Raw genomic sequence first — 72,089 nt, 5'->3', positions numbered from 1 at the left:
TGGGTTCTGATATGTGCCGCCATGATGCAGGGATACACCCTGTGACTCAAGTCCCACGACATGGGCAACATGTACGTAAGGGGGAGTCACTGCCCTTGCATTTATTTATTTATTTATTTATTTATTTGCGAGTTTGTAACGCGCTAGGATCACCTCCCAAAGGAGTATCTCCGCGCTTTTGGCAGCCTTATTGCAAATAAACAATCCTGTCACTGTAACTTAATACTTTTAAAATAGAAATGTTTTTAGCTGTCTCCTAAAAGGGAGATGCTCCTTACAGTCCATGTTTTCATTATTGTTCGGTTAAGGACATGGCATCGTCTGTGTGCAGGGGGTGTTGTTTCTCCCTCTGCAATGTGAAGAGGAGATGCGGTTTCACAGCGTGTCCCATATATGTTTCCGCATTGGTGCAGGTTACATACAGAATGCATGTCACTGTACAGAGTGATGCCTATGTAAATGTAAATGTACATGTATTTATATAGTGCAAATCACCGACACGGTATCTAAGCGCTTGCTTAGGGAACCCGTCCTGGTATTCCCCTGCTGTGAGAAACCCCGGCAGGGTGTCCACAAGGTGAACGCCAGGCATCCCACTGGGAGGGGCGTAGTGGAGATTAAGCAAGCTATTGCCCAGAGTCGCAGAGTGTGACCCCATGAGTCGAGCAGGCGCCGGAGCGAGAATTATCGAGTCCGTGGAATTTTTGAGCCCGAGACCCGCCGAGGCGGGGAATCGAACCCTGGTCCACGGTCGATCTCAGCTTCCGGGTCTGCTGCCTCTAACCACTGAGTCACGCTTCTCCACCTAACCTGATGTGGGACAATGGTCATTTGTTCTACGTCATGGCTGTGGGGTGTGCTCATATGTTGTCATCTCACCTTATTTTCTACTCTGCTTTTATGGGGCATTTTCATGCATGATGCGTGTGAATCGCAGGGGTGTCACTGGTTATCGCTGGTAATTGTATCACAATTGGCCTCATCGCTACTATTTTTGCATTTGTGTTTTGTATTTTTGCGGCTTCGCATTGACTTTAACGCACATTTGATGCGTTGTCGTGGGCCTCTCGCATAGTACCTCCGTTTTATGAATACTGAGTTAACACAGCGTTGTTTTCCCGTTATGGACTGAGATATGAAGAGTTGCGTTCAGCTAATTTTGCGGTAATTATCGCACGTTCGTGAAAATACCCCCCATTGTTTGTTTCATGTTATCATACATATTATCTTATGTAGTCATACCTTTTTAGGTAATTTAGAAACATGACTCTATTTAACAGTAGTATTGGGCTAAACAGGATTACAATTATTTTCAAAGTTCACCACTACCTACTATACATAAAACTGTTATGTAATGTAATGTATTACAGCAACAGAATTTTTGAATTACATAACATTTTCAGTTTCCCTTTTTTGCTGTTCTCCGGTGCCACTTTACTTCACCACACACAGTGATTTCAACGTAGTATCATCATGGAACAGCAGGGAAAAAAATAATCAACTACATTGCACGGTGCATTGTATGTGAAAGGTAGGACATGCCCTGATGTGTGTGGCATGTCCTGATAGTGAAATACTGCCAATTTCGTTTATCACTGTTGCAAGGCTATCTGTTCCCATAGGCCAGAATGAGCAGTTAGTTTATAACATCTTAAAAACATAACTGGGCCTAGGAACAATATAGGAAAATAAAGTTTAGTATGACTGAACTCAGAATGTTAAAGTGCATCTTTTAGTGAGGGTGATTTTACATTCTGTGTTTGAAAATACCACTTTTAGAAAGTGGGAATTTTCTTGCCTAACCATCCAGTGGGCCTCTGCTAGGTTGGTGTATTGCATGTCTGGCTTGTGAGTGAAAGGAGCTGGGGAGGGGGCTGTGGCTCCGGCAGTCTGATGAGTCAGGGCTGGGCTGCATGGGACCTGGGATGAAATTAGAGTGGGGGGAGGATATTTTCTTTCACCTGCCTGGACCTGGTCTGCCTTCAGCAATGCGGTCTCCACCTCCTGCAAGGAAGCTTACCAGTGAGGACAGAACTGGTTTCGGTTGGGTACATACACTCTCTGCCTTCAGCGAACAAAGGATTTCGGTGTATAAAAAGAGGGGACCAGACCCCAGATTTTTAGATCACTTCTGGTAAATCGAGAGGTAACCTTTGCCAAGGAGAAGTGCAGGATAAGCTGAGGAGGAATACTGCCTCTGTGCTGGTTGCTATCTTGGGTTGGCCTGCAGTGGCTGGTTGCTGCCAAGGAAAGAAGAAGAAGGACTTCGCTGTTTGCTTTGTCACCGGCTTGAAGAAAAGATTTCCATGGGATTGAAACTGAGCTTGCCTCCTGTCTGAAGTCTCAGGGACAAACACTTCACCACCAACTCCCCTGAATTTCCTTGCTGGAAATTCTGACCTGCAAAGAGGTGCCTACTGCTGTTTAGGACCTCTAGAGACTGTTTGTCGCTGGGAGCGTGAAGATCGACGCAATGAGAAGAAGCCTGTCGCATCCGCACAGATTCCCGGTGCATCACCGAGTCACAGGGAAGAAGCACTTGGTTCCGACGCCTCGCCAAGCAACCAGGAAGAAGCTGGCCGCATCCACACCGGGTCCCGACGCATCGCCGAAAAGACCGTTGCAGCACCTGCCATGCGGCTGCAAATGTGCACCTGCCATAGGAGACCGTCGAATCCCATCAAACTGCCATTTTGTCGCATCACACCGGATGGTCGTATCGCATCGAGGCACCATTTTGTCACATCGTAACCGGAGCACGTAAGAAATTGATCCATCCCCTCCTCTCCGGAAAGGAACCGACGCATCACCTCCCCTGCGCTGCAGTAAGGAACCGATGAATCACCTCCCCACGAAGCAAGGAACTGACATATCACTTTCTCTGCTACCCCTTTGTTTGTTTGCATGACGCATCTAAGGTACTTTGTTGGAAAAGTGTTGCATTTACAACTTGCATTGAACTGAACTATTTCTACCATTTGAAAGTCTTCTTTTTAATACTGTATTGTGGATGTTTGTTGTTTGGTCTTGTTTAGATAAAGATTACTTATTTTTTTCTAAAATGGTGCGGTGTCCATTTGTAGTGTTTTCACTGTGTTACTGTATGTGTTCACAAATGTTTACGCACTGCCTCTGAGATAAGCCTGTCTGCTCGTGCCAAGCTACCAAGGAGGTGAGCATGGGTTATTTTAGGAGTGTCTCCCTCTTTTCCTGACTAGAAGCGAGGGTCCCTACATGTGCGAAGGTGCGGACCTTTGCAAAATAGAGACCCTGATTTCTAACAGTTCCAAATATCCAATATAAATTTGTTAATTCCCAATAGGCCGAATGATGTATTCAAAACTTTGCCTTCAAAAGTATAAAATATGAATTTTGTAATTCGTAAGGCAATCTAGGTTTACATTCCAAGTGGGCATCATTGCAATTTGTCCATCCTTTATTACACTTTAAATACACAGTATAGTGTTCAGTTTTGGTAGGAGGTCCAGCAAGGAAATAATAGCCACTGTTGTAAAAGTTCTTCCCAAAATAGATATCTGACTTGCAACAAAATGTTTAATTTTGCTTTCCAGTTTTCTTCCATTTGCTCTACAACTTGTAGTATTAAAATGAGATATTTTCCGTAACTTTCTATATCTATTGTAGACAACATCCCTGATTTACAATGCGAGCATTTCATATCATGATTGGTTGTTTTTACTAATTTGTTAAAAGGTACTGATTTGCAGTCTGGTATCTGAAGGTATATGAATCGTTCTGTGTCTATTTCAGTGCTGAAAGTAAGTGAACACTGTTCACATTTATGCTCCAAGCAAACACAAGGAGATGACGGACAGAGAGCTGAAACTTTTCAGACACTCACCCCCAGTCACAGATCTGGGTTGAATCCATCATCATTCTTTAGCTCACTTCGCCACCTCAGAATTATGGTTTTAAATGGGTGTACAGATTGAATAGGGACTGACTTGTGCATTCAAATCTGCCAGTTCCTCTGGAATAGCTACTAACTCTAAGTTGTTATGTACTGCTCTAGCTGGCATTTTGTTCTCTTTTAATTTGTTGTAACAATATTTAAAAATACGTTGATCAGTACCCAACCCAAATCGATCTTCCACCAACAAAGTAAGCACCAAATTGCTGCCACTTATCATTGTTTTCCTTTTCACTTTTTAAATATAAATTAACATTCCTGGTTTGACTTCCATAATGAGTATGTCGACAACAAATACAAACATAGGGGCCGATTATGATTGCGTTTTTTCTGCATCCTCAAGGGCTGGCGGAAGCCACCGCCGGCCCGGAGGATGCGGAAAAACCGCTGCGGAGCCTCCACAGACCCCCCGCCATATTAGGATGGCTGGTGGGTCTGGAATTCCTTCCTCCGCTATTCCGCCGCGGTCGCATTACAACCGCGGCGGAATAGCCCTAATATGGTGGCGGTGTCTAACAGACACCGCCAGCCATATTAAGAAGGTGGGAAAGACAGGGTGGGGGTGCACATGGGGGGTACCTATGGTACCCCCCTGCATTTACATGCCCAGAGCAGCAGGCACTGCGCAGTGCCTGCCTCTTTGTGCATGCAAATTCGATGCATGCATTTTTTACCTTGCGGCGGTCACATCCTAATCTGCTCGGAGGGAATGCCGCAGCCCCTGCAGACGTTCACTCCTCCTCAGGGGTCGCGGACGGACTCAAGTCCGTCCGCGATCCTAATCAGGCTCATAGTTTGGTTTTTCACAGGACACTGTCCTAAACTTTGTAATTTCTTCGACAAACTCAGCAATACTAATCTCTTTCCCATTTTCTTATACATCAACACTTATCAAGCTTTCACTTTCCACTTTGTTGTGAACCAAAAAAAGAAACTGTATACCACCACATATTTTGTGAACATCTGATAAAGAACCATGTAAAAGACCTGTTTTCATTTCATTTAAACATAATGCAAGAGTTTTTACATAGTACACTTTCCTTACTAACTTCCGCATTCCTGAGAGGTGTACTGCTAACATTCTTAAGTGATGAAAAAGTACTTTTACACACCTTTCTTGAAACATCTTAGTATATTTTCTTACATTACATAGATCTAGTCCTTCTAACATCCTAATCATCTGTTTAACACTTTTTTCTGCATACTCTCGTAAATATATTTGCACTATGTCAATAGATTCCTGTCGAATACTGTAAATACTGCTACAATCCCACTTATATACAGGAGCTTGTGTACGCTTCTTTCGCACTTCTTCAGCTATTACTTCTTGCACACTCCTAACAATCATTTTTTCTTTTGGAATGGGACAACTATCTTTCATCTCATTACATCGACCACTAGTATCAACTGAATACGCTAATGTGTTTTGTTGAAAGTAGCTTTTTTCATTAAAGAAAGTCTCAGTAGTAGAAGTGTGCTTCCATTCCTCAGTGAAAGCTTTACAAAACTTACTTCTATTAAGTCTTTTTTTTAGTTCTTCATAAACTTTATTATTTTATCCAATGTTTTCATTCTCTTCAATATGAAAATAAATAATTTTTGTTTCAAATCAAAAGCAGCATCTACTAAACTTTCAATGTGTTGCTTCTATTTATATGCTGCTGATCTTCTTTTATACTTTTTACTATCTTTTAATATATTTTTAAATACTCTACTTTAAAAAGAGTTTTATATGTATCTCCTTAAATTGTTTTTCTCTTCTTGTAACATGTGTTGTTTTTCCAAAAACTAATGTTTTTTTTACCATTAGAAATGTCATTCTCCTTTCTGCTTTGTTGTAAAACTCTTATTTTTCCTTTCATTTCTATTGTATTTCTTTAATTTCTCTGCAATTCTTTTAAGAAAGTGTTTAGTGCTCTTACCAGAAAACATTTTATCCTTAGTAATATTTTCATCTTTTTGTAACCGATTCTATTTACTTTTCTTTAAGTAGATCTGGTTTTTTTTTGTTGTCTTATCTGTTTGTGTATTCTTGCCATCTACAAATGCAAGATGGCATACAAACAATTCAAACAAAATAATTTTCTGATAAACAAAAAACAGTTTCAATAGTTTGTTATAAAAATCAATTATTTTAAATAATTATATATGAATACTGATATTAACTAGTAAGCAATTAATTACAATTACAGTGCTATTCTCTATTACAAATAAAAATACAAAAGTATACAAACAAGCAAGAAAACTGAAGAAAGAGGAAAAATCGTACTAAAAGAGGAAGAAATGGACAGAAAGTAAAAAATAATTTAGGAACACCCAAAAGAAATGCACAAACAACAACAGAGCTACTAAAAAATATGAGAAATTAAAAAAGAGGCAACAGAGCTGCACAAAGAGACAATAGCGGTGAACAAAGAAACCAGAGAAGTGCACAAACATGCAAGAGAATGCACAAAGACGCAAGGGTGATGCAGAAAGAGGCAAGACAACACCAAAATAGGGAACACAATAGGCAAGAGTATTACGAAAGGAAGCAAGACAGGTGCAGAAACAGGATAACAAAGATGCTCAGAGATGCAACAAACATGCTGAAAGAGAGAAAGGGGGTGCAGAAACATACAACATGGTTGCAAAAAGAGGCAAGATGACAGCCGAAAGAACCAACAGAGGTGCAGATAGAGGCAAGACAAGTGCAGAAAGAATCAAGACATCTGCAGAAAAAAGTGAGGTACAGAAATACGAAATAGAAGTGGAGAAACACAGAAGAGAGGTGTAGAAAGAGGTTAAAGAGCTACAAAAATGGGAAAGAGGCTTGCAAAAAGAAGCAACAAAGGTGCAGAAACGAAGAAGAGAAGTACAAAAACAAGCAGCAGAGTTCCAGAAATACATAAGAAGGATGTACAAAAAAAGAAAACAAGTGCAGAAACAAGGAACTGACATGCAGAAACAGTCCAGACAAGTGCACAAACAAGCAATAGAACTCCAGAAATTCAAAACACCATTCTTTGCAATGTTACTATTGTAAGTCTTACCATACTCCTCAAAGCATGCATGCATGTGTCTGTGCCTTTTGCTAGTGCCATCAGACACCTACTGGTATGTATTTTTTATGCATGATGCCATTAGCAAAAGGCACAGACATATGCATGCATGTGTTTAGGAATATGCAGAGACTTACAACAGCGATATGTGAATGGTTGCTGCTTTATATTTGGCAAGTCCAAACTGTCTGCGTAGTCGCTGAATAGTGAAGCTATTTTGTGCAAGTTTGTGGATAGGTACACTTGAAGTAAGCCGTATAACGTTTGGTGTGTTCTTGAAATGGAAAGTGCAGTCTCTCTAGTTGAAAAGAGTGCATGGTCTTGCGACTGAGTTATATCTCTACTTGTGCATCTATTTTCACATGTTATGCATCTAGAGATGGTACATCTATTAAACACAAGTATATATGTATTTGTATCCTTCTTTCATGTGGGATGTCACTAACAATTCAACAAAGTAGACTAATCACTAATCCTTCTGCCAGCATGTGTTAAACCTCACGTTTGTCTATCATGTTACTATTCAGCAACTGCCAAGAGTGTTGGGCCTAGCCAAATATAAAGCAGGAACCCTTTGCATGTCACTGTTGTAAGTGTCATCATATTCCTGAAAACATGCATACACGTGTCTGTACTTTTGGTTAGTGACATCATGCATAAAAGAGCATACACATTCATGTATACCTGTGTTTTATAGGTCTATGAAGTTCACATGCATAACGTGTATGAAAATACATGTCTAGTGCCTCAGTAGTTTAATGAGTGCAAGAGTAATGTCTGGCTGCTTAGAACTTTGCATGGGTAGTGGCTGAGTGAATGCATTAATCTAACTATAGTGCCTGCGTCACTGGATGAGTTCATGGGTAGTGCTTCACAGAATAGATCAGTGCATGGGTAGTGCCTGAGTGAATGAATGAGTGCAAGAATAGTGCCTGACTCATTGCACGATTGTGTAGGTCATGTCTTATTAAATCAATGTGTGCATAGGTAGTGCGTCCTTGATTGCATGAGTGCATGAGTAGTGCCTGTGTGATTGAGTGCAGCAGTAGTGTCTGCGTGATTCGATGAGTGTATGGGTGCTGCCTGAATGGAACGATCCATGTAAGGGTAATGGCTGCATCATTGGATGAGCGCATACGTACTGCCGGAGTGAATGGATGCGTGCATGAATAGAACCTGAGTGAATGCTTGAGTGCAAGAGTAGTGGCTAGGTGACTGCATGACTGTGTAGGTAATGCCTCATTAATTCGATGTCTGTATAGATAGTGACTCTCTGATTGCATGACTGTATGGGTATTTCATGAGTGACCGGATGACAGCCTGACTGAACGGCTGAGTCCAAGAGTAGTACCTGACTGATTGCATGAGCCCATAGCTAGTGCCTATGGTATAGCATGAGTGCAGGGGTAGTGCCTTTGTGATAGCATGAATGCATAAGTTGTGCTTCAGTAACTTCATTAGTGCAAGAGTATCGTCTGAATGCTTAGATTAGAGCATGAATAGTGCATCAGTAAAATCATGAGTGTAACAGTAGTGGCTGGGTCATTGGATGAGTGTCACAGTAGTGCCTTATGGAATAGATAACTGGATAGGTAGTGCCTGAATGAACAGTTGAGTGCAAAACTAGTACCTTACTGATTGCTTGAGTACATGCATAGTGCCTCTGTGATTGCATCAGTGCAAATGTAGTGCCTGGGTAATTGTATGAGCGCATAGGAAGTAGCTGAGTGAAAGTATAAGTGCAAGGCTAATGTTTTCGTTACTGGATGAGTGCATGAATAGTGCTTCAGTGAATGGATGAGTGCATGGGTAGTGCCTGCGGATGTGGTTTAGTGCAACTGTAGTGCCTGTATCATTCGATGACTGCTTCAGTATTGGCTAACAGAATAGATGAGTGCATAGGTAGGGGCTTACTGAATGGTTGAATGCAACACTACTGCCTGGCCCATTGCATGTTTGCGTAGGTAAAATCTGATAGATTAGATGTGTGTATAGGTAGAATCTCCTTCATTGCATGAGTGCATTGGTACTGCCTGGGAGATTGGAACACTCATACAAAGTAGCCTGATCACTAATCCCTCTGCCAGCATGTCTTAAACCACAGTTTAATCTTGTAGCTTCACTTTTCAGCGACTACTCAGACTGTTTACCCTAGCCAAATATAAAGCACCAACAGTTGTAAGTCTCACCATATTACTAAAACCATGCAGGCATGTGTCTCTGCCTTTTGCTAGTCCCATCATACATAAAAGAAACATACAAATAGATGTAAACCTGTGTCTTCTGATACATACCATGTGTAAAAATACATGTACAAGTATAAACATAACTCAGCAAAGTCAGATTGCTATGACGGACGGGAGGAAGCTTTGGGGAGTAGGGGTGGGACTTGAGGGACATGTCATTCCTAGTCTCTCGATCTGCCGGCCCTGTAATGTACCCAGATTCAGCACGAGCAGGGAGCCTGACAATTACCTTAACTTATATTCAGGTGTGGTACACCAGTGTCAACAAATCCGTGCACAAAGTGTGCAGGCAACATTTGCATTTCTTTTTAATTTCCCTGAGCTAATAAAACACGTCTCATGTAAAGCCCCACCCAGTATTTTCTGACATGGCACAATCTGCAAATGTGGGCCATTTCTTTTACGTTGATCGAACCGATTTTGGCTTCCAATTCAACCCTGTACCTCAGTCACAAGACCATGCAGTCCTTTCAACAAGACAGATTGCACTTGTGTAGCAGTGCAGCCAATTGGGACTTTCTCTGTGCTGTTCAGATGCCGCCAACAGGCCAGTGATGGTCTAAGTGGTATTTTTCTACGTACAGAGGCCTCTGTTACCTTCCTTTTACAAACGGGGGAGGAAGCATTGGGGGGAGGACGGGGGAGTCAAGGGACATGTTATTGTCATTCCCAATCTCTCTATCTGCTGGCCCTGTAATGTAAGCTGATTCCACACGGGGAGGGAGCCTGACAATTACCTTCACTTATATTGAGGTGTGGTTCACCAGTGTGAACAAATCCATGCACAAAGTTTGCAGGTAGCATTTTCATTTCTTCTTTTATCTTCCTGAAGCTAATAAAACATATCTTTTGTAAAGTCCCCCCCCCCCAGTATTTTCCGACAGGGTACAATCTGTAAATATGGGCCGGTCTTCTGTGAGCTGTTTCATTTTGGGAGCTGCTGTCTGTTACGGACCTTGTGGAGAGTAAAACCGCCGGCCCGCTGCATTATAACCCCAACCTCTCACGGCCCCCGCTGCACGGGAGCCGTTCGTGCAAAGGACTACAGGGCAGGTTTTATCTGTGGCTGGAGACTGTGACCCTAAGCCTACCCGGGACTGCGAGGACCAGCAGCCACAGCGGCGCTGACAAGCCGCAGCTGGTCCTCTTCCCGACACCGCCCCTTACCTGGTAAAACCGGAGTGCGATTTCGTATCCTCCGGTCTTCTGTGAGCTGTTTCATTTTGGGAGCTGCTGTCTGTTACGGACCTTGTGGAGAGTAAAACCGCCGGCACGCTGCATAATAACCCCTACCTCTCACGGCCCCCGCTGCGCGGGAGCCGTTCGTGCTAAGGACTACAGGGGAGGTTTTATCTGTGGCTGGAGACTGTGACCCTAAGCCTACCCGGGACTGCGAGGACCAGCAGCCACAGCGGCGCTGACAAGCCGCAGCTGGTCCTCTTCCCGATACCGCCCCTTACTATTTAAACATTAGATTGCACGCGCACGCGGGACGCGCGCGGTACGAAGACCGGGGCGAAGACCGGGGCGAAGACCGGGCAAAGGGTGGGCCCTCTGAGGCCCTCAGAGGCTGAAGAAGGCTGTGCTGTGCCCACCCCCTTTAAAAAGTATTTTTATTTGTTATAACGTTTACTTGTAGGTCTCTGACTGTTTGATTGTGCATTACTGTTCTAGTGATACTTTTATCTCCTCCTTAGTCTCATTTGAAATGACAGCCAAAAAGCTTAGGTCTGGAAGACTATTGGTTGGAAGATCGTGTTCCAAAACAAAATCAAATCCCCTTCGCAACAAGGTTAATCATGTTATACAACTTAAGGGTACCTGTCAGCTATTCAATCTCTGGAAACGGGGGAAAAATAGAGCATCAAATGTCAAACCTGCCCATGATGATACGGTAAAAGCTCCCATTTCTCGGATGGGATTGAGTATTGAGGGCTCGGTGCATGAGGATAATATGGAAAAGGGAGTAATTTCCCCAGCCACAGTAAGAGAAGGCTCGGCTTCCTTGAACAATTGTGTGTCTCCCACCATACATAAATTAAAGGATAAAAATATTCGATTCCCTCTCCCACTTCAATTACCCCGGTAGCTATTTTACAAGCGGAGGGGGTGCTAGAACATGTTTCTCTCCCTAAAACTAGTGAGCCTCTATCTGAAAAACATGAACCAAGCCTTTCTTCACCTAGAGAAGTGTATAATAATGATTTAGCTTTTTCTGATTTGGATTTGGAGCTCTGTAAGAGGTATATCGAGGTTGATACTGATAAGGTTAGAGATCTCATAAAAACTCCTATAACTTCAATTCCACCTGTTCTCCATCTCTATAGCAGTGCTCCCTCGAATACCTCCCAGTTAAATATCTCAATGAGCTCTAATCTTAATATAACAGGTATCAACGCTATGCTTCCTCCTAGGTTGGATAAACCAGTCTCCGACTGTCTATCCTCTCTTGAACATCTGCTCTCTTCCATTTTAGTATTATTAGAGAAATTTGTTGGGGGCTCTGACTGTGTATTGGAAACAGTAACCCAAATACTGAAGGTTCTATTACACAATAAATTTGAGAAGAAACCCTGCTCAATCTTAGAAGCCATGGGAGAAGATTTTATAGAGCAGAAAATCTCTGGGCCAGAGAATGGGCCTATTAATATTTCTCATCCACCTAATGATAGGGAACAATTAGTCCTCTCCTCGAAAACCCGTATCTCTAATTGTGTAGTTGATATAGTTCCAGTAGTAGAGGTTTTACACAATATAGGGTCAAAGGATGATATAGATCTACCCCCGTTAATAGAGGATATATATGAAATGAATCCTAAAGAAGATAAATAACTATTTCCAGTCTTTAATAAACAGCATAGTGTGGGTGACAAGGAGGTTCCAGAACTAGAAGGCGATAGAAAAAAGGAGATTTTAGGGAAAGTTAAAAAGAATGGGACAAAAAAGAGGAGACTAATTAGAAGAATTGAAAAAAATAGACGGAGAAAAATTCTCTTGAGAGAAAATTTGGAAATGGTCTCAAATCAAGAATTACATCAAGCCTCCCTGTTGGTATTAAAAGATGAAAGTGAGGACGCAAAAGTAGCTGTGGATACTTCTACCTCCGCAGTACAGAGTTCTGATTCTCTACCGCCTATTCCCTGTTCTTCTGGTGGGCCCTTTATGGTTAATGGGGATTTGTTAAACTCAATCCCCCAAAAAAATGAGTTCATTTCTATTGGTTCTGTATCCTCCGCTCTCAATCCTTTGGCCAGTCCCTACTCCGTTAAAAGGGAGGGAGTAGTGGTTTGTCAAAAACCTCCTAAAATCCCCATAGAGGAGAGCGTTGATACCCTTATTCTTGATTTTTTTCCCCCTATTCGATGCTGATTGCACTCTAAATAGATCACTACTTCTTAAATACTTCCAGGAATCGGAAAATTTGAAATTGCTACAAACTACAGATATAGACCTAGTACGGATTCTGAAGACAGAGGGTGGAAATTTAACGAGGGTAAAATTCTACTCCAAATTAGTGGTAAATCTAATTCTACAACGGTCTGAGGATTTCCAGAGTAGAGGGATTGATGTCATGCCTTTTAGGGGGAATTTCCCCTTTATTAGACCTTCTAAGTCTTCAAGGCCTCTAGGGTCTTCCTTATCCCTCCTGTAGGTAGCATCTGGAAATATAGGACAACCTAGCGGTTTCGATGACTTGAAAATTCACTTATCAAGAGATCATCGTCTTGTATCTTACCCTATTCCTCCTATACTCCTCCCTCAGGATAAGGTTGCAGATGAAACTCTTCGCTGGAACTGGTTACCGGGTGTTCTCTCGAAGAAACTGACTATTAAGTACCCGCTTAATCCTCATCTTTAGCGATGATATAATGCTATTATCTTGGAATTGTGCTGGGTTAAAGAATTGTCCTGAAAAAATTCAATTCCTCATGTCCTTAAAAGCTAGTGTGATCTGTCTCCAGGAGACTTGGTGTTCGGAGAAACTTCAGATAGGAAGGGATTATTTTGCTCTGGAGGGTTACGCTGTCCCCTCCAGGAGGGGCCATGCTAGGGGGGAATTGCCTGTCTGTTATCCAATCGGATAAAATGGAACTTCTCCCACTATTTGGACTCTTGTAACCTTTTTCAGGCTGTAACGCTGTTTGGCCAGGACAATGTTGAGGTGTCTAAACCCTTAGTGCTGACCAACGCTTATATTCCCCCGGAAGTTAGTTATAACGTAACTTTAAAAAAGGTTTTCGTCTATATTCAAAGTCTTAGGGAGACATCTCCTCCCCCTAATATAATCTTGGTAGGGGATTTGAATTGCAAAATCTCTAATTTAAGCATGAGTCTTTTTCCCGATAAATATAAAGAAGAATCATTACTGATCCCCGAAGCCCTCCTCCCCGAGAAGATTAAAACAAACAAGCGAGGGAAGATACTTCTCAAAGTACTATCCGTCATGGATGGGATCATAGCGAATGGAAGGCTCCCTTCTGATTCCCCTGCAAAGTTTACTCACAAATCTTATCAGGGAGAATCTATATTAGATTATGTGATAGTTGAGGATTCTACCTTTGCCCTATTAAAGGATCTCAGGGTTATTGAAACGGTTTTTAGCGACCATAAATTACTTTCTTCCTCTATAAATATAAATCCCCCAAAATCTGACCAATGGTCACTCGATAGCGACCTGGTAAGTTTTGGAGCGAAATCAGGGAGATGTTATTGGAATACAAAAGCTGTACAAGATCTGGAGTGTGTTCTTGACGCTGCAATTGATGACCTTGCTATGTGGCTTGGTTTTGAAATTGTGTGCTTCCAAGATTTTATGAAATTAGTGACTTTGGTAGCTAAAAAACCAAATAAGAAAAGGTGTTTTGCAATACCCTCTTGCCCCCTACGTTTACTTAATATAGAAATAAATAAGTTAATAAGGGAACAATACTTGTGTAAATCGGCAGCAGGATCACGCAGAGTAACCTTATTAAAAAGAAGGAGAAAAAGGTTACAAGTGAAATTACGGAAAGAAGGGGAGGATATTATTTGGATAATATTAAGAGAGGCAGCTTTTAAAGGAGAAATGAGACAGTTTGGTCTCTCATAGGTGAGGGGTGTGGATCAAGAACAAGACCGCTTCCTATCCCCATTGAAGAACAAACACGGGTGGATTACGTCACAACCCTTTATGCAAATAATGGTGCAGCGGTTTCCCGTATAAATTCTATTGAAAGTGGTCAGCCTTTGGTCCCTTTATCTGAAAGGGATATTGAAACAGCCATAAAGGAAATGCGTTCATCTGGGGCAATGGGGCCGGATGAACTTCCAATCTCTGTTTTAAAGCAAAGCGGCGTAAAATGGAGCAAATTGTTATGCCCTGTGTTTAACATTTGTTTCTCTAGCGGAAAGATTCTTCCCTCGTGGAAAGGGAGTATTTTAGTGCCCCTTTTTAAAAAGGCTGACCGATTATCTCCCCCAAATTATCGCCAAATTGCCCTTTTGGATGCAATTGGCAAAGTGTTTGTAAGATGTCTCCTGAAACGAATTAATGATTGGGTGGTCCAAGCAAATATACTTCCCCTTGAGCAGACGGGATTCCGAAAGAATCATGGTACCTTGGATAACCTAACTGCTCTGCAAGTAATATCTGATAAATACATCAGGGTCAGAGTAGGGGGTGTCTATGCGGCCTTTATAGATTTTTCTACGGCTTTCGATAAAGTTGATCGTCCTTTGCTGTGGAAGAAACTACTTACTTTGGGTATGCCAGTTAGGCTGCTAAATCTAGTTCAGGAACTCCACTCTGATACCTGGTGTAGAGTATTGTTGGGTGGAGAGAGAGGCCTATCCCAAGCAATTCCCTCAGCTAATGGTCTTAAACAGGGTTGTTTATTGGCTCACTTGTTATTTTCCCTGTATGTTTGTGATCTCCCCCAGATTTTATCCCTAAGCGAAAGATTTGCCCCCACTTTAGGGGACAAACCGGTTGCATGCCTAATGTACGCAGACGATATAGTTCTTTTAGATCTTACTCCGAAGGGTCTTAATAATCGTCTGCATGCATTGCATTTATTCGCTGAGTGCCACCATTTGAAGATCAATATGTCCAAAAGCAAGGTAATGTGCATTACAGGGAAGAAAAAAACGAAATCTGGAAATTTCAGTTGGTTTTTAGGCAACGAGAAACTAGAAATTGTAAAATCTTATGTTTTTCTGGGGAAAATAGTATGTGGCAACTTGAGTACCAAGGCTCACATAGACAACAACATTAGGAAAGCCAAGACTCAGGGAAATGGACTGAGTGCTCTCTATAAGGCAACCGGCAGAAGACATTTTGTTCATCTGCTAGAGGCCTTTCGAGCAAAAATTCCAGCTTCCCTGCTCTACGGCATCGAGCTAATAGACTTGGGACAATGGGGTTTTCTAGATACTATTGAGGGTAGACTCTTGCGACATTTATTGTCGGTCAATAATGCTTGTAGAGTGGAATCCCTCAGACTTGAATTGGGCATACGAAGTAGTTGGGTTCAGGCCCTGGCAGGAGTAATACGCTGGGTCTTTCACTTAGCCAAGGGCAAACCGGCTACTTTAAGATTTCTGATTAAAAAGGAATTACTGGGTCCCATGAAAAATATTCTTTACTTATAAAGAATTTCAGAAGGGATGTTACTTTATTAGAATTGGAGGAATCAACACTTTTTTCTTTAACTCCACATCAGCTAAAGTTGTCATTAAAACGGGCTAAGATGTTCTTATTACAAAGAAAGGTGTCACTAAGGTTGTCAATTCTTACTTATTTAAACATATACAACCTTATGCATCTTGGACCCTTCCCCACCCCTTACGCCGTTTTTGGTTCCTCTTGAGACATGATCTTCTCCCTTTAAATAAATTATTAGCCAGATGGTACGGTTGTTCCGACAAATGTAATTTATGTAGCAATGACAACTCCGTTCAGGATATTGCCCATATCCTTTTTATATGCCCTGCCTTAATGGCCCATCGTCGAAAGTGGGTGAGACCAATTTGTTTACTGTTAAGCATCTCCTCCGCTAAATCTCTACTTGATGCTATTTTCAACCCTCCCAATGAAATGTTCTGTTTCAGAATTTTTTATTTTTTGAAATGTTTCTCTTAGAATTATAATAATTGAAATGATTCTTATTTTTTTGGTTTTTGTATAAATGGAATGTATTTTGTGGATTTTATGCTTCGCAATTTATGTTGTTATTTTTGTTTTGTCCATATGTGGATCTCAACTGAGTTCCAAATCATATTAAAATAAATTGATTGTAAATATGGGCCATTTCTTTTACGTTGGCCGGGTCGATTTTGGATCCCAATTCAAACTTGTACCTCAGTCACAGGACCATGCAGTCCTTTCAACATGACAGACTGCACTCTTCATTTCACAAAGACACCAAAATATAGACGGTGTACTTCAGCGATACCGTTCCAGAGACTCACTAATCTATTTGACAGCATGTCTTTAACCTCTCTTTTGTTTTGCAGCATCACTACTCGGCATCTAGTAAGAGTGTTGGTCCTAGCCAAATGTAAAGCAGCAACTCTTCACATGTCACAGTTGTAAATCTCTCCATATTACTAAAAGCATCTGTCAGTGCCTCTTGCTAGTTGTACCAAGCATAAAAGAAGCATACAAATAGATGTATACCTGTGTTTTATCCGTATCGGATCTTCCGATGCATAACACATGTGAAAATACATGTAGAAGCATAAACATACCTCAGCAAAGTCGGATTGCTAAGACCGACATTCAGGCAATGTACAATGGGCCGGTATGTAAGTTGCAACTGTGTGCAGCTTTTTTGTATAGCATGGAAGCCGATTGGGGCTTTCTCTGTGCTGTTCAGATGCTACCAGCAGCCCAGTGAAGGTCTAAGTGGTATTTTTTAACGCAGATAAGCCTCTGTTACTTCCCTTTTACAAACAGGGGGAAGGAAGCGTGAGGGAGAAGGGGGGCGGGGGTCAAGGGATGTGTCATTCCCAGTCTCATGATCTGCCGGCTCTGTAATGTACACAGATTCAGCATGGGCAGGGAGCCTGACAATTACCTTCACTTATATTCAGGTGTGGTTCACATGTGTGAGCAGCTCTGTGCACAAAGTGTGCAGGCAACAATTGCATTTCTTTTTCATCTACCTGAAGTTAATAAAAAAAAATGTCTCTTGTAAAGCCCCCCCCCCCAGTATTTTCCAACAAGGCACAATATGCAAACATTGGCCATTTCTTTTACGATGGCCAGGCCAAATTTGGATCCCAATTCAACCCTGTATCTCAGTCACAAGACCATGCAGTTCTTTCAACATGACAGACTGCCCTCCTCATTTCATGAAGACACCTAAATAAATATGGCATACTTCAACTCTACCTTTCTAGAGACTCATACCATGTACCATAATCACTAATCCCTCTGCCAGCATGTCTGTAACCTCACTTTTGTCTTGCAGCTTCACTACTCAGCCACTACTAAGAGTGTTGGGCCTAACCAAATGTAAGGCAGCAACCCTTCACATGTCACAGTTGTAAGTCTCACCATATTACTGAAAGCATGCATCTGTCTGTGCCTTTTCCAAGTGGCATCAAACATAAAAGAAACATACAAATAGATGTATACCTGTGTTTAATAGGTACAGTATCTTCCAATGCATAACAGATGTTTAATACTTGTAGAAGCATAGAAATACCTCAGCAAAGTCAGACTGTTAAGACGAACACTCGGGCAATGTACAATGGGCCAGTGTGTAAGTTGCAACTGTGTGCCGCTTTTTTGTGTAGCATGCAAGCCGAATAGGACATTCTCTGTGCTGTACAGATGCCACCAGCAGCCCATTGACGGCCTGAGTTGTATTTTCAAGGCAGATGGGCCTTTTAAATAGGGGCAGGAATCGTTGGGTGGGGGAGGCGGGGGGAGGTGTCATTCCAAGTCTCTCAATGTACCACCTCTCGAATGTACGCAGATTCAGCAGGGGCAGGGAGCCTCAGAATTACCTTCACTTTTATTCAGGTAAGGTTCACCAGTATAAACAAATCCATCCATTTCTTTTTTATATCCCTGAAATTAATAAAACATGGCTGTTTTAAAGCCCCCCCCCCCACTATCTTGCCACAGCGCAATCTGCAAATGTGGGCCATTTCTTTTCCGCTGTCTGGGTGGATTTTGGATCCCAATTCTACCCTGTACCTCACGCACAAGAACATGCAGTCCTTTCAACATGACAGACTGCACTCCTCATTTCTCGAAGACATCTAAATGTATACGGGGTACTTCAAGCAATCCTTTCCACAGGGTCAAAGAAAGTAGCCTAATCACTAATACCTCTGCCAGCATGTATTAAACCCCACTTTTCTCTTGCAGCTTGACTATTCAGCAACTACTCAGAGTCTTTGTACATTTCGTAGCATATGTCAAACAGCACACTTCTGTAATAATATGTTATATTAAATAATATATATATATTTCAAACTCAAAAATATCACTCCAAAGACTGAACCACTTCTACACAATACATAAAACACATGAAAAATATTCTTTCCCACACAATGAATCTAATGCAGCACTCTCAACAAGGAAAAACCAGTAATGGCAAACATACCCTCTATTTCTGCACACAAATAATTGTAAGTAACTAATCAAATGTGTTCCTTCATTATTTCAAATTGTAAAACACATTTCTAATGGTTACTCACATTAACCCTTTCTAACTCTCTTCTTAAAGTGCCCAAACTGGTTCCGCAATTTTGTGGAGTGGAGACTCCTCCACCCGGCCGCATCTCCTTGGAGCACCAAATTCTTATGAGAGTTTAAAGACCTATTCACAATAATACTACTGCTAATTTTTAACAACTCACTACTAATTTAGAAAAACTAACTTTAATAGCTTATAACTTGAACTCAAATCTGCCTTTCATATTTTAATACCACAGTCCATATAACAACATTCTACGTTTTGATATGGATGACATCTACAGAAGAGATGGAATTCATTTCACAGATGAAGGAAACAGAGTTTTTCTCAACAACCTCAAACTGTGCATTCACACTTACATGTAGCTCCAGCAAAGTCATAATGGAAACAAGGACTCTTTTTAGAGCTACCCTATAACCCAGAACTCGGCCGTGCCATTTTAGGCTCGGGGACCCCATTCCCCAGGACCTGGCCACAATGTTTGGAGACTGTGGGGGGAGCCCCAATACCCCTGTGGTCCCTGCTGGCTCCCCACCTCCTGCGGGAGCCCACATTGCTTTTGGGTAAAGAGAGCTGCTGACATGCATTTCCCTATGCCCAAAAGCAAATTTGCTTCACTTCATGGAAGCGAGAGAAAACTTCCTTCTCTTGCTTCCATAAGTTTGCTATGGCAGGGCCGGAACAGAGCTCCCACCCTGCCATAACAAACTGCAATGTCCCGGGGGTAGGCACCACAGGACATTGTTGGAACTGGCTCTCGGAGATGGCGATACCCAGGGCCATGGAAAGCTCCTAATGGGACACCACATGCTCTGCCTCCATCAACTTTAGAGCCCCAGGCACATCATGCTCCCTGGGGCCGGCAGTCCACAACTGAGGTACCAGAGGGATTCCCTTTACACCTCAACAGTCTCCGGAGCTGGAGAAGAGCTTCCCCAGCTCCCAAGGCCGCATGCTTTGTTTCCCTGAAATGACGATCAGCATGCACGTTGCGCTGACGTAATTTCTGTGAAACTGAAACTGAAATGAGCCAAGAGGCTCATTTCAGTTTCGCCTCCTATGTGCTCAGGGGCTATCTCAGCCCCATGAGCATGTAGAAAGACGGGAGAGTTATCATTGGAAAGGGGAGAAACTAGGCACCAGGGAGGGGGGAGTGGCCCCTTGTGTAAGGGCCTTTGCTCCCCCCATATTTTTTTAGGCACGTTCAGTCTGGGGGGCAGATGGGGGCAGTAGCCCCCAATCTGCCCCTTGGGAGGGCAGAATGGCCACTAGATACCAGGGATTTTTTTTTAATTATAATTAGTTAGGGGTGGGAGCTGCCCAATATCGGCATGCCAATTCCCCCACCCCCTCGCCGCAAAAGTACAGTTTTTCTGCCCCCCTATCATCAAAATCTGAGGCTTGCAGAGGATTCTGGGTACGGAAACATTGGGGGATCCACACAAGCCATACCTCCCAGGACTCCCCCGAGTGTCTAGTTTTCAGAAATGTAAGGGTTTGGTAGTTTTCCAAGATGGCGGCCGATCTCGGGGCCAAAAACCCAGGTGACCCCCTTATAAAACCAGGTGGTTTTGTGATAGGTAGTTTTGATGTCTCGTCAATATGTATTGGGCCTTTGCCTGTGGCATGTAATTGACCCACCCATGTGAGTGAGGTCCCATTTTTATCAGAAGACCTGGGGAAACGCTGGGTTGTAGGAAATTTGTGAATCCAGGGAGATTCCAGAACATTCCCACATGGAAATTTGAGAAAAATTTGATTTTTCAGCTAAATTTGAGGTTTGCAGGGGATTCTGGGTAGGAAAACGTTGGGGGTACGCGCAAGCCATACCTCGCTGGACTCCCCCAGTTGTTAGTCTACAGAAATGTGTGGGTTTCCCAAGATGGCCGCCGAGCCCAGGGACAAAAACCTAGGTGACCCCCATTTGCAAAACCAGGTTGTTTTGTGATAGGTCATTTTGATGTCTCCTCAATACGTTTCGGGCCCTTGCCTGTCACGGGTACTTGACCCACCCATGCAAGTGAGGTACCATCTCTTTACAAAGTTTGAAGTTTGCAAGGGATTCTGGGTAACAGAACCTGGTGGGAGCCAGACACGTCACCCTATCCTGTATTCCCCTGGGTGTTTAGTTTTCAAAAATGTATAGGTTTGCTAGGTTTCCCTAGGTGCCAGCAGAGCTAGGGTTCAAAATCTACAACTAGGCACTTTGCAAAAAAATGGTCCGCTTTCGCTGTGAAAATGTGGTGTGTCCACATTGCGTTTTAGGCCATTTTCTGTCACATCAACTAGGCCTACTCACACAAGTGAGGTACCATTTTTCTCAGAAGACTTTGGGGAGCAGGGGTGGGATTTTGTGGTTCCACGTAGATTCCATAACTTTCCACCACAGAAATTTGAGGAAAATGTGTTTTTTTACAAAGACTGAGGTTTGCAAGGATTCGGGGCAACAGAACCTGGTGAGAGCCAGACAAGTCACCCCACCCTGTATTCCCCGGGGTGTTTAGTTTTTGAAAATGTATAGGTTTTCTAGGTTTCCCTAGGTGCCAGCGGAGCTAGTGTACAACATCTACAGCTAGGCACTTTTAAAAACAAGCATTTGCAATGCAATAGGTCTCGCATTAGGTAAGTTTGAGCTATTGGTATTGTAAATGGCAAAGTTTTTATTTATGTGTTGTTTTTGAAAATAGCGAAATTAATAGCTTTGTCATTTACAATGCCAATAGTTATAACTTTCGCTAATGTGATACCTATAGCATTTGTAATGCAATATGTTTTGTATTTACATGACTTACATGTATTGCTATTACAAATAATAATGGCGTTTAATTTTTTTAAATAACTAATACTTAAATAAAAGTTATTGTAATTTATAATGGCAATAGCTTAAACTTTTCTAAAGAACACGGAGGAGAAAGCGAGAGAGCGAGAGAGAGACACGGGTTGAAGGTAGCCAGCACTGGAACCAAATAACTGCATTAACACACTATGGATGGTGCGTGGTTGGGTCCAACAAGCGATGTTACTGGCAAGAAAAGATTGAATGGTGCCAATTTTGCATGTCATTCTCAATGCTTACTCGTGCCTAACCTAGACATTTTATGAAACTGGCATCCAGATGTAGTGGGAGCTCCACACACCACTGGCTGGAAAACGATTCACGAGGTAACGCGTTTTTTTACAGTGTCTACTTAGCAACACAAGGGAAGCTAAGTTTGCTTCAAAATACCAGTGGGCAGCATGCTATGCAAAGTACAGATTTTAAGCTTGTGTTTTAAGCCACACCCTTAATTACTCCGACCACGCCCCTATTAGAGACCCCTCCCCCCCTTGTTTCTTCATCCCACTGAAAGCCCTATCTATGATGCTATATGAACGTCATCTCCGCAAGTCTTTCTCATCCTATGCTTAATGCCTGGGTTGCCTCACGGGAATTGGAAATTTGAAAGGCCTCAGCATAACTAGACCTGGACTTCTTCAACCGAATGCACTGCCCTTGTTTCTGGGGCCTCACATGTGTAATTTTCATCTGAGTCTGACATCACAAAGGGAGAAAGGAAGCCATCCTCTGGTAAGATGAATTGCCTTCTCCAGCTGCGCATCAGACGCGTGGCACGCCTCCAGATTTCTGCTGTAATAACAAGGAAAGGGCCTTCATGCAACATTATTTAGTGGGAAAACACGAGAACATTAAGGTTGCTCCACAGAATATCTTCTGATAGGGGATTGTCATTGAAAACCGCTGCTATAAATAGTGTGGTATGCTACTCCATTGAAAACAATGCCGCATATTCAGTATAACTAGCAAGGCAGGGAGATGCATACCACAAGAACGGCAAGCCGCACACAGCCAGAGTTAAATTACATGTTCGAAGATCGCCAAGATACTGGATTTCAAATTACATGTCACTAGTTGGGGTTACAGTGGTACGTCAACATGTGCATTAACTTTCTTTCAAGTTTAAGCAAGCTTTAGTTTTTTTTTATTATTATTATTTTTTATCATAGCACGATTGGTTGCATGAATTTCTTTCCTTGTGCCTTAGCACTGTTAACCCCACTGGGACTTTTTGCCAGTACTGCAGTTTTGGGTGCTAACCCATGTGCTTTACAATTACCACTTGCGCTAAAGTCAGTCAACCGATTGAAAGCGGGGCAGCCCCTTGGCAGGCCATGGGCGCCCACGCGCTGCTTGATTCAGGACCCGGCGCGTGAGCGTGCGTGCGACGCCAGCACGCGTCCCTCGCGCCACCGTCACGCGCGCACCAGGAAACATAGCACATTCCAAATAAAAGAAACACCTTGAGAGAACACCTCAGCAGGGAGAGGCAGAAAACATCTGAGAAGCGCCGTTCCCCTCGATACTATTCTGGCGCCTTCGCACCAGCCCTTCCAAATTTAGACACTGTGTTAAACTCGTTTAAGAGTTAAGCAAACACATTATTCAAAATGCAGTAGCTTTTTCGTACATTTCGTCGGATTAATAGCATTTAAAGCCAAAGCCCGCCAGAGCTCGCACCGCCGGCCTGCGACCAGGAAGTCAGGCAGGCCGGCGCGACAACCGGAAACAGGAAGTGGGAGGGCGGGAGCCTAGCCCACCTCCCATGGAAGAGCCGCGATTGTTTGGAGCACCGGAGCAGGCAGGAGCCTACCCTGCGCCCCGGTGCCGAAGGAGGGAAGAAGAGTCCTGCTGCCGGGCCCTGCAGCTGAGGAGAGCCGCCGCACCAAGGAGGCCGATGAGTGGGTTGCTGAGCTGCGAGGGGGGAGGGGGGCATGTGTGTGCGCGCGCGCGTGCGGGGGGGCCTGTGTATGTGTGTGTGCGTGCGTGTGTGTGTGTATGTGTCTTGGAGTGCGTGTGTGTGACTGTGGGGGAGGAGGGGGTGTGAGCGAGTGTCTGTCTGTATGCGCGCGCATGTGTACGGCGCGGGACGGGACGTGCGCGTTCGCGCACACAAATCCAGGCAGAAGCTCGTACCACCCTCTTGTCCGTCCTTCCCCCGTAACAGATAACATAAGGTCTCCAGCTGGACGCATCCTTTGGATGCTAACCAGCTCGACCTAAAAAAGGGTCAGTTTTCACTGTGAAAATGTGGTGTGTCCTTGTTGTGTTTTGGGCTATTTCCTGTAGCAACCACTGGGCCTACACGCACAAGTGAGGTACCATTTTCTCCGGAAGACTTTGGGAAATGCGGTGTGGATGGAATTTTGTGGATCCACTCAGATTCCAGAACTTTTCACCACAGAAATATAAGGAAAATATTTTTTTACAAAGTTTCAGGTTTGCAAGGAACTCTGGGTAACAGAACCTGGTGAGAGCCAGACACGTCACCCTATCCTGTATTACCCTGGGTGTCTAGTTTTTTAAAATGTATAGGTTTGCTAGGTTTCCTTAGGTGCCGGCAGAGCTAGGGTTCAAAATCTACAACTAGGCACTTTGCAAAAAAGGGTCTGCTTTCACTGTGAAAATGTGGTGTGTCCACATTGCGTTTTGGGCTATTTTCTGTCACATCCACTAGGCCCACTCACACAAGTGAGGTGCTATTTTTCTCGAAAAACTTTGGGGAATGGGGGTGGGTGGAATTTTGTGGATCCACACAGATTCCAGAAGTTTCCACCACAGAAATGTGAGGAAAATGAGTTTTTTTTAGGTTTGATGTTTGCAAGTCATTCTGGGTAACAGAGCCTGGTGAGAGCCAGACAAATCACCACATCCTGGATTCCCCTGGGTGTCTTGATTTAAAAAATGTATAGGTTTGCTAGATTTTCCTAGGTGCCGGCACAGCTACGGTTCAAAATCTACAGCTAGACACTTTGCAAAAAAAAGGTCAGTTTTCACTTTAAACATGAAGTGTGTCCACATTGCGTTTTCAGCCATTTCCTGTTGCGGGCACTAGGCCTACCCACACAAGTGAGGTACCATTTTTACTGGGAGACTTAGGGTAACACAGAATTGTAGAGCAACTGTTATTGTCTATTGACTTTTGATGCATTTCTACCTTCCAAATGAAAGACAATGCATTAAACAGTAGTCACTTTGAAAAATGTCCTACTGTCACGGTTGTGGCTCCTCAGGATCGGAGAGATGCTCTATAGGGGTCCACCTCCAGACGTCCCTGCACTCTGGTGTCTACACGATACAGAGTGCAAGATAGTCAGGCGAGGGAAAAAGTCGGGGCTAAAGAACCCCTGGGAGTCAGGTCCTGAAACAACAAAGAAAAGAACACGTATAAGAACACGCCCTCTCTTACTGTTACAGTAAATGACAGATAACATACAGGAGGGTACCTGAGATGTTTCCAGGAGGTGACCCCTTCCCGTTCCAGCTCCGTCAATGGGGAAAAACGAAGCTCCAGCAATGGTGGAAGAACAACCTCCACGGGAAACGGGAAATGACTGACTCCCCAGTTCAAACAAAGAAGAAGAAAGTAAACTAAACCCTCCCAAACAGTAACGGAAAGTAAACGAGTTCCAAGAGGGTGCAAATCCAGCGTCTCTTGACTCTACAGTAAAGGAACCCCACTGCAAAGGAGAGCGCACTCAGCCGAGTGCCCAATATCACAACCCAAGAAAGAGTGAGGGTGCGGAGGGGGCAATCCTGCGTCTCCCACACCACTCCAAGAAGTAACTGAGCGGCGATGCCAGCCGGCACCACCGCATGCACTTGGAGCTTCCTAAGGCGAACGCGGAGGGTGCAATCCAGCGTCTCCCACGTCGCGCCCAGTGAGTGTATCTGGGCAACAATACCAGCCGGTAATGTTCCACAAACAGGTATTCTCCGAAGATCGCGCTGAGGGGGCAATCCTGCGTCTCACGCGCTAACCTCTCCAGATCAACAGAACCAGCCGGTATCTGCTGCGGCCCTCAGAACTAGGGAAAGACAGGTTTGGTGGCAAGAGCGCTGAGGGGGCAATCCAGCGTCTCACGCGCCTCACCCCACCCTTAGTAAACAGTAGACAACACCAGCCGGTGTTGTCAATGGCTTCCCAAAACAGGTGAGAGAGCGGAGGGGGCAATCCTGCGTCTCCCGCCTCACTCACCGCTCCAAAGTAGGCAGCCCAGCCGGTACCTGCCGCATCAATGTCCGTGGTTCAGCTGAACCACGAGATAGGGTCTTGTTCCACAACCACGGAACAAGTACAAGAACTCCGTCAAAACTCCGCCAACTCCGCGGGGACAAGGCGTCCGCATACAGCCCTTCCAGAATGACGAATCACGAGCACCGTTGGTTAGTTCCCATGATGCTTATGCTTTCTCGGGCCCTGCCCACCTCCCTAAGCCTTCTGGGAGTTGTAGTTCTACAGTTTAGGCAGGCACCCATGTCGGATCCTGACAGTACGCCCCCGTCCCGGTGCCTCCTAGTGCCAGGCTTCCGCGGGTGACGGGCGTAGAAAAGCCGGACTAGCCGCGGAGCATGCACCTCCGCGCTAGGCTCCCAGGAATCGTCCTCCGACCCATACCCCTTCCAAGAGACCAGGAACCACAGTTTCCCCTGCCGGAATCTGGCATCCACAATGCGACGTACCTCGTATTCGATCTGTCCATCTCGCAGGAGAGGAGGTGTCGCCTTACGCCTGACTGGACCAGCCGGTTTCAGTAGGCTGCTGTGGAACACCGGATGTATTCTCATGGAAGCCGGCAGTTTAAGCTTGTACGCCACAGGGTTGATTTGGCGAAGAACAGCGTACGGTCCAATGTACCTGGGGTGAAAGATGCTCCGGTAACGAAATCGGATGTTCTTCGTTGATAGCCAGACTCTATCTCCCACCTTGTACTGAGGTCCTTCCTGACGGTGTACGTCAGCCCATTTTTTGTACTTAGTCTTTGCTTGAGCCAAGGTTTTCTGTATTCGCCGGTGCGTGGACAACAGAGCTTTTACATGGGAGGCCACCGAAGGATGGTTCTGGACTTCTCCGGGTATGGTCAAGGGCAAAGTGTTAGCATGAAATCCCGTATTGGCCTTGAACGGGGTCTCTCCTATCGAACCATGCCATGCATTATTATATGATAGTTCCGCCAGCCACAATAAAGAGACCCAGGACTGGTGGGCCTCTTCGGAGTAACATCTGAGGTACTGCTTGAGTGTCTGATTTAGCCGCTCCGTTTGGCCGTCTGACTGCGGGTGGAAGCTGGTGGAAAGGGCGTCTTCCACTCGAAGGGCCTTACACCACATGTGCCAGAAGCGCGCCACGAATTGGGGCCCTCTGTCTGAAATGATCACTCGTGGTATGCCATGAAGACGTACTACATTGGCTAACAGCAGCTGAGCGGTCTGACTGGCCGTTGGCAAGTTCTTACAAGGGATGAAGTGTCCCATCTTGGTCAAACTATCGACCACTACCATGATCGCGTTGTAACCCTGATCCATGGGAAGACCCACTATGAAATCTACGCTAATGGTATGCCAAGGACGCGAAGGGGTTGGTAGTGGCATGAGTTTCCCTCGACTCATGGTGTGGTCCCCCTTAGCCCTGGCGCAGGTATCGCACTGTTTGATCCACCCCTTGACATCGGAGTGCAGGGTCTCCCACCAGAAGTGGCGGTTCATCAGGTGGATTGTTTTGGTGTTCCCTGGATGACCGGCCAACACATCATTGTGACACCAATTAAACGCCTTTATCCGCAAGGCATGAGTAGGCACGTAAAGTTTGCCAGCATGTAATGGAATACCATGTTTTAGTGTTCTCAGCTTGTTTAGACCCACCCATTCCTGCCACTGTTTCAGACTCCGATCACTTTGAACAAGGTCAATGAATTGGTCTGCTTCTACTATGCACACCACCTTCTCAGGGGATATGATGGCTCTCGGGACTTCTGGTGCAGAGACGCCTCCCCCCCCTTGTCGGGATAGCGAATCTGCCTTCTTATTGTCTGCCCCTGGGCGAAAAGTAACAACAAAATTATACTCCGCAAAGAACAGCATCCACCTCATTTGACGTTGGGAGAGGTGGCGTGCCGTTTTCATGAATTGTAAGTTCCTATGATCGGAGTATACGGTTATGGGATGTTGCGTTCCCCAGAGATAGTGTCTCCACTCTTGAAAGGCTCTTTTGATGGCCAGCAGTTCTTTCTCTGACACCGTGTAGTTCGTCTCGGCCGCGTTGAGTTTTTTTTGACAAGAAGGCTACAGGGTGTAGCTGACCGGTTTCTTTGTCTCTCTGAGACAACACAGCTCCCACTGCCTCATCAGAGGCATCCGCCTCTACAATGAACGGTAGGTCCAACTGCGGGTGTTTTAGGATGGGTGCTGTGCGTAACGCTTTCTTCATGTGTTCGAAGGCTTCTGTAGCTTCGGGGGTCCATCGGAAAACCACACCCTTCCTCAGCAAACGTGTTATAGGAGAGGCCAGCAAAGAAAACTGGGATATGAATCGCCGATAGTAATTGGCGAAGCCAAGGAAGCATTGCACTTCTCTTACGTTGGTGGGCACCGGCCATTCCCGTACTGCTTCCACCTTTCGCTCCGCCATTCGGAAGCCTTTTGGTGTCAGAATAACTCCCAGGAACTCAACTACCTCCACGTCGAACTCACACTTGCTGAGCTTACAAAACAGTCCATTCTCCAACAGCCTCTGTAATATCAGAATAACATGACTGACGTGTTGTGCCTGAGTTGCCGAGTATACCAGGATGTCATCAATGTATACCACGACAAAACGGTCTATGTATTCCCTCAGCACATCATTGAGGAAGTACTGGAATGCCGCCGGGGCGTTGCACAACCCGAACGGCATTACCAAGTACTCGAACAACCCGTACCGGGTTTTAAAGGCTGTCTTCCATTCATCTCCCCTACGTATGCGGACCAGGTGGTAAGCACCCCGAAGATCCAACCGGGTATAGATCACTGCGTTCCTCACCTGGTCCAACAATACGGGAATGAGAGGGAGCGGATAGCGATTCCGAACAGTTTGTTTGTTCAACTGGCGGTAGTCGATGCACGTGCGCAACTCGCCGTTAGCTTTTGACGTGAAAAACAAAGGAGATGCCGCAGGAGATCGAGAAGGTCTAATGAACCCTATCTCCAAAAAATGCTGTAGGTATTCCTGCAAGTGTTGGGTCTCAGGTTCCGACAGAGCGTACACTCTGCAGGACGGTATGATGGCTCCTTCTACCAGGTCAATCCGACAGTCGTATTCCCGATGGGGTGGGAGTACTTCTGCCTTGGCCTCACTGAACACCTCTTTGAACCTCTCGTAAGCAACAGGCAATACAGTGTCTTTTTCTGCTGCCGTGGCTACTTGCCACACCTGTGCCAATGCCACCGTGTGTGCAATTGACGCCTTCATGCAGTCGGCTACACAGGTCTCTGATACGAAGCTCACTGTTTTTTCCCGCCAGTCTATGGATGGGTTGTGTTGTTCCAGCCAAGGAATACCAAGAATGATCTCGTACTGGGGTGCCTCTATAATGTTCAACATGATCCTCTCTTCATGTTTGACAGATTCGTTCTCGAGTATCAACACCACCTCTTCTGTATGTTCTGTGATGGGGCCCGACTTCAACGGAGTGCCGTCTACGGCCAACACTACCTCAGGCTTGACATAGGGTACTCGGCCCAATCCTAACCGGCGAACCAATCCCTCATCCACGAAGTTCCCGGTAGCCCCGGAGTCTATCATGCTCCACACGGCATGACATCGATTGTTTTCCTGCAACACCGTGGATAAAGAGAGGTGAGCAGCAGGCTTTCTATTCGCTGTTGATGCCAAGGTGGTGAGTCTCCATTCCTTGACCTCGGGTTCTCGTCGGGTTGCACCGCTGTCTGCCGGATTCGCTGTCTCTACTGTGGTTAGGGCCACCTTCTTTCCTGGAAAGAACGGCCGGGATTTCTTTGGTTTGTGGGGACATTCCCGGACATAATGGCCCTTTTTCCCGCAATACATGCATAATCTCAGCGCACGGCGGTTTTCTCTTTCTGCCTTGGTTAATGGTGCTCGAATGGCTCCCACATCCATGGGTTCTGGGGTATTTTCCCCGGACTTCTGGACAGGTTGGGAGACCTGTCCCATACCACCATACGAACGGTCGTGTCTCTTGCGTTCGCCTCCCCTCTCTCCCAACCTATGATCTAACCGCAGGGTGAGGTTAATCAGATCTACACAGGTGGTAGGTTGGGGATCGATTTGAGCTATCACGTCTTTGAGGTCCTCCGAAAGGCCCTGGTAGTACAAGGCCATCCGTTTGTCCTCGGGCCACCCGGTTTCGGCCACCAGCTGATTAAAAGTGGTCATGTAAGTGACTAAGTCATTCTTCCCTTGGCGAAGCTGCAAGAGTTCCCGGTCTGCGCTGAGAGTGGTCGCTCTGCGGTCAAACACTCTCTCGAACTCCTTACGAAACGCAGACCAATCTGTCAGGATGGGATCGTCATTCTTCACATATGGAACCGCCCAATTGGCGGCATCACCCGATAGATAGGAGATAGCAAAGGCCACCCTAGACAAGTTCGAGGGAAACGAGGCAGGACGGCAAGAAAAGTGAAGAGTAATCTGCGTTAGGAATGCCTGTATTTTCTGGGGATCTCCCGAAAAACGTTCGGGACTGGCCAAAGGGATCGGAGGAGGGACGGTTACCTGAATCGACCGTGCCCCTGATACATCAAACGGGTTTCCCTGTTGGCGATCTAATCTTTCCTTTAAGGCTGTGGTCTCTGCCTTGGACGCTGCCAGTTCCTGCTGTACCAACAGCAGGGCCTGAAGCACGTCATCCATGTCAGCCATGATAGAATACCTTTCCGACCAGGAGGAGTGATATGCCGTGGGCTCGTGATTCTGTCATGGTTGTGGCTCCTCAGGATGGGAGAGATGCTCTATAGGGGTCCACCTCCAGACGTCCCTGCACTCTGGTGTCTACACGATACAGAGTGCAAGATAGTCAGGCGAGGGAAAAAGTCGGGGCTAAAGAACCCCTGGGAGTCAGGTCCTGAAACAACAAAGAAAAGAACACGTATAAGAACACGCCCTCTCTTACTGTTACAGTAAATGACAGATAACATACAGGAGGGTACCTGAGATGTTTCCAGGAGGTGACCCCTTCCCGTTCCAGCTCCGTCAATGGGGAAAAACGAAGCTCCAGCAATGGTGGAAGAACAACCTCCACGGGAAACGGGAAATGACTGACTCCCCAGTTCAAACAAAGAAGAAGAAAGTAAACTAAACCCTCCCAAACAGTAACGGAAAGTAAACGAGTTCCAAGAGGGTGCAAATCCAGCGTCTCTTGACTCTACAGTAAAGGAACCCCACTGCAAAGGAGAGCGCACTCAGCCGAGTGCCCAATATCACAACCCAAGAAAGAGTGAGGGTGCGGAGGGGGCAATCCTGCGTCTCCCACACCACTCCAAGAAGTAACTGAGCGGCGATGCCAGCCGGCACCACCGCATGCACTTGGAGCTTCCTAAGGCGAACGCGGAGGGTGCAATCCAGCATCTCCCACGTCGCGCCCAGTGAGTGTATCTGGGCAACAATACCAGCCGGTAATGTTCCACAAACAGGTATTCTCCGAAGATCGCGCTGAGGGGGCAATCCTGCGTCTCACGCGCTAACCTCTGCAGATCAACAGAACCAGCCGGTATCTGCTGCGGCCCTCAGAACTAGGGAAAGACAGGTTTGGTGGCAAGAGCGCTGAGGGGGCAATCCAGCGTCTCACGCGCCTCACCCCACCCTTAGTAAACAGTAGACAACACCAGCCGGTGTTGTCAATGGCTTCCCAAAACAGGTGAGAGAGCGGAGGGGGCAATCCTGCGTCTCCCGCCTCACTCACCGCTCCAAAGTAGGCAGCCCAGCCGGTACCTGCCGCATCAATGTCCGTGGTTCAGCTGAACCACGAGATAGGGTCTTGTTCCACAACCACGGAACAAGTACAAGAACTCCGTCAAAACTCCGCCAACTCCGCGGGGACAAGGCGTCCGCATACAGCCCTTCCAGAATGACGAATCACGAGCACCGTTGGTTAGTTCCCATGATGCTTATGCTTTCTCGGGCCCTGCTCACCTCCCTAAGCCTTCTGGGAGTTGTAGTTCTACAGTTTAGGCAGGCACCCAGGTCGGATCCTGACACCTACGGTTCTCATGCTAGTATGGGTACTCACAGTTTTGGAAATGTGCAAATAGCTACTGTTTCTAAACTCTATATTTTGTTCCAATTTCAGAAATACATAGTTTTTTTTATCCCGTATATATTTTCCCAAATTAATTTCTATATACCCGGCACATAATAAAAAACCATTGCAAGGCGCTGCTCAGTTATTGCCTCTGGGTCCATCAATTTCTTGGTGAACCAACAAGTCCTACATATTCCCACAACCAGAAAGTTAAAGTGGATGTAATGGTATATTACTTTCAAATATCAGTGATAAATAGAAGAATTTACAGGTGAAAATGTTGGCACAGCTCATTTGCAATTTTTCCTATTTTCAACTGTTACGTTCTATAAAGAAACCTTGAAAGATCTACACAAATGACCCCATGCTAAACTTAGAATTTTGTCTACTTTTCTAAAATGTATAGGTTTCCCGGATCCATTATTGCTCGCATACCCATTTCTACCATTAACTCGAAGAAGATTGAAATCACAAAAAATAGCAAAAATAGGCTATATCCCAGTAAAATGCCAAAACGGTGTAAAGAATGTTGGTTTTCTGACAAAAGTCTCTCAGTCTCTGAAAGCTGGGAAAATGGTGATTTCAGCCCCACATGCCCTTTGTTGATACCATTTGCAGAAAAAAACAGACACTTTCATTTACAGCACTATCTTCCCATTTAAAAAAAAATAGCTGTTTTGGGGTAATTTCTGGGTCCCCTTCAGGGGAATGCACACATCCTGGATACCTTTAGAAGCCCCGTGATATTGGAAGAAAAGGACCCAAATTTGGCATGGATACCTTATGTGGTCAAAAAGTTACCTAAGGGGCTTAAGCGCAACTTACCCCAAATAGAAAAAAACAGACACTTTCATTTACAGCACTATCTTCCCATTTAAAAAAAAATAGCTGTTTTGGGGTAATTTCTGGGTCCCCTTCAGGGGAATGCACACACCCTGGATACCTTTAGAATCCCCGTGATATTGAAAGAAACGGACCCAAATTTGGCATGGATACCTTATGTGGTCAAAAAGTTACCTAAGGGGCTTAAGCGCAACTTACCCCAAATAGCTAAAAAAAAAAAGGCTTAGCACTGGAGGGGAAAAGGCCTAGCAGGGAAGGGGTTAAATCAAATCATCTTGCAGGCAATGTTTTGCTAGCTTTATTGTGAGTTATAAACCTTCTGCTCACCTGTTATTGCAAGGGGCTAAGGAGAAATCGTGTTGGCAGGAGAGGCACAGAGCAAGGTAGAAATGTGGCTGGTTGTTTAGAAAAGTGAAGTACGCAGAGATGGTTTAGTCCTGAGTCCTCGCACACTTAGGGCCTGGCTTTAGAGTTTTATGACCTAGGTAGATGGGTGGCAGTTATAACAAAGATTAGGGGCCAGATGAATAACCATAACAGAAAATCTGCCTGTTTGTGACCCCTAAAAAGGGTGCTAGTATGTACAAACCCTAGTTTGCGAGTTGATAAACTATTACCAAATCACAAAATAGGGTTTGCTAGTTGCTGTTAGAGGGGGGGCGTGCGAAGGGCGTCCCTTCCTAATAGCAAGTTACAGGGGGATGTACGATTATTTTGCAAATGTGGTCACAAAACAATCTCAGTTACCACCTACTTCAAGGAGGTGGTAAGCCAGTCGCAAATGGGAAGGGATCCCCAAGGGGCACCTTCCCCTTTGTGAATTAATGCAAAAATATATTTTAAGAGCAGGTAGTGGTCCCACAGTCCACTGCCTGCCCTTAAAAAATTAAAGAAAACCTTTAATTTTTTTCTCTTAAACGCATCTCGAAAATGGGCTGCATCTGAAAAAAAAGTTGCTTTGTTTTATAAAGCCAGGCCATCATCCCTGTGACAGTAGCCCATTCCCAATAGGTCGCAAATTGTGGCCATCCTTGTGAATATTGATGAGACAGGTCGTTTGCGACTCCATAGGGAATCGCTAAATGTGTCTAAGACACATTAATACATTGTTTTGCAAGTTGCAAATTGCGACCCTCAAAACGGAATGGTAGTACATCTGCCCCTGAGAGTGCTCTCAAGGGCAGCACTTGCATCACTCCTGTAACATGCACCAAACATTCATTGTATGGCTGAAGCCCATGCAGAGAATCTCTCGACTGCACACAGTTTGGTGCATTATTCAGAGGTCATGCAAATTCTCAGTTAGATGGAAAAGAAAATGTGGCACAGAACTTTATATTGCTACGATTAAAAAGATAGGATGAGAGCCTGGGAAATGAGGAAACAGGATCAAAGATGGGCAGAGAAAACCAGAGAAGGAGTCACTGAAGGGAAAAAAAGAATAATCCACATAAGCTATACAGTCATGAAACAGTAGAGTGATCAAAGTAAAACAGAAAGAAGTGCAGCAGAAAATAAATAACCCTGAAGGTTGCATTTTTTGATGCCCTATAATGAAACAATAATTAACTTTACTAAAAAAAGATTATTATATTTTGATTAATGAAAAACAAATCATATTATGCTGAGCCTATCAGTTTGCAGTTTACCAAGCGCATGAGTTGAGATCAACACTCTTCGGGGCCTGCAATTCACAGTTTCTGTCAAGGTTGTTGCTATATTTAGTCTCTACCCCATGACCATGGGTTCACTGAGATCACACTGTGCTGCTAGTGATAGGGTATGTGACATGATAGGGACCGAATTTGAAAAAAATACTTGTATGTGAATGCTCTAAGCACATGAGAGAGGAGCATGGTTATCACGAGCAGACTTCTACCAGCCTGAACCACAGACCAAACGTTCCAGGAGCTGCTCATTGGTGAAAACCTGTGCACCTTCACTTGCCATTCCAGCCACTCCAGCTCATGTCACCTCTTTGGCTTCCCATGCTGCTGTTACTGTCCCCACCACCTCTGTTTCTGCAGCTAATAATAATAATAATAATAATACGGCATTTTATGGAGCGCGAACAGCTACCTCACAAGGAGGTGTCCCGGCGCTAGAAGAACAGGTTTGACCATGAGGACTAGAGTATTAGCGCCTAGCGCGATAGGGTAAAAAGCCAGGTCTTCAACAGCCACTTAAAGCAGAGCTCGGAGGGGGCCTGCTGAAGCGCTGGGGGCAGGATGTTCCAGAGTGCCGCCACATTGGCAGAAAAAGCTCGTCCACCCAACCGAGCCCTTTTCGCTCATGGAACTGCAAGCTGAACGCGGCAGTTGGAGCGAAGAGAGCGGGCCTGGGTATATCTCGGCAGTCGAGTTTTCAGATAATTTGGGCAGGTGCCATACAGAGCTCTAAAGGCCAGCGTAAGTGCCTTAAATTTGATTCTACTGGCTACTGGAAGCCAGTGAAGTGAAAGAAGGTGCGGAGAGACCGAATGTTTGAAAGGGATCCGCATTAACAGCCTAGCAGCCGCATTTTGGACCAGTTGCAACCGCTGTATTAGGTACTTAGGTAAGCCCAGATAGAGGCCGTTTGCGTAATCCAGCCTAGATGTCACTGTGGCATGGATTACTGTTTTTCGGCAGCTCTCTGGCAGGAGTCGCAGAATCTTGCGAAGATTCCTCAGCTAACTCAGGCAGCAGCCAACTACTTGCTGGATGTGCGAGGCAAAGGACAAACTGTCATCCCACCGCACCCCCAGATTTTTTGCCGTATGGCTAGGCGAAGGGGCCTGTCTCATCTCTGCCGGCCACCAAAGTTCTGAGGGTGGAGGGGGGCCTTTGCCAAAAAAGATCACTTCCGTCTTGTTTGCATTAAGTTTTAATTTGTTTGTGTTCATCCAGCAAGCAACATCTTGGAGACATCCCTTGAAACTCGAAAAGGACGCCTCCGACACCTCCGAATACGGAAACACCAGTTGGGTGTCGTCGGCATATGAGATTGCCTTGACCCCCCAATTGGCAATCAACGTAAAAAGTGGAGCCAGGTATATATTAAATAATAGTGGGCTAAGTGCCGACCCCTGAGGGACGCCACAGCTGAGGACCTTGGGTGTTGAGGAAACGGTCCCCAGCGCCACCTTCTGTGTTCTCTGAGTCAGATACGACTGTATCCATCCCAGTGCCTGGTCCTGGATGCCTATCTCAGCCAGTCGCATCAGCAGCCTAGCGTGGTCGACCGTGTCAAAAGCGGCGGACAGATCCAGGAGCACCAGCATCGCTGAGTCTCCTGAATCCATCGTCCACCTTACTGACTCTGCCACCTCAATTAGTGCTGTCTCAGTGCTGAAGCCGGGCCTAAAGCCCGATTGCGTCTCATGCAATATCATGTTTTCTTCAATGAATTTACTTAGCTGGCGCTGGATTACTTTCTCTAACATTTTACCCGGCGCTGCCAACAGAGAAATCGGACGTAGATTACTTAGGTCCTTGGGATCCCCATTTGGTTTTTTCTTTAGCGGCAGGAGAGTGGCATGTTTCCATAACTTCAGAAACACCCCTGAGGAGATGGACATATTCCAAATCTGCTGTATTGTGGGAGCCACACAGTCAGCTATAGTGCTCCAGAGTTTAGGTGGACAAGGGTCGTCGGGTGACCCTGACTTACAGCGGCTTAATTCCTGCATAACCACGCTCAGAGCTATCGGCTGGAATTGTGCCAAAGTTTCACCATCCACCACTTTGACAGCCAGGTCCGATTTCACTGTTTTCTTCTCTGGCGCGAAGGACTCATAGACTTGCATAATTTTATAGTCAAAGAAATCTGAAATGCTATCGCACAGAGAGGTCGACGGGGGAACCTCCCTCTCAATACACCTGGGTTTAAAGAAGGACTGTACCACCTTAAAGATTTATTTACTCGAGTGTTCTGCCTGCTGTATTGATTCTGCATAGAACAGTTTTTTTGCCTTTCTAACGGCCTTCTGCAGTTTTTTGGATGCTTCCTTATATCGGGCTTTTTCTAGGGGCCCGTAGTTTGCCCTCCAAAGCCTCTCCAGCCTCTTACACGCTGCCTTCTCTACTCTGAGGTCCTGTGAGAACCAGGGAGCGGAAGGGGAATCCCGCTTGGATATTGCGTGTGTTACCGGTGCAATGGATGACACCATATTCCCGATCCAGTCATTAAACAGCTGTGCATCTGTGTTGACATTCGAAGTGAGAGCAGGTATATTCTGAGCCAGAACTGGGCCCATGGTAGCAGGGACTAGTTTCTTCCAATGTCTCTTCACAAAGGAGCACTTGCTTGTCGCATGTCTGTCAGCCGCTAAGTTTAGTTTAAATGGAATAAGTGAATGGTCTGACCAGACTAGCGGTAATGGCGCCTCTGCCACCACATTGTTAATATTGGAGAAAATTAAATTAAGCGTATGGCCCGCTCTGTGCGTGGGGCCATCGTTGATAAGTCTCAGGTTGGCTGCATTTAATGTGGACCTCAATATCTCTGCAGGGACGCAGTCCTCCTTATCCATATGGATGTTAAAATCCCCGACAACGAGGAATTGAGGATAAAGGAGGGAGCTCTGAACGATAGTATCCATCAGAGTTGTCAGGTTGGGATTCTCCCCACCAGGCGGGCGGTATATAACTAATCCCGCTAGGGATAGCTGAGGTCCCACCTGAAAGCAGAAGTGAAGCCCCTCCAGTCCCTGAATCAGGGTAGGGGCGGAGGATGTTAGTGTAAGCTGCTCTTTGAATATAACCGCCACACCTCCTCCTCTTCTAACGCCTGTCCGGTTAGAAAAACATATTTTATACCCTGAGGGTACTGCCAGCGCGATGGCGGTCATATTATACTGCTCTCATTAGTTCTATTCAGTCTTGTTGCCCCTACCCCTGTCTCTGTGAAGCGCTCTGATATCTGTAAAGATCTTGTTCGCGCTATATAAAACTTTGAATAAATAAATAAATAAATATTGTCCTCATTGAGCCAAGTTTCTGTTAGAAACAGAGCATCCCACTCATGACCTTCCAGTAGCAGCCAGATGTCATCTGCATGCTTGGCTAGAGATCTGCAGTTAAGAAGGCCAGCTCTGAGACCTCTGTTAATCCGTGGCTTGGGTTTAGAATGCCCCTCAACCCTCATATCATCCAACGCTCCTAATGAAATCCCGCAAGCCCCACATGCCTGAGGGAGGGCGGTAGTCCAGAGGTCTGTCCTATGAGCGCAGCAGTCAGCCGTGGTGTTAAGAGCCCACAGGTCTTCCCGCGACCGCACAATCCTACCCTTATAAGCGCCCTCACCGACAGCATGCCTGGCCCCTGCCGCGGACTGGTCGCGGATGGGCGCAGACGGGCTTGCCTTAGGCGTGCCTTAGGCGCGCAGACGGCGCGCCCGCTGCGCTCGTCTGCTGCGCGTCCTGTAAATGCACATGTTAAATAGGTGGTAGGGAGGAGGGCGTGGCCTGATGGTAGTGGGCGTGGCCTGTGTGTCCCGTGGAATGGCGGCAACACGAGAAAGTATCCCGCGGCAGCGTTCGAAACCGCTGCGCGGGGGTGCCCAGGGGAGAGTGAAGGTAAATCTTGTTTTAAAATCTCAACAAATTACACTCAAAGTTTTTTAAATTAGCAATGCCTCTCTCCCGGCTTCCGCCTCAGGAGGTCAAAGGTGTTCTGATTCGCACTATTGCTCAGCGCGCTTTAAATACCCGGAACAGGGGTCGTGGCCTGATGGTAGTGGGCGTGGCCTGTGTGTCCCGTGCAATGGCGGCAACACGAGAAAGTATCCCACGGCAGCGTTCGAAACCGCTGCGCGGGGGTGCCCAGGGGAGAGTGAAGGTAAATCTTGTTTTAAAATCACAACAAATTACACTCAAAGTTTTTAAAATTAGCAATGCGTCTCTCCCGGCTTCCGCCTCAGGAGGTCAAAGGTGTTCTGATTCGCACTATTGCTCAGCGCGCTTTAAATACCCGGAACGGGGGGCGTGGCCTGATGGTAGTGGGCGTGGCCTGTGTGTCCCGTGCAATGGCGGCAACACGAGAAAGTATACCGCGGCAGCTACCACCATGATACTGTTGCAACTGCGTCTGCCAACACTTTTTAAACTTCGGTTTTGCCACCACACCCGGTTCTGATCCTGCTGCTTCTACCATCCTTGCATCTTTTGACACTGACTCCACCATTCCTGGTCTGCTGCCACTGACTCCATTACCTCTGGTTCTATGTGCACTATATTCATTGCCCCTCTTACTACATTTGCGGTTGTTCTAGCTTAGACCACCTCGGCTAGACCTGGTTTAGCATTCATGCATATCGCCTAGGAGAGAGATGATGAAATCCATTATGTTCCTCTCTACAAAGCTTTCTCTTAGGATGAAGCATGACGTGGAACCCAAACAAACAGGAAGATACATTTTTGCCTCTCGCTGCAGTATCCAAGCTGGAGGGCAGCTTGGCCATGGCAATCTCAGGTATGGGGCAGAGGTTGGCGGTGATGAAGGCAGACCTTCCTTCCTACCAGTCCACACAACAGAGCCTACCAAGGCCTCAACAACCCTACTTAACATGAGAGAAAGCCTCTACAGCTATTGAGTGCGCCGGGCATGACATGGAAGCAGCATAAAAGCACCTTGGTGTTGTTGTGTGGCGTTTTAGGATCCGAGTGAATTTTCCCGATTCATGCCCTTATATAGGTACAATTCACATTGCCCTAATATAGGAATAGAAATCAGCCCTTATTTAGACATAGCCCATGCAGACCAAATACAGGCATGGTTACTTCCACTTGTACCAAACGTCACAACGATTTCTTGGCTTGAATATTGATTTATCCAAGAACTCATGTACTTTGCAAAGAATGACTATTCCCTAGGGGTTCTTTCCTGATGTTATTATGCCCGACTTTACATCAAACTATGGCATTCCTTGACACCTTCAAGGTATAAATATACCTTCACTTGCTCCAGCAAGACACAGTGGTTTGGAGCAGTTCGACTATCCACTTGCCCGACGCAGTTCGCTACAGCAAGTGCCGAAGGAAGCCGAACCTCCAGCTGACGCACTGATCGAGAGGCTGACAATCTCCTGCTGAGAATCCAGCTCCAGTGTTTCCAAGCTCCCCTTGTGGGGTGTTGGGAAATCGAGTCCCGAGACTGAGATACCAGACCTCCTTCATTCTAAACTAATGTATGGAGATGATTAGAACCTTGAGAAATCTTGGATAGATTCTTGGCAAAGAAAACTAAAACCTATGCTACACAAAACGTGCTTCTTCCCGCGTACTAGATTTAGGTTAGGTACATTGGGGTAGGCATAATTTAGAAACACCAGTTGAGTATTTTTAGTCATTGTTATTTATGTATGTATTTATATATGGTTTAGGAACCATACAATGCTCTTCCAGTATTATTTTATAATATTGTTCTCGCTGTACACAGTATACTTTGCAGTCTGCATTACGATTGTAGAAGTTCACTTTTCTTGCATGAGAAAAAAGACTGTTCAATAAACCTTTTATTGAAAACGGCCATCTCTCTATTTCTCTGCAACTGTGTAGAAACGAAGCATGCACGAGTGACTGAGTGAAATACTTATCTATTGTTTCCGCGACTCTAGCGAGACATTTCTTATTCTTGGGAAAAAGAGTTGTCCTGTTTATGCGGTTGTCAGAAACTAATCCCTTCTTGTGAATTCGAGAATGTTTCTAGTGACCTCTGAGCTAGCTGGCACTCACTATTAAGTTTAATATATTCGACAGAGACCTAGTCAACCTCAGTCCTACGTCTAAACTATAGGATATATTATTCCAATGCGCAGAGCCTATTGGGAATATAGGAACTAAACTACATGGTGCCCAACGTTTGGTAAGACACTAATTTAGCAAACTATACACCACATCCTGCCATTGAAGAAATGACAGGTACGGAACTATTAGTTCACCTAAAACAACTAATAAAAATACACAGAAAATTGGTTCAATATGCCATGCAGACTCTAACAGTCCAACCTCCTATAAGGATTTCACAACCCACCCCTTACCAGGGGAACACAAATAAAATGACACCACAGACTATACAATCAGTCATTGGTAAATTACTCGCAAAAAGGGAACAAATTCCATTCTGGATAGCTAAAAAAAATAACTCAAATCGAGGCAGTATATCCTGATACTACCCCTCATGAGAAACACAGGATTCTAACAATCTGTTTACCAATGGGGATCGCACCAAACCTGGAGGACTGCGACACTTGCTGCAATCTACACCAAAGAAGATGCATTGCAAGAGATATAGGGTGAAATATACAGTAGTGCATTGGATATGCTGAATTAGATGCAAATTAATAAATATATAAATGTAATGGATTCTTGTATAGCGCTCTACTCACCCTCAAGGGTCTCAAGGCGCTTGTACGAATACCGCTGTGGAACCCATCCTGGCTTTCCCTGTGAGGTGTCCACTCCTGGGCACCCCCAAGGTGGAGGCCAGGCATCCTTAGCGTTGTGGGGGCCGTTGTGGAGATTAAGCAAGCTATTGCCCAGAGTTGCAGAGTGGGACTCCATGATTGGAATAGGCACCGAGGCGAGAATTATCAGGTCCGTGGAATTTTGAGCCGAAGACCCACCGAGGCAGGGAATTGAACCCTGGTCCCGGGCTAGACCTCTGCATCAGGGTCTGCTGTTCTAACCATTGAGCCACACTTCTACATAAGTACATGGAAGGTATACATATGCATAAGGAAGGTAATATATGTGGACTAAGGTTGCATTTAATAAAGCTCCTGTTTTAAAGTGTTGATGGACTTTAAATGAATGTATTTGTTTTTATTTTTTGTAATTCAATAGTGAAGCATTTGTAGATAAATAGTTATGATAAAAGATTGACTTATTTATGCAGTCACTTATATACGTAGAATAATGTAAGTATAGGTAATATATTCGAATTCAGGCCGAACAAGAGAGATGGTAGCATGAACCTTGTGTGGAAATCCCAGATGGGGGAAGATGCGTCTTAGAGTTTTTATAGTAACAAAGCTGGATCTTGCTAGTTTGTCCACTTGGGCGCTGGTTAATAGCTTGGAATTCATGGTCATTCTGTGGTCTTTTATTTCCTTTGATACTTTAATTAGTGTTGCCAGATCATCAGGCAAGGAAGCAAGTGTGTTATCATTTTTCCAATCGCCACTTAATGTTTTCCGTTTTCGAAGCATTCAATTTGAAATGTCTCCATTGATCCACAACTCTGAGACAACTGAAAATTGCTCAGTATCCTTTGTGTTTGGGGCACTGCAGTTGAAGGAATATTTGTGTGTCATCTGCATAGTTACAGCACGTGAGGTGAAATTGATTGATCAGTGCCGGTAAATACTTCATGTAGATGTTGAAAAGCATGCATGAGATGATACAGCCTTGAGGGACCCCTGCTCTTGTGAAGTACAGTTTGGACAAGAAAGGGGGGTATGGATGACATTAGTTCTGTTGTGAAGGTAGGATGTGATCTAGTCATGAGCAGTCACCTCAATGCCGGCTTCATAGAGTCTTTGTTTCAGATTGTCATGGACAACTGTATGAAAGGCAGCTGAGAGGTCCAAGAGAAGAAGTGCAGAAACCCTGTTGTGGTCAAGTGTGTTCTTAAGGTCTTCCCAGATGGCAATGAGGGCAGAATCTGTGCCTCTTGCTTGATAGAATCCCGTTTGGCTGTCTGAAAGTATGGCATTAACTTCAATGAATTATGACATATTGGCAAAAGCTGCTTTTTCTATCAGTTTGCCCAGGAAAGGTCCATTTTAAAAAAATGTTCTGGGTTCAGCGGGTCCAAGTTTGTTTTATTCAGTAAGGGGCGTATGTACGACTTTTTTAGTTTTTCTGGAAATATTCAGGTAGTTAAGGAGTTGTTGATGATTCTTCTTACGGGTGTGGCAGCAGAGGTTGTTTGAAGAATTGTCTTTAAGGTTTATGGTGGACATGGGCCAGAAGGGCTGCCGACAGGCCTGCTTGCTTTGACCAGGTCCATAAATTTGTAGTGTGAAATTTGTTGAAAGAATGGAGAGGCTGAGTTGGAGTATCCTTGGATTGTTTTGTAGGAAAAGGGTCGGTGCTGGTGCTTTTTCTTTGTTTTTAAATATGAGTCCCTTGTGTCTGCTTTGGCTGGGTAATGATTTGCCAGTTTGTACGTGAAATCTGGTGTAATGGGATGAGCTCCTTCTCTGCAATTTGGTTTATGAAATTCAATGAGAATTTTATAGAATTCTTTATTTGCACATTTAGCATTTTGAATTCTGACAGAATAGTACCTTTTCTTAGCTTTTTTTGATAGCTGGCTTGTATAATCTGTTAAGTTATTGTAGGCAAAGTTTGTCTTGATAGGTGTTTGTTTTGAGCCAGGCATGTTGCAGCTTTCTAATTTGTTCTTGTATCTATTTCATCTCTGTATTTCTCCAAGGTGCCTGTTTTCTTTTGTGCTGTTGTATCATTTTTAGTGGTATTAGGCTATCAAAAGCTTACTGTAGCCACTCATATAGTTTTTGCACTGAATACATTGTGTCTAGATCTGTACTGGATGTTAGCTGTGCTTCTAAGTGTTCCAAAATTGAGTTAATTTCAGGGTCGATAGATGAATGCACATAAGGTGTTTTTAGGTGTGTTGCTTGGTGTTGTTTTATGTTGGAAAGCAAGCAAATGGTGGTCTGACCATGTGACTGGAGGCATTGTTTGAAAGGTAACCAGTTCTGTATTTGCAAAAATGACATCTAGGATGTGTCCAGCAATGTGTGTGGGTTTGTTGACAATCTGATGTAGTTTCAGTGTGTCTAGGCCAGTGACGATTGTTTTTTGGATGGGGCATATTGGGTTTGTCAAACCAAATGTTGAGGTCACCCAGAACACATAGGTTAGAGTGTAGTGTTATCAGGTTTGAAACTGTGTCTGGAAGTGTATCTGGGGAATGATGCATTGTTAGATGAAGGTCTGTAAAGGAGCAAAAATATACAGGAGGAACATGGTGTAGGATTGCATCTGGTGAATAGGGCCTCACAATCTTGTATGGAGACGTCCTCAGCTTTAGTGATATATAATGTTTGCCTGAACACAACAGCTGGGCCACCACCTTCTTTTGCCTATACGAATTTCCATGATAATTTGATAGCCTAGAGGAAGGGCTTCATGCAGGACTGGAGCCATATCATCTCCCAACCATGATTCAGTTATGAAGAGTATGTCAGGTTTTGTGTTAGTTAGAAGGTTGTAGATGTGATGTGACTTAGTTTTGTAGAACATTGTACAGTGTTTTGTGGGCTTGTAGCTGCTATATCTTTAGTGTTGGTATTAGCTGTATGAGTATAGCAATCATATAGCTGTTCTGTATCGTATTCCTAGTCCAGCTGGATAAGAAGGCATTTTGATGGGTCTGCATGTGTAGGTGGTGGAGATGGTGGTTGAGAGTGAGTTGGTGAGCTATGTTGTTTTTGTAGTGTACCCTTGTTATGCAGTAGACATGGAGAAGGGAAGTTGTGAAAAGTGGCATGTTGCTTATTTTGTTTGTTTCTGTTAATGGCAGAAGGTGTATGCGTTGGGGTAGTGGTGCAGCATGTGGACATGTAGTAAGGTACTAACTTGTCCAATGGGTGAGAGGCAGTTAAAAGAGAGTTGATGTGTTGCTATATATTTGTTAGGTGTAGGGGAAGATAGAAAGCTTGGTATTGGAGTTAGTTCAGCGTGTGCATCATTTGTGTATTCTGGAAGGTGGGAGTGGGTGTATGTTTGTAGTTTGTGATGGAAAGTATTATGAGTTGTTGTCCGTGAGAGATTTTGGTGTCTTGTGTGAGTGATAAGTTTTTTTTTTTGAGGAGTAATGAAAGGAGGTGCAGATGTATTTGTTCTTGAGAAGGATTTAAATGTAGATTATTATTGTTGGGTGAAGTTGTAAGGTAAAGGGGGTGGTGATGTATTTGTGAGTAGAGTGTATATTGTGTGTAAGAAGGGATGAACTAGAGTTAAGAGTGTTTGTGTTATACTTGATTGCTGAAAAAGGTATTATGTGTGGTGCAGTGGAGTGTAAGTGTTGTGTGGTTGTGTTAATGTGGTAGAACGAAGAGGAGGGTGTTGGTGGCTGAAAATATTTGAAAAATAACAACCTAGGCAGTTTTTATGGATACTTGTCTTTGTCAGTAATAGAAAAATAAGAGACCAATAGCAGGGATGGAAACACAGAATATAATTGTCAAAAAATTAAAAAAGGGGGGTATGTAATTAAAAGTTATATTTATTTCACAATTATCAGTAAAGACATACACAACGAGCACAAATTACAAATTAATAAAAAATCAAACATTAAGAAAAACTAGTCAATTATAACAGCGGTTATGAAGTAATAAAATTAAGAGAGGTGGCTGAAAATATGGCAGGCTAAGTAGAGGTTTGTTAGTGACAAAGAGGGGTCTGTTAGAAGTGATTAGAGTAGGAAGTGTATGTCTGGATGAGATGTACTTAAGTATAGTGTGGAATTGAGGTGTGTTAGTGATGACTGGTTTGGTTAGTGATATAGGATAGAGTTGTGTATTGTTTGTGAGTGCAAATGTGTGGTAGCTGGGATAGAAGGGTGTATAGGTGTGGTTTCTGGGGTTTTGTAGTGGAAGCTGAGACAATCCAAACTAATCCCAACATTGTTGCCCCACCTTGTCCCCGGATCTCCCACTGCCTTAAGGACTGCCCCCCCCCCGCCCCCTTATGGTTGAGCATGGAGGAGGTGTTGTGCACCTGCCTGTGATGCTTGGCACAGGGCGGTTCAGGGAGTACTTGCCGTCGCTCTCAGAGGCGCCCTGCTGCAGAAGGACAGCACAGCATACATTTCGCTCTACAAGAATTACATGAACCTAGATACCTCGCTGCTACACGCAGCTGTGACGAGGGACAAAATAAAAGATGTGCTGCTTTCTGTCTTCAAAGTGATTGATCAAGAGATATAACATGTCTCCTGAAAGCACAAGTACTGTAATGTGTTGTAAGTTAGGTGATACATAATACTCGTGTATGTAGCACACAACATAAAACGAAATAGCTTGTTAATGCCGAATAGAGATGTTTATTACAACCAAACTCAATTACACTTAGTTATTACCATCAAAAGATTGAACGTTTGAGTTAGCACAAATATATGCCCTCTGTATTGCCACATGTTGCTTTGAGACACTCAGTTATCTTCGCAGTGCTGTTACATGCCTTGCAGATGACACCCGGATCTCTGCAGCTAATGACTCAACCCACTAGGCTCTCTTTCGAGGAATTAAACCTTTGAATTGCAGATGACACACAGTGCACTGGAGCTGACAGATTATTGATTTTAAAGTTTGTTACCAATATCAGATGCTGAGATATTCGCTATACACTCATTAGTGCAGAGAATATCCTAAACCACTCAAGTATTTTAAATGCTAATAGACGTAGCCCCTACATGCTGCTGCTAAGATAACACTGTGAGCTATGGTTGCTTCTGTGGAAATCATGGGGCAATTATGAAGACCACTGATTCAAATCGTGTTGAAGTCAACTCAGCATTTCATCTCTAAAAGTTTGATGAAAATGAGTGCCATTGACGATATTATGTACAATGATAGTACGATGTTAGGAGCACTTTACAGCACTCACTGCACCCCTTCTAATATGTACAACGATAGTACGATGTTAGGAGCACTTTACAGCACTCACTGCACCCCTTCTAATATGTACAACGATAGTACGATGTTAGGAGCACTTTACAGCACTCACTGCACCCCTTATTTAATAAGCTGTAAGTCTAGAAGCGCAGCATGTAGGGGAAGGTTGTTGCAGGCATTTGTGAAGACCCCAGGTTTTTGGCGTAACAATGTTAATGGCATGCCTACATATATTGCAGACCTTAGGCAGCAATAAATGGAGTCTCTACACGGAAATATCTGGTGAGTTTAATTTTCTGATTCGGAATCTGGAATTTCTGGACAGTTAAATTTCGCAAGTGGGGGTTCCAGCTGTGCATCGGATCTTTGTCTTCAGGTGTTGACGAGGGCACGCATTCTAACGTATGTGGGGAGCGAGACAGACAGAAAAAGGCGTGTTCTATTTGGATAGGGGCCATGATTGACAAGAGGCAAAACCTCCAGTGTGTCATGATGCCCCTCCCCTCTCTCAACAATGGTATTGCATCGTAGATCACTCTCAAGGGCCGCACTAGTTTTTCATGTGTGGAATATACAGACACGGGGCCTTATTTATGAAGGACTTGCGCCACCGGTGCGTCACTTTTTCCCATGTTAAAAGTGACGCACCGGCGGCGCAAGTCCTTCATAAATAAGGCCCCACGGTTTTTAACCAAAACCAGAACCTAGAATCCGGGATAAGTAGATGTATTTACACTATTCTATAGTAGAAGCAAATAGCAATCGACCTTTGTACGGCAATAACAAAGGCATGCATTTGTGTTTATTACTACACTTAACCAATATAAGATGTTTTATCGGTCACATTTATTTTCACTGGAAAGAAATATTGTCCCATAAAACATGTGTTCGTAAAAACATGCAATTTTGCGAAATTCGAATTCAGTGTTATTTCCCCAGTACACCCTGAATTGAACTATTTCTAATTCATCTTGTCTACTGGTTCTACTTTAAAAGGAGGGATTTACTCTTGTGCGCAGGTTTCGAAGAAATATTTTATGACTTTTACACACAAAGCAGGATGGAATAAACCATGTGTGCAGATCCTAATAATATGCTGTTTATTGCTTTTGTTGATGGATTGGCGTGCCCCATGTCTCACTCAAGGTTCCACCGGTGAGTAAAGGGCTCTCTCCACTGTGCAACATTTGATTTTTTCCTTCCTCTCCTATTTTGTGGATTCACCAGTCTACTGCCCCTGCCCAGCAGTTGTTGAACATTACACTAAATATCCATCATGGGAGAAATGTTCTTAACATTTTGCTGAAGAATTATTATCAGTCAATATTTAAATTCAAATCTAAGTTCACAACACAATAAATACGGCCATTGACAAGTACATTTCATATGATATATTTTAGTAAATGTGCTTCTATGTAGCTGATGCAATTGACACTCCTGTGCTCAGCTTAAAGGAAAGAGAAATCACACAACAGCGAAGCTGGTCTCGAACCCTTTTGTAGCCAAACACTAAAGCGAAGGAGCTTGTGGAATAGTAGATTGAAGGCATAAGGACGGCGGCCTGCTGGATGAGGGGGCTGTTGTACCGCTGGTCCCATATTATAATCCACAGGATATAGCTGGTGACCCAACAAAAGAGGTAGAGAAAAAGGAAGATCAGGATAACTTTTGTGGCTTGCACTGTGTGCCTGTTCCACGTCCTTGAAGCCAAGAAGTTTTCCTGAAATGGTACAACTTTCCAACGATGGTTCCACAGAAAAGTGACTATGCTGCTGCTGAGGACAAACAGTTCCACCATGGAACACAGATCCAGGGCCATAACTGAGAACCTTAGCACACTAAGGTCACTATTTTCCTTAAAGTCAAACATGCAGTTTGCAAAATGAATGAAAGGGGTTCCAGTTTTGTTCATCTGCTCTCCTGCAACATGCACCTTATAGCCAAGGTAGGGCAAATGAATCAAGAGGCTTGAAAGCCATAAAACTCCCAGAAAAATAGAAGAGAACCTGCGTTGGCAGTTGCGTAGAAATACACACCACTTATATTTAGCCCCCCTGATCTTAATGTAATAAAGAAAGCTCAGCAAGATCAGGGTTTGCAAGCTTACGATCCTCAGCACTGCAACGATATATGTGTAGATCTGGCAGCTTACTTCTGATAGAAGATTGTTGACGAAGCAGTGCAGAAGGCTGCATAAATCCTTGGTCAGGCACAGGAGAAGATTCACAGATGCTTTGTTCAGGATGACCATATCCAGGTTGGCCACAAATCTCTGCTTCGCTGCGTTTCTGCAAAAAGCGATGATCACTAAGCTGTTGCTGAAGCACCCAAGTAAGCAAGTAAGAGAATATACAGCGATGGACAAGGCTTGGCTTTCCAGCCGCGACATTGTGCTGCAAGATTCAGGTTCCCAGGCGCAAATACAACCAAAAGCGTCTCTCCAACTGAGTCAGGTCAATTTACACTGCTACTCCTGGCTTGTAGGTGCGATGCTCCCATTTGTTCCTGCAGAGAATGGCTGTGACTCACCAACCAATCATTTTAGCTGCTGTAGATTTACACTAATTTATATTTTCTAATCAAGGCTGGCAATTTAGCTCTGTTTGCAGCATGGGTGAATGGTTTACTTTGTGCATTGTGCTGTAACTGAGAATTGTATCACATTTACCAGAAACCAATAATAGAAGACATACAGTGTAATAGGTAAATGGTTAGTCTGTGCACTGATTGCATAAACATGTAATGCCTTGTACCTGCTTGCCCAGTGCCACCTCTTGCACTCTGCCCTTCTCTGCTTCCCTGGGGAGGGTCCAGGTAATTGAGCTCATTTGCTTTCTCTTCTGAATCAGGAAGCAACCAGCTTCCTGTGGTTCGTCTAACAGAGCTGTTTTGCTGCTGACCGAATCTGAGAACTCTATTAAAACGTTCACGGATGAAAACCTGGAAGAGTGAACGCGCACTTTGAAAATATGTTTACTATGCAGAGTAAAATGTGACAAAACAAAACACAGTGAAGAGTGTTGCATATTGAACCAAGGCAGGCAAAATGTTAAATGCAGTGGAAACTCTAATGTATCTTGCTTGACTGCACGACATTCAGCTCAATAAGCTTGAATTATAAAATAGCTCATTGGGCAATGTGTCGCCTGCGTTGACATATATGTCAGCTTTAATTTATAAAACTATTCAGCTGGAAAACTGTTACCAAGGAAAGGATGTAATATAAACATGTCATCCTTATTTTGTTTACATGTTCATCGCCCAGGCTTTGGTATAGTTCAGCGCTGTGAGTTAAATACCACCTCCACTAAGAGAAGGTACATGAGGGGTGATTTCGTCAATTTCCCTGATTATATCCTTCTCTTTCTACTTCTATTTCTGCAGTAGCCTCAATACTTTTTTCCAGAAGGTCAATATTGTATCACTGCTAGTACCTCCAATTTTCAGATTTTATTATTCATGGGATGTTATAAAATCAAGCAAGCCCCAAACCTATTTTGCTCAAACCTACCAAGAAGAAAAGAAAGAAGAGTGACACATTTCCCTTGCGCTGTCGTACACCCCCTAACTGCTGAGGCTTTTCCACCCCAGTGTTGAGCCCTTTTTTGTCTATTTGGGGTATGCAACAACATCAATTGTTGCATGGCTAAACACTTATAAGGTCCCAAAGGCTTGTTGTCTATTTGGGGTACTCCACGCTTAGGCCTCCATAACATTCCTTCCACATAAGGTATCCACCCCAAATGTTTGTCCTTTTATCCCCAACATCATAGAGATTCTAAAGGAACCCAGGCTTTGTGGATTACTCTGGAGAGGGACTGAGAATATAGACTAAATATATACTTAAATGTGTTTTTTTGAGGGGGGATGGGAAAACGCGCTCCCTCAAAAAGAGCCTGTTTCTTTTTCGTAAAGCCGTATCAACAATAGGTTTGCTGTGCTAAATTCGCCATGTAGAGCTGGCTCCAAAAATCATTTTGCTTACCGCAGCTTTGCCATTTGTCTAAGAGGAAGACCATTTTTCCTAATTTTTGTGCTTTCAATCCACTTCTAGTTTGCAGAGAAAACCCGTGGGTGATTCCGAAGAGGTCATTTCTGTTTCTCACAGAAACTAACTGTTGGAATAAAAGAAATATGAAAGACGATTAGGAAAAATAGACTGTTGTTACAATGTTTTCGGCGATTTACAAAAGCAATACACAGGTACTTCTGCTGGGTTCTTCTGGTCATGCACATATGTAGGGGTTGTAGGTGCTACAAGAATCAAAAGTACCCAGAACCATCAACTGAGCTGCACCTTACAACGGTTTTCCATTGTCTTCGGAGTATAAAGTAATTCCTATAGTAAAATATAAAGAGTGAACAATGGGTTCAAAGGAAACGATTGAATTTCTGAAAAGTACACCAGATACTGTATTTGGGGGGCAGTGGCTATTTGCACATCTCTGCATATGCAGTTGTCTGTACTAGCATGTGATTCAGAGAACATTTTTAAAAAGGTCTCCTTTCTTACTCACTGGCTTACGTTTGAAAGACACAAATACAAAGAAATCTTGTTGGTAATAACAAATACTCTGCTATTCTGTGTTACTATCCTTCTACAAATTAAAATGGTATCTTACCTCTCCGACTGGGCCTAGCATCTACAACACATTGCACACCAAAAAGCAAACAGGAATCATCATATTTTACCCAGCTGAATCCATATTTTTTTTAGAACATGGGTAGCTGCGGATTATGGGCATAGCTCAGCCACCATTTAGGAAAGTCTACCATACCCAGACATTTCTGAATACTAGGCACCCGGGGGTTTTCAGGGTGGTCTAACTTCTGTGGTTCTAACAAGGTGTTTTTACCCAGAAGCCCTTGTAAACCTCTAACTGTGCCTAAAACTCATATTTACCTTACATTTCTGTAAGGGTAAATTCTGTGATCTGTGTGGATCCACAAACATCCTACCACCTTTATGCTCAAAGTACAATTTCTCTATACCCTTCCCACTGCCCACCTCAGGGTTAACGGTCAAATATCTGAGCCTATTTCCATCGCGAGAGGTACTAGGCCGGGGTGTCCGCTGTCACCTATGCTCTTCGTCATCGCCATGGAACCCCTCGCCGGTAGACTACGACAGCAGCACACCGAGAGAGGTCTTGGCTTCGCCGCTCGTGCCCTTGTCGTCTCCATGTATGTGGACGACGTTACACTCTATGTCCGCAACCCGCAGGAGAATCTCAGTCCTCTGGTCCGCGAGGTGATACAGTTTGGGGGCTACTTCAACATCCAGGTCAACTGGAGTAAGTCTGTACTTTTCCCCCTCACTGATGCCACAGTCCTACAAGATACTTAGGTACTTAGTGGGGATGTAGACGAACTTTGGAGGGCTAACTTTGGCCACACTGCGGACTGGTTCGAGTCCAAGATTCCCCTCTGGCGTAGGTTACCCTTGTCACAGGTGGGTCGCATAGCCATGATGGTGGTGCTCCCAAAGTTTTTGTATTTATGTGTCAATACTCTCATCCATCTCACTGCCCACTTTTTTTGCAAACTACGCTGTTTGCTCATCACTGGGGTCTGGGCTGGTCGACAGCCCAGAATCGCTTATAATATCCTCAACCTCCTGATGTCGCATGGTGGTCTTGATGACCCCAATTTTAAACTATACGCTCTTAGCGCCCAGGCCAGTGTTCTCCCTTTCTGAATCCACTCAACTCCTTCTCAGCCGCATGTCACAGTGGAGGCCGACTTTCTTGCCCCATGGCTGCTCACAACCACCTTATTAGCCTAGGCGAAACTTCCACGCATCGAGATGGACACTGTAGAAACTTTACGCTGGGCCAGGGACGGGCTCCGGAAACTCCCCAGCTCCAGCATGCTCTCCGCGAATGCCATGCCTATTGCTCATCACCCAGCTTCCCACCCCCCTTCAGTCAGACGGGATGGTTAAACACGCAACCCTCTCGGGGCTCTCCACAGTGTCGGACCTCTACCTTGGGGACACGTTCTTCACCCTTGCTGTCGATTCCGGCCCCATGGACACTCCGCTCTACTATCAACTAAGGGCTATTTGCAGGGAGCTTCACCCCACGTTCCCTCAGCCTCCTTCCTCGATGGCCACTCTACTTCCTTTACACATCCCCCTTCCCCGAAAGCTGGTCACCAAGATTTACGCCCTTGCACTGGCGGCATCTCCCATCTCTACAGACCGGGCGCGACTGCCGTGGTGTGAGGACCTGGGTATAGAACTCTGTCAAGAGGACTGGCTTTATTGTTGCAATCAGGTTAAACGACTATCCCCAAATTTCCACCTGTGCCTCATTCACTTTAAGTATTTGCATAGGCTTTACCGAACACCTGCTCAACTGCACAAAATGGGACTTATCCCCAGCGACAGATGTCTGCGATGTTCCGCTCCTGTGGCAGACTTCTCCCACCTGACCTGGCTGTGCCCTCAGATCTCCGCATACTGGTGTGAGGTGTGTGCCGCTATCTCTGAGATCACCTTGTCGCTGGTCCAGCCAGGCTCTCTGCTTTGCCTTCTAGGCTTCGTGAAATTCGGCACAGATGCTACCCGCCGACTGACTGCAATGCTTCTCTGTATCAATAATATGTTTTACACGTCTGTGGTAACTCTGTTGCATAATATTGAATGGGACCTCCCCATATGTTCGGGGTCCCTCTGCTCGTATATGATGTCTTGATGAAGTGCAATTTTGTAACCCCGCTGTGCAAATTTGTTCAATAAAGGTTTTTGAATTAAAGCTACTGCACTCAAGTATGCACTCCGTGAATTAACTGAAACGGAAACACTATGATAAATTTACGGTCGCCCAAAACTGCAGAAGGACTTGTGTTGACTATTCCACTTTTTTGAGAAACGCGAACTCAAAAGGCGTGGTTGCTTAACTCTCTCAACTGCCCAAGTGCTGCTGATGCAAATACAATATTCCATTAATTCACAGCGTGTGCCTCTACTCACAACCTCACAATACTGCTTACTGGCTTCGCCTGGACACTAGACATGACGAGGAGAGCGTCAATAGTTTTGTCTTGCAACGAGAATTTTCCCTAGCTAAACTTTTGCGCCGAAATTCCTAAACACATCCTACTGCCCAAATTCCTCAGGTGAAGTGCACTCTAATGCGGGTGCTTCACCTGCACATTCCAATTCGCCTCGAGCTGAATAACAACTAGTATGCTGCTCTATAACCATCTTGGGTTTCCTATTAGGCCAATAACACTTCCTGTAACGACCTGTTCTAGTCTCTGTGGGGGTCTGTTGCGTGGGGCGCCGGTAGGGGTGCAGTTATGGGCAACAAGCGGGCTCGGGTTAAAGAGGGTTTTATTGATGCAATTGATCAGTACAGTTTGCTCTCCTGTGACGGGATCGCCGCGGGGACCTGCTTCTACTGCGTCTCCGGTGGCGGGCCTTCTCCTTCTTGCGGAATCCTTCGGGACTCTGAGGGGCCAGTTCTTCTTCCTTGGAGTCCGTCGCGGCGGGACGTGTGGCTCCCCCGAAAAGGCAAAGAGAAACAAGGGGGCCGTGAGATCTCCGTTCAATGTAACTTTCACAAGGGAAGGGAGTGAGAGGATTCACCGGTGCTCTATTGTACAAGTGTGTACTAAAGTGGGGGTAGGGTAAAGTGCACAGGGAAAAGGGAACCGGGATGTCAGGCTTCCCGTGGTTTGGTACCTAGAGTACCTCTACCATCCACCCAGCCCCGCAATCGGTCACGCACCTGGGTTAGCCACGCACCTCCCCTGGGTGAGTGGCTGGGCGGCTCGCAGGAACGGTGACCTCCTGGCTTCTCTCCGTCCTTGGCAGACGCCGACTCTGCTCCCTGCAGGTGCCTCTTCTCCTCTTCTCCCCCGGCCTCGGATGTTCCTCGCCGCTCTCTTTCACCTCCGGTATTCTCAGCTCCTTCCTCCGATGTTCTTCTCCTCTCGATCTCTTCTCCTCTCGACTCCGTCTTCTCCTGAACCTCAACACTCCAAACGCTCTTCTCTTCCGACCTCCGGGTGAACAAGCACACCTGGGTTTCCGGGCCAACTCCTTTTGACGGAAACGCGTAGTATGCCGGCTCCTCCCACTCCGCCTCCTTCCACGAATTAAAGGGCCATTCCTCCTCCTCCGAGGTATCGGTAACACCCGCCTCAATGTCCTGTGGGGAGGGAAGAGAGAGAGGGGGTTGTGGTAAACGAGCATTGCGGTGTACCGCCACAGACTCCCGATCTCCCAGATGCATTATGGGACTGGTAGGCGGTGGGGACGAGCCACCCTCAGGCGATCTCCTGTACACCCCGTTACACACCTCCCCACTAGGACGCTCCCGATCGGGGAGCGGATGCCGGGAAAGGAAGTCCGCACTGACATTCTCTGTACCTTTCCTATGATGCACGGTGAAGGAGTAGGGCTGAAGTGCCAGAAACCACCTCATCACTCGGGGATTATTTGACTTGTTGTGCGCCATCCATAGAAGGGGAGCATGGTCAGTGTAAAAGTCGAACGGGTGCCCCTCCAAATAGTAGGCTAATTTCTCCACCGCCCATCTCACTGCTAAACACACCTTCTCAATGGTAGCATATTTCAACTCCCTTGGGAAGAGCTTCCTACTCACGTAGACCACTGGGTGCTCATGTCCGTCCTTCCCCTTTTGGGACAGTACTGCGCCTATCCCGTAATCTGAGGGATCAGTATGTAAAATGAAGGGGACTGAGAAATCGGGGGATGTCAGTACTGGGGTGGAGGTGATAATGCGTTTCAGATGTTGGAAGGATTCGGTCATGGCTGCATTTGGGTGGATGGTGGCATTGGCTTTCCCTGGGTTACGTAGAGCATCTGTAAGGGGTGCAGCAATGTTGGCAAACGAAGGGATGAACCTCCGGTAATATCCCACTAATCCAAGGAACGCCCTCATCTCCTTTCTGGTGACTGGGAAGGGAGTATCACCAATGGCCCTCACTTTCTCGATCTGGGGCTCTATCAAACCGTGTATCAGCATATACCCGAGGTATTTCACCTTTTGGAAGGCCACCCTTGATTTCTTTGCGTTGACTCGAAGGCCGGCGTTCTCCAACACTAGAAAGACGCGGTGTATATGCTGCAAATGTTCTTCCCAGGTTTTACTATGGATGACAATGTCGTCCAGATAGGCTGCTGCTATGGAGGAGACCGGCGCAAGTACTGTGTTCATGAGTCTTTGGAAAGTGGCAGGGGCCCCATGCAACCCAAAAGGGAGGACAGTAAACTCATGCTGCCCTTCGTCTGTACTAAAGGCGGTCTTCTTTTTATCTTCCTCCCTCAAGGGCACCTGCCAGTATCCTTTCGTCAGGTCCAGAGTCGTGATGAACCGTGCCTCCCCAAGTTTTTCTACCATTTCGTAGACTCTTGGAATCGGATAGGCATCGAATTCCGATATGTCATTAAGCGCTCGAAAATCCATACAGAAGCGCCGGCTGCCGTCAGGTTTGGGTATCATTACTATGGGGCTTGACCATTGGCTTGTAGAAGGTCTGATCACCCCCTGGTCTAACATATCCCTCACCTCTTTCCTGATGGCAGCCCTCCGGGCTTCTGGTACACGGTACGGCTTAATCTGGACGATTTTCCCTGGAGGGGTGTTGATGCAATGTTCAGCCATTGTGGTTCTACCGGGCTGATCTGAAAACAGGCCTTCATGATTCTGGAGGAGCTGTCGTAGGTCGTCGGTTTGAGCTTGGGTTAATTCGTCATTGACGATCAGTTGCTCTCTTGTGGAATGGGTTTCGCGGGGTGTATTTGCGACTTGTACGTTTGTCGGGGGGGGGACCTAGCCACTTTTTAAGCAGATTAATATGATAAGCCTGGGTCTTCTTGGTTCCGGTCTGGAGGGTGTAGGTGGTTTTCCCTATCGTCCCCACCACTTTATAGGGTCCTACCCAGGTAGCCCGAAACTTCTGTGTGGAGGATGGCAAAAGCACTAGAGCCCAGTCTCCTTCCTTCATCTGTCTCCATTTTTTTCCTTTATCGTAGGCTTTTTTTGTCGTCGTTGACTGTCCTCCATGTGGGTGTAGGCCAAATCTCTCAACTTCCCCAGTCTGGATTTGAGACTATGGGCATATTCCAGGGTGGAAGAGGTTTCTTCTGGAATTTCGTTCTCCCATGCTTCCTTTTTCATCTCCATCAGGGATCGGGGTTGTCGGCCATACAAAAGCTCAAAGGAAGATACCCCCAGGCTGCTTTGTCGTTGTCCCCGAATGACGTATAGAGACAGGGGAAGCATGTGGTCCCACTCCGTACCGTTGACTTCCATCATCTTTCTTAGGGTGGTCTTCAGGGTGCGATTGTATCGCTCCACTAATCCGTCCGTTTGGGGGTGGTACACAGAGGTTCTGATTTGATGTACGTCTAGACATCTACACACTTCCTTCATTAAACGTGATACAAAGGGGGTTCTCTGGTCCGTCAAGATTTCTTTGGGGAACCCCACTCTGCTGAACAACTCTATCATCTTGTCGGCAACGTGTTTGGTAGTAGTCGCTGTTAACAGAAATGCCTCCGGAAATCTCGTGGCGTAATCCACTATCACCAACACGTATTGAAATCCTTTCCTTGTTTTGGGTAGTGGGCCTATTATGTCCATTCCGACTCTTTCAAACGGTTTGCCGATGATGGGAAGAGGCTGTAAAGGAACGGCTGGGGGACGGGTCATGTTCTTCATCTGGCACAAGCTGCACTCCTGACAGTATCTGCTGGCGTCTCTGTATATCCCGGGCCAATAGAAGTATCGTAGTATGAGTTGGGTGGTCTTTTCGGCTCCGGTGTGTCCGGCTACCAGGTGGCTGTGAGCGAAAAACAGTATCTGTTCTCTAAAGGAGAGAGGGACCAGTAGTTGTTCATCCTCATCTTCTTTCCCCTGTCGATACAGCAGCTCGTTGTGTATACGAAATCGTGGATACCGGGCCTGGGTATTGTCTACCTCTTGGTGAGCCTGTTCCCATGCGTTGAATAGGGATGGGTCATTCATCTGGGCGAACTTAAATCTCCGGTCCATTACCCATGGATCGGGACACAAAAGGGCTGACTTGGGGGACATAGAGTTTGGGTCCCCTTTTTCTATGCTCTGTCTAAACCAATGTATAAACCGGGGGTTGTCAGTCCCTATGATTAAATCTTCCGGAAGAGTGGAAAGTACCCCAACCCTTAACGTCTGCAGGGGGCCCTTCATGGGATGTATGGGGATCAGAGCCAGGGGATAGGTTTTGACATCCCCGTGGACACAGCGGATTGCCACCGATTGTCGGGGTAAATACTGGGAAACAGCCACATGCTTGTTTTGTATCACGGACTGCCTACAGCCTGAATCTAGAAGGGCATGGATGGAGGACCCGTTCACCTGTACACTTACTCTGTAGGTGCTCCCCATTTCTGCGGAGTATAGTACGGCACGCGGCAAATACCCCACCTCCATTGGCTCGTCCGGGGGTCTCTTGCTGGGGCAAAACCTGGCTATGTGTCCCCAGTTGCCACACTCAAAACATTGGGGCACAGTGGATGTAGGGAGCTCCGGTTTCCAGACTCTGGCTTTAGGAGGGTCCACAGGGCGGGGTGGTGGACGTCTCTCTGCCTTTACTACAGGTTTATGGGTATGTTCAGGCTCCCACCCGGAGGAGCGAGGTTGAGCCCTGGAGAAGGTGGTGGCCATTTCGATGGCTTCCGTAGTGGTCAAACGATGATGCTGTCTGAGCCACCTTTGCGTAGCGTATGGGAGGGCCTCCAGATATTGTTCCAGATAGATTCTGTCCATGATTTCCTCCTTGGTGCTCGTGGACGGGGTTAACCATTTATCCGCAGCCATTTTGAGTCTTACAAACAACGTCTTGGGGTTCTCCCCCGGAGCACCTCGTTCTTTTCTGAATCTGATTCTATAGGCTTCCTGGTCTAAGCCTAAATGGTCTAGGATAATCTTCTTGACTTCGGGATAAGGGGTATCTCCGTTGGGGTTGGCCACCTGGTAAGCGGCCTGGGCCTCCCCAGACAGGAGCGGAGCCAGGAAAAAGGGCCATTTGCTCATGGGCCAACCACAGGCCCTAGCGGCCCTCTCGAAATTGAGCATGAATGAATCAGGGTCGTCTCCTGGATGGTACTTCTGTAGGGACACAGCCGAGGAACCATGAGGTATGGGTCTTTCAACTCGTCCTCCCCCTTGGGTTCCCGGATCGACCCATAACGTCGGTGTTTCTTCTCGCGCTGTTAAGGCTTTCCGTAATTTCTCGCGGTCTGCTTGAGCCGATGTCAATTGTTGTTCGGCCACCCACCCGAGTTTTTCTTGTCCTTTTATCAGCTGCTGGATGAGTGTCTCCATCTCTGTATCGAGGGTTATGCTGCCCGCATTCTCCACCACTGTTGCGTGGGGCGCCGGTAGGGGTGCAGTTATGGGCAACAAGCGGGCTCGGGTTAAAGAGGGTTTTATTGATGCAAGCAATTGATCAGTACAGTTTGCTCTCCTGTGACGGGATCGCCGCGGGGACCTGCTTCTACTGCGTCTCCGGTGGCGGGCCTTCTCCTTCTTGCGGAATCCTTCGGGACCCTGAGGGGCCAGTTCTTCTTTCTGGGAGTCCGTCGCGGCGGGACGTGTGGCTCCCCCAAAAAGGCAAAGAGAAACAAGGGGGCCGTGAGATCTCCGTTCAATGTAACTTTCACAAGGGAAGGGAGTGAGAGGATTCACCGGTGCTCTATTGTACAAGTGTGTACTAAAGTGGGGGTAGGGTAAAGTGCACAGGGAAAAGGGAACCGGGATATCAGGCTTCCCGTGGTTTGGTACCTAGAGTACCTCTACCATCCACCCAGCCCCGCAATCGGTCACGCACCTGGGTTAGCCACGCACCTCCCCTGGGTGAGTGGCTGGGCGGCTCGCGGGAACGGTGGCCTCCTGGCTTCTCTCCGTCCTTGGCAGACGCCGACTCTGCTCCCTGCAGGTGCCTCTTCTCCTCTTCTCCCCCGGCCTCGGATGTTCCTCGCCGCTCTCTTTCACCTCCGGTATTCTCAGCTCCTTCCTCCGATGTTCTTCTCCTCTCGATCTCTTCTCCTCTCGACTCCGTCTTCTCCTGAACCTCCGCACTCCAAACGCTCTTCTCTTCCGACCTCCGGGTGAACAAGCACACCTGGGTTTCCGGGCCAACTCCTTTTGACGGAAACACGTAGTATGCCGGCTCCTCCCACTCCGCCTCCTTCCACGAATTAAAGGGCCATTCCTCCTCCTCCGAGGTATCGTAACACCCGCCTCAATGTCCTGTGGGGAGGGAAGAGAGAGAGGGGGTTGTGGTAAACGAGCATTGCGGGGTACCGCCACAGACTCCCGATCTCCCAGATGCATTATGGGACTGGTAGGCGGTGGGGACGAGCCACCCTCAGGCGATCTCCTGTACACCCCGTTACAGGGTCCTAAGGCAAGTTATGCTGATTGGGAAACCTTTCCTTCTGAGGGGCTGAGTGATCCTGCGGTAAAGGGAGAGACTGGGGAGGGTGGGTGTAGTTGGGGATCTAAGTTATAGAGTTAGACAAAGGGTGGGTTCTTTAATATTGAGGGATATTAAAAGAGGTTGTGGAATCAAGGGCAGTGAGAAGCGCAAACAACTCCGGATACACACAGCACAGCGTCATTATAGGGAGATCTCACAGATACAAGGAGGGGGGATACTCGGTATTGACCAGGAATGTCAATGGACTTGAAAATAAAATTAAGAGAGGGCTGGTGGCCAACTGTTTCAGGAGATTGAAGCAAGATATAATCTTCCTTCAGGAGACACATCTCCAGGGCACACACTGTATGTTTCTTAGGAGAGGGATATACACTACCCTTGCCCATGCGGGATTCACCACAAGATCCAGGGGTGAGGCATATTAATAAAAAGAACTCCCCCCCCCTTCTGCACCAACAAAACATGGACGGACCCCAACGGCACATTTGTTGTGGGACAGGGGCATGGGGTCAATCAATCAATCAATCAAATAATTTGTAAAGCGCGCTACTTACCCGTGAGGGTCTCAAGGCGCTGAGGGGGGGCTTTACAGCTCGAAGTGCCAGGTCTTGAGGAGTCTTCTGAAGGTGAGTAGGTCTTGGGTCTGCCGTAGGTGGGTCGGGAGGGCGTTCCAGGTCTTGAGGGCGAGGTAGGAGAAAGATCTGCCGCCGGATGTCTTTCGTTGGATGCGGGGGACAGAGGTGAGGCTGGCGGAGCGGAGCTGGCGGGTGGGGGTGTAGAAGCTGAGTCTGCTGTTCAGGTAGGCCAGACTGGTGTTGTGGAGTGCTTTGTTTGCATTGGTGAGGAGCTTGAAAGTGATCCTCTTGTTGATGGGGAGCCAGTGTAGGTCTCTCAGGTGTGGGGTGATGTGGCTGTGGCTGGGGACGTTGAGGATCAGTCGGGCGGAGGCGTTTTGGATGTGTTGCAGTCGACGCAGGTGTTTGGTTGGGATGCCTGCGTAAAGTATGTTGCCATAGTCCAGCCTGCTGCTGACGAGGACTTATGTCACAGTTCTTCTGGTTTCGGTCGGGATCCACTTGTAGATCCTGCGGAGCATGCGGAGGGTGTTGTAGCAGGAGGAGGAGATGGCGCTGACCTGCTTCGACATGGAGAGGGAGGAGTCGAGGATGAATCCTAGGTTGCGTGTGTGGTCGGTGGGTGTTGGTGCTGTTCCCAGTGTGGTCGGCCACCAGGAGCCGTCCCAGGCGTTTGCCGGGAACGGGAGCAGTGAGATGTGCCGGAATTTCTTGAGGTCCTTGGGGTCCGCCTTGGGCTTCTTGAGGAGGGCGTTAATTTTGGTGTGCTTCCAGCTGTCCGGGATTGTCGCTGTTTCGAAGGAGATGTTGATGACCTTTCGAAGTTGGGGAACGATGGCTGCGTTTGCTTTGCTTGAATATGTGGTGTGGGCACTGGTCTGACCGAGATCCTGAGCGGATGGAGTTCATAACCTTTTGTGTCTCGTCGTCATCATCATTGGCCCAAGAGGTCAGGCTGGTGGTGTGGGTGGTGGTTGCAGGGTGGGTGGAGTCCGGCGTAGTTGTGGCGGTCGTGGTGTGGAAGCTGTCGTGGATATCAGCGATCTTGCGGTGGAAGAAGGTGGCCAGTGAGTCGCACAGTTCTTGTGAGGGCGAGACGTCATTGGTGTTGGCGCTGGGGTTGGAGAGTTCCTTCACGATGCTGAAGAGCTCTTTGCTGTTGTGTGCATTGTTGTCCATGCGGTCTTTGAAGGAGGATCTTTTGGCTAATCTGATGAGGTGGTGATGACTGCGGGTGGCGTCCTTGTGGGCAGAGTGGCTGTCCGGTGTGCGTTCGTGGAGCCATTTCTTGTCCAGATTCTGGCATGCGCGTTTGAAGGTCTGGAGCTCGTCGGTGAACCAGGTGGCTCTATTGCTGATGTGGTTGTTGGAGGGTTTCTTGAGCGGGAAGAGGGTGTTGGCGCAGTCGTTGATCCACTGTCTGAGGTTGTGTGCGGCGGCATCTGGGGTCGGTGAGTGGGTTCTGGGCGAGGGTGGTGGTCAGCTGATCTTCGGTCACTTTGCTCCAGCAGCGGCGGTGCATCAATTGGGTGTGGTGGTACATAGTTGGTTTCTTGAAGGTGAAGTGGATGCAGTGGTGCTCGGTCCAGTGGAGCTCGGTGGTGTGGTGGTAGATGACGTGGGTGCTAGTGGAGAAGATGGGGTCGAGTGTGTGCCTGGCGGCGTGGGTAGGTGCTTTGACGATTTGTCTGAGGCCGAGGTTGGTGAGGTTGTCGATCAGGGTGGTGGAGTTGGCGGCATTGTTGTTCTGGAGGTGGAAGTTCAGATCCCCGAGGAGGATGTAATCCGTGGAGGCCAGTGCACGGGTGCTGGCGAGGTCGGCGATGGAGTCGCTGAACTGTGCCCAGGGTCCGGGGGTTCTGTAGATGAGAGTTTCTCTGAGGGTGGTGTTGGGGTCGGTGTGGATCCGGAAGTGCAGGTGTTCGGCGGTGTTGAGGGTGTCGTCCGCGTTGGTGGAGACCTTGAGAGTGGACTTGTGGGCAATGGGTATTCCTCCTCCGATTCAGTTGGCGCAATCCCTGCGGGTGACCTTGTAGCCGTCCGGGATGGCTATGGCGATGCCCGGCACCGAGGAGTCATTCCACCAGGTCTCGGTCAGGAAGGCTACGTCTGGGGTGGATGTGTCGAGCAGGTCCCAGAGCTCGACAGCGTATTTGCGTGCGGAGCGGGTGTTGAGGAGTATGCAGCGGAGGTGGTTGGGTCCAGTCCTAGGGGGTTTGGTGGTTCTGTCGCAGATGAAGCTGTAGGTGTGGCAGGAGAAAGATCCGTGGGTGCGTTTCTGGGCAGCCTGGCAGCAGCGGTAGTCTCAGCCGGTGTTGATAGCGTGGAGGGTGCAGGCGTTGTAGTGGAGTCTGGTGGCGTGGCTGTTGCGGGGTCCAGGGGTTTTGGCCCTGGGCGCGGTCCAGGCCGGACGGGCGCTGACGGGCTTGCCTCTGGCGTGCCTCCGGCGCGCCAGCAGTGCGCCCGCTGCCTGCGTCCGATGCGTGGCTGCGCAGTGGCCACCATTTAAGGCGAGGTGGGAGGGAGGAGCAGCTGGGAGGCGGGAGCGGGGCGGCGAATAGCATGGGAGAGGGACACAGAAGGCAAAAGGGGGTGGGGCCGCAGGAGAGCAGCAGCGGGAGCAGGGACAGTGGCGAGGGGTCCAAAAGTCAAGAGGGGGGAAAACTGGAACAGGGGCACAGGAGGCAAAAAGAAATAAGGAATAATACAGTACAATTACAGTAAAGTTACTAAACACAACAATTGCAGCAGAATACACGAACCAGTAGAGCTACAGCAGCGGCGAACTTGGGAGGCAGTAGGGGGAGAGGCACGGGCGCACTGGTGGAGCTGTGCAGCGTGGGGAGCGACTTGGCCTGCGAGCAGGGTCAGGGGTCGGAGAGAACTTTTCCTAGTCAGTGTTTATGCACACACATCGGATAAAGTACTATTAAAATCCCCTCCTACACACATAGTAGGAGGGGATTTTAATGATGTGGTAGAGCCATGCATAGATCGCACACACACAACATCGGGACAACTCGTTGCCGGGATAACAAATTTCGGAATTAGATGAGTGAGGACTCTTACTGGATGAGATTGAACACGACAATTTACATACTTTGCGATATTCTGTGAACAGGTGAGCTGGTATGCATAGATCTAGACACAACACTAGTTATTAGGGTGATAAGGTGGCACCAGGGGTGACTTCGCTCCAAAGCATGTTAGTTACTGGGGCAAATGATTTGTGGAATTTGTGATTATAGCAAACTATAATGAGGACTTTACACTAACTACTAAATGGCATGCATATGAGTGCATTAGGTACTATGCTTTGTATTTTGTTTTCTTTAATGAAAATGAAGGGATCAAAACAAAATTGTGTTCACTTTATTTAGAGATCACGTTTTGAACAACTAACTCACCATAGGTCTGGCCTTTACATAAAACAATATGGAGCTCAGAAGAATAGGTTTTACATGTATAGAAGAATCTGAGCAAACTGTCTTGATGTACTTTGTGTAATTCAAATGTATGATTTATTCTTTTGTAGCCCTGATGAAGTCAATTTGGTTTATGTACCAATAACCAAACACGTGTTGGCTACAAGATTGACTAGAGTGAATACTGAATTCCAGGAGTGACTTAACTCTATGTGGAGATGGAAGAATAAAAAGACAAAGGAATACCACTACGGAATAAGAACTTTTTTGTACTGACATTTGAATGTTGAGTTCCACAGGGGTCTTATAAACACTCCCTAAGTTACACTATATCCTCCAAAATACATACCACAAACTACCTGAGGACATTTTTAAGACAATAGATGGAGAAATTAACACTCTCCTGTGGAATGGGGGACATCCATGGGTGGCACTCCAGACACTTGAACGTAGTCAATAAAATGGAGGTAGAGCTCTCCCAGATATATGATCATATTATCGAACAGCACACCTAGTGGTCATCAATAAATGGCGACACATGGTGGGTGAACATCCAACATACGCCCTTGAGAGTCTCCAGTTCCAAACTCAAACACTTCTTCATTACATGTATGGGGCAGAGGAGTGTGGCAATTGCTGCCGGGGACTCAGAGGACCATAGATGTTTAGAAAGGGGCCCAACATCAAATGAAGTGGGACAAGAGATGTATGAGAGAGGCCCCTCTGTTGGAAGGTGCATGCTTGCCAGAATTGGGTAAGCTGCAGGGATTTGGACCCTGGGATGTGGTTGGGATATCCAGACTTGGGGACCTACTGAAGGAGGGCTCCCTGATCTCCTTCAGCTCACTCCAACATGAGTATAAGCTGAATGACAACCACCCAAATAAATACCTACAATTAAAACACGCATGGAGGGCAGAAAAACTAGACAAATGAGACATCCCAGAGCTCGCACCACTAGAGGGAGGACTTCTTCATTGAGAAATACCAGACATAGCCATCTTATGGCCACACAAAACCTTGATAAATGACATACCAGACAATCTGAAAGCTTTTAGAGCGTAATGGGAGGTTACCACAGGCTAATGAGAAGACATAGTTTGGGAAGCGGCATTAATGCACCCAAGAGAAGAAGCTATTAAATTAAGGCTGCACCTGTTACAATTTAAGATCCTACATTGGGTCTACTTTGAAAGGGCTCGCCTGCATAAAATCGGGAGGGCCGAGTCACCAGAGTGTCTCCGCTGCAAGACAGAGAGCGGGACCTACATACATACGCTATGGGACTGTCACCACATAAAATCATGTTGGACGCATATCATAGAGGATTTGTGCAAGGTAGTGGAGCCAAAGTTACCCATTGATGCTAAATACGTCCTGTTAGGTATTCCCTCCAAGGTGGATCTTCCCAGGTACAAACTCCTGTTATGTATTCTAGGGCCGATAGTAGCCAGGAGAGACATTGCTAGAAACTGGGGAGCCCTTACCCTACCTACAGTGACAGAGTGAAGAAATGGTATGGACCTCTACATGGGTGCAGAGAGGGTGACATACAATACAAGAGGATGCCTGAAAAGGTTCTCCAGGGTTTGGGGCACTTGGTTGAGGCACAATGGGCTTGAAATAGAGAGTGAGAAGGAAGAGGCCCAGCCAGGACCGAAGGCATCGGGTGCAATGTGAGGTAAAATACTTCCCTCCCCCAATATAAATCATATAATTGTACCTATTACCAGACACTGTTTAGTGATGGCTATGCCAGAAATTATTTGTATTTGTATCACTGCCGATTGGATTAAAAGTTGTCATGTTTTACGAGGCTCTTCTTCTTCAGTGCAGATGATGTACTGGCACTGTGTTTTCCAGAATACTGTACTAATAAAAACATTTAAAAAAAAAAAAAAGCCTGCACACTTCGATAAGGTAAACACCCGGGACAGTACTGGGTGGTGTGACTTGCATGGCTCTTACCAGGTTTACTTAGAAGCTATCTCGGTCTTTGGCTAAAAACACACATTTCTTCACATTTCTGTGATGGACAGTTCTGGAATCTGTAGGGAGTCACAAATTTCCTACCACATAGCATTCCCCCAAGTCTCCAGATAAAAATGGTACCTCACTTCTGTCGGTCGGCCTAGCAAGAAAAACAAGCGTAAAACGCAACCTGGATACCTCAACTGTTTCAACTGAAAACCAGTCCTTTTTTTAGAATTTGGTTATCTGTGGATTTTGGGTCCTAGCTCAGTCGGCACCCAGGGAAACAAGCCAAATTTGCAATTTTCTAAACACTAGGTAGCTGGGAGAGTCCAGGGTGACATGACTTCAATGTCTCTGACCAGGGTTTTTTACCCAGAAGCCCTTGCAAACTTCAAACTTTGGTTAAAACAATACATTTCCCTCACAGTTCTGTGCAGGAAAGCTTTTGAATCTGTAGGGAAACACAAATTTCCTACCACCCAGAGTTACCATACATCACTCGATAACCACTTGTTTGGTTGAGCCAAGAGCCAACTACACAAAAGGTCCTAAAGCACAATGCAGAGAGATCTGCAAAAGGTGTGGCTGTAATATTCAGGACCGTGCTCACCCACCACCTATGGAAACCTACCAGCCACAGATGTTTTTGACAACTAGACACGCAGGGGATTTCAGGGTGGTGTGTCTTGCATGGATACCCACCATGTTTTCTCACCCACAACGCCCTGCAAACCTCACCTTTTGCCTAAAATCACACATTTTCCTTACATTTTTGTGATGGAAAGTTCCAGAATCTGCAAGAATCCATGATTATCTCACTTGCCCCGATAAAAACGCTACCCAACTTGTGTGGGTGGGCATAGTGTTAAGTCCAGGAATGGATCAAATCAAGATCAATAGTAGTCTCCTTGCGAGAACATTCCTACATAGAAATGTGAGGAAAATGTGTGTTTAAGACAAAGTTTGAGGTTGGCAAGGTTCTCTGGGATAAGGAACCTTTCTGTGATCAGTGCAAGCCACACCACCCTGGACTCCTCTGGCTGTCTATTTTTCAGAAATGTGCGAGTTTGGTAGGTTTCCCTGGGTGCCGGCACAGTCAAGCTCCAACATTCACAGTTATCCACATTGCAAAAACGGGGGTTTCAATGAAAAAATGTTAATGTACCCATGTTGTATTTTGTGCCATTTCCTACTGCGGGAGCTAGACCACCCACACAAATTGGGTTCCATTTTATATAGAGACATGTGAATTGTGGATCACAACTGATTCCCGAAATGTAGCCCTGTCCCCCAGGGACGATTGAATAATTAAGGGGCAGGTGTTGTATGGTCCCCCTCCCCAAGTCTCTCGAAGGCCCTAGGGACCCCATCCTCATAGCCAGTAAACTTTTTATTGGGATGGTGGTGGCCCTCTTGCCTTGAGCTTGTTTAGCCCCTAGGAAACCCATCCCCTTGCACTGATTTTTTTAATTTAGGGTAGGAGGCATATGACACCCACACCCTTCCTCAAACCTCACAGAGACCTGATGGCTTCATATACTGGGGACCGTTTTTTTTTTTTGGTGGGCACAGGGGCACCCAGAAAAATACAAAAAGAAACAAATATAAATAAAATTAAAAGGAATAGTAAATGAGTGTCAGGAGATCCTCATTTATTATTCACTGCTCCAGAAAAGGAGTACTTGAAATGCCTTGCAAGGGCTTTTTGCCTTTATCCTTGGATGCTGGTGGTGCCCCTCAAAGAGGCAGGAGCACCACCAAGCATTTTTTTAATATTCTTGCGAAGCTGTAGGAGTACTGCAGCTCTCCCAGTAACATTAACAAAAAAACATAGTAAGTCTCCTAACTCATTGAATCCAACCCAAGATCCCAGGAGATCTTACCATATTTTTTTAAAGCACTGTGAGCTTGAGCTGTATGCTCTTCAGCTGAAGGTCAATCACCCTTTGCGGTGGGATCTGTGGCTGTATTTTGTGGCCTGAAAAGTGTTAAAAGAAAGACTCAAAGACGTGTTGATGTTTTTCCTAAATGTCTTTATTAAAAAAAATAAAGACAATCACTTCCATTAAACATTACAATGTGCAAATTTATAAGATGTGCATTTGACTATAAATATTGGTGACTTTTTGTCAAAGGCAATAGGACTGCTTTATATATTTTTGTACGCTGTCTCCTTGATTAAGCCAGTAGACCCACTTTTTATATTTTGGTTTTCTGACTCTTTGACAAATTCTGTAGGTCTGCCATATTTAAAAGGACACCCGTATATTGGCAAACCACATGATCAGCCGTGCATGCCTAACCCCACAAGGGGCCGGAGGCTGTGCACTGTGGGGGGATAGGGTCTACACAAGAGGAATTGCGCCAGCTGCCTTGCCATGCATTGCTGATTACCTCCATTATGACATGGTCTATGAAATCATTTATAGCATGACTGCAACACTGCATATGGTGGGGGCATGAGTTAGAGTTACTTTCGGGCACCAGTTATAGTTACTTGAGATAAATATAACTAGTAAATTTCAGTTGTTCGTTTAAAACGGTATAACTGACATTTTCACCTGCTATAACCCACCTTTAACCTTGGTTTTTTGTGTGAATTTTTACATTTTGTACCGTAAAGTAACATATTATTACAATTGCCCACTATAACGTCACTTTAATCTTTGTTTTTTTAATTAAAGAAACAAATATATAAGCAATGGTGTTTGCACTGTATTAGAAGACTGCATGCATTTGTACTGGCTTGGGCCAATGTTTGTGATAATAACAGGGGAATCAACAATAAAATAATAAAATATGCCATCATGGTGGAGGTTGGTCCATATATATAGAAGGGCTGACCCCTAGAAAAAAGAGGGTGGCACTTTTCTCCCCTGGGTGAGGGGGCACGATCGAAGCCTCTTTGGAGGTTCGATCATGTCCCCCAGAGGAAAACATATATTTTAAAAAAAAAATCTTGGGCAGGCTTACTCTGCCGCCCCCTCCCCTTCCCCAAACGCCTGACCACCATTTTGGTTTTCCCCTGGGGGAGGGCGTGACAGCACTCTCCTTGGGGAGTGATTGCGCCCCCACAGGTGAAAACACACCAGTGGCGGTGCATCCATTAGGGTGCTTGGGCGTTGCCCCACTAATATTTTTGAGGCCACATGGACGCCACACTCATCAGAGTCGCATTGGGGCGCCGCGCCATTACAGCAAACTTAACTTACTCTAATTCCGGGCCGGCCGGTCACCTGGCCACACCCAAGGCAGTCAGGACGCTCTGAAGGGGGTGGGGCAGCAGGGTTTGACTGACAAGTTCTAGCTCTAAGCGCAGCAGCAAGAGTGGTCATGTTCTGTTTTGGGCTGGTAATTTTTTCGACCAGCCCGAACAAGCGAATACAAATAAGAGAGCTGGGAGTGCTTATTTATGCCTGAAACAATTTGATATTTTAATTTTCAAAAAGAAATACATGCAGAACAATGTTCCCAAAGGTTAAATTGTGAAAATACAATCAAAATTCTTAAATCTTCTTTATTCTTGTTTTTCTACAGCCAACACACAATACAAACATATCAGTACATATATACAATATCGATCCGTAATAACCTGTAAGAAGCAAAAGAACCCACATCTTTTCGTAACTTTTTTAAATTCAGTACAGCTTACTGTGCCGGGTGGTACTAACAGAAAATTCAATAACTACAGCAATATTAAACAACAAGCGGAAAAACATTGGCTTGGTTTTTTCACATATAAGCATATCTGCTGTTCCTTTTTCGAACACAAAAGTACTCTACAACACATCTATTGTTCCTTCTTTGAACACACAAATATTCTACCTACACCCTGGGATGAAGTGCTGGCAAACTGTTGCATGAGTGTTAAAAAACATTTTTATTATTATTGGTGAACAGCTCACCTCATACTCTTGTAATGAGGCTCCTTTGTTTAATTGGCTTCAAAAATTGTGTAACCTTTGGTCTAGGTAGTTTCGCTACAAGAGGCCGATTCTTCATACAAAAGTTGTGTTCATGAACTGGGGCGAGGCAGAGAAAGGAAAGACCGATAGATTATTAAACAAATACTGTATATGTACCCAATTGTGACCTTCACTGTTCCAATTCTTATTTCTCTATTATATCAAGCACCGATTTCTTTAAACACCATAACATACCCTGCCCTTAGAAATTCATACCTTCAAGAATATTAGTCAATGTTTCCCTCAAAATTGGTTTATCCTTTCTTTAAACCGAGAGTCCTTTAAAAAACAGTCTGCCAGTAGCTTCTCATACCTACAAGAAATTGATGCATTGGATTGCTTTATTAGCCCTCTGAAGTATCTAAAAAAGAATTTTTTATTATGCCTCCATGTCCACTCACCGCATTCCAATAAAGCGTAGCCAAGCAGAAAAGTAACATCTATTTCGTAGTGGTCCTATCAATGCGTTCTTAAACCACCAAATCTAAAAAGTACACAAAATAAACAAAATAATATAATCTTGACGCTTATTCCCTTCCAAATTAACTATCACGCTATGCTCTGTCCAACCCTCTTCGCTTACTTTTCATACTGTGGCCTCTTGTTCCTCTCCACGCCATCCGGGTGCGATAAATCCCGAAGGTGAGGGTGTCCTGTACTCCCTTCGTTTAAAAAGGATTCAATAGCCAATCAAAACACGCTCAAATTCCGCGCGTATTATAATTCTGCTCACCTGTGAGCCAGTAAGACGTTTTCATTACGGTCCGCTACCCCTGCTTTCTCAAGCTACCAAGTGTTTCCGTGTTTCCAACCAGGTCCGCTACTTTTAATGTCTGTTCACTAAACGCCGTTTAGTGTTTCCGCTCATGCGCATTCAGCTATTGCTCAGCCTAGTCAACAACCCCTAGTATTTCCGGTAATGCGCACATCATACGAGCAAGTTACCATTCAAGTCCGCCATGAAAAAAAGTAACTATGTTAAAGCAATATCATGCTACTATTTCCGGTCATGCGTAGATCAAATAAGCAAGCTTCCATTGAGGTCCGCCATATGAATAAAGGTTAGTATTCCCGATATGAAGTTATTCCTGAGTATTAGCGATCATCTTTACACAACCTTCCCGATAAGAGATATGCGGATCACTCGTCTACACTATTATTTTCTCATCTGGCGTCACAGTATGCTCACATGTTTAAAAAAATACCGTCATGGTGTTGATTAAGTTTATCACATCGAGTATCGCAGTAAGACGCCTCTTACTGACTAAATAATGCCGCCTTCCTTCTTTAACAACATGGGTCAAACATAAAAAACCCAATCTTATTGACCCATCACCATGCTTGCCAGAACTTAGCCCGACATTTGTTGCGGCATGCCCTATCATATTGTTGTTGCGTAACCCTACTTCTCTAATATATATTTGCTTGTGCGTATACCATTGATATTGATATCTGAAATAAGTAGCGTGTTATTGATATATTTCAATCTTATTGCTGACGGTCAAAATATGTATACATTTTCAAGACCTTGTCTAAATATAATTATGAAAAAATGGGGCAAAACGTCGTCCAAATACTCCAAGATTTAATTGGACATGTCTACACTGTATCTTCCAAATATAGGCCCAGACGCATTCATGTCATACTGAAAGAAGGCATCTGCAAAGAAAACAACTGTTTGCCTGCTCAATATCCCAGAATGTGTACAATAAAAAATGCCTCATACAACATGTATTTATTGAATCCACTTGTTTTGATCATGCACATTTCTTTGGATCCTCATTCATTGGTAATTATGCCAAAAAATGATGTAGTTCAGAATCTATATTTAAACCATATATCGTACTACGACATTTTATTATCCAACGTGCTTCAGTTTGACGGATTCGTATTTCCCAATTTCCCCCCCTTACATGTTGGGACACTTTTTCTATGCAATGGAATTTAAATTCCAGATTGGCACTATGTTCCTTTTCCATATGCACGTAGAGTGGGGATCTTGTGTCTCGGTTCATGATTGCTCGCCTATGCTCTTGCATTCTTATTTTGAGGGGTCTTTTCGTGCTCCCTATATACACTTTGTTACAGCTACAAATGATAGCATAGACTATTCCTACACTGTTGCAATTAATAAATTCCTTAATTTGAAATTGCTTAGTGCCATTAAATCTGAAAGTTTTTGTTTTATTCATGCCGTGTGGGCATATCACGCATGTCC

Source organism: Lissotriton helveticus, chromosome 2_2 (genome assembly GCF_964261635.1).
Source record: "Lissotriton helveticus chromosome 2_2, aLisHel1.1, whole genome shotgun sequence".
NCBI lineage: Eukaryota > Metazoa > Chordata > Amphibia > Caudata > Salamandridae > Lissotriton > Lissotriton helveticus.
This window is presented reverse-complemented; position numbering follows the sequence as displayed.